At 35.5% G+C, this 72,089-nt stretch overlaps 1 protein-coding gene across 5 annotated transcripts; it reads right to left on the bottom strand.

The window, feature by feature from the left end:
- Positions 1 to 22,474: 22,474 nt before the first annotated feature.
- Positions 22,475 to 64,882, bottom strand: LOC149155860 (electron transporter, putative (Protein of unknown function, DUF547)). Of its 5 annotated transcripts, none has more exons than XM_089446087.1 (12): positions 64,463 to 64,882; positions 63,685 to 63,857; positions 61,873 to 61,942; positions 61,591 to 61,653; positions 60,390 to 60,506; positions 59,626 to 60,069; positions 39,249 to 39,646; positions 38,737 to 38,836; positions 25,926 to 25,985; positions 25,693 to 25,779; positions 25,113 to 25,238; positions 22,475 to 23,341 (listed from the first exon to the last, which is right to left on the bottom strand). In XM_089446087.1, exons 2-12 carry the CDS (start codon positions 63,828 to 63,830, stop codon positions 23,018 to 23,020), a joined length of 1,935 nt encoding a protein of 644 aa, XP_089302213.1. In that variant the 5' UTR covers positions 63,831 to 63,857; positions 64,463 to 64,882; the 3' UTR covers positions 22,475 to 23,017. The 5 variants fall into 5 exon arrangements, with proteins under 5 accessions (XP_089302213.1, XP_089302214.1, XP_089302212.1 ...); XM_089446088.1 differs by having other exon boundaries at positions 64,619 to 64,882; XM_089446086.1 differs by lacking the exon at positions 64,463 to 64,882 and adding an exon at positions 63,999 to 64,455.
- Between the last annotated feature and the right edge of the window lie 7,207 nt (positions 64,883 to 72,089).

Here is a 72,089-nt window from a genome sequence, read left to right as displayed (position 1 = left end):
TTAAAATGTGTAGGGATGCATCATTGACTCCAGTGTTCGCCTGTATCTCTCATCCCCTTAATAACCCTAAAAATGGGCATATTTTTCTGAAATCTAGCTCCGCTCTTGTCAGATCTGCAACTGGTTTAATAAGAAAGGATCTCGATCTTCTCTCCCGTAGACTTCTCTGGCTCCATTTGGATCTAGCAAACTAGATCTCAGTGTCCCTATGGAATGTGATTGACGGTAGTTCGGCAGCGAAGGCCCTCCGATTGGAAGAATCCTCCAAGAAAAAGCATTTCATTAAATTCGAAAGGCTATTGAATTATGGGAAACGCTCCTCCGGTTTCGTCTTTAGCTCGGATCCGCTTCAATCTGCTAGTGCAGTAAACAATGAACAAGTCTCTGCATTGAGGAATTGGGTTTGCACGCAAATTTCTTCAAAACCCGATTCTGCATCTTCCCCCTCTCCCCCAGGGCGTTCTCTCAAAATTGCTGGACGGTCTCCTTCTACTTCCCCTCTTCAGGTTTATGTTTCTGGTGCACTTGCTTAGTCCTCTTCACAAGTTGTCAAGTTGCTTCCTACCACTGACCCATCCTCCAGATTCCCTGCGGATTCATTTTTGGACTCGGTTTCAGCACCCGCTAGGTCCTCTCCGATGGCTGTTGACATATCTCCTTCCAGATCTCCCAGGGATCCATTCACGGACTCGGTTTCGGCACCTGCTCGGTCCTCTCTACTAGCTGTTGACATTTCTCTCTCATCTCCATCGGCGATACCACCCTCTGCAGCATTGTTGATGAACCTAGTGAGTTCGTTGTCCCCTCGGTCTAACCTCTCCCATTCCGTTCCCTCCCTCGATGCTAACCCCTCGTCTTCGCTCATACCTCCACCTTCCTCAATCACTGTCCAGTCCTCTGACTATGTTGAGAGGTCCAGGTCCGCTCTTCGCAACATCCCTCCCCCTCTCCGCGCAGATACATGCTATTCAGTGACTTCTTCCACCACGGAATCCTCCTTCCCCCCTCCCTCCAGCTCGCCCCTGGCACTGGTTATCGGTCTACCTCTCTCCTCCTCCATCAATTCGAACTTAGCGGATTGCTCCTCCACCGTCCCGTCCTTAATCATGTTGTCTTCCTCTCGGCCCTTTCATTTTAATAGACATAACATAAATAAACACAATATCTACTCTAATATCTCCGGTAAAAACAAGAATATTTCTAAGAACCTCGTTCATAATAACAATTTACTTTTTAGGTTTGATAGTAATAATACTAATTACTTTAATCACAATAACGATATTAATAACTCTTATCATAGTAATAACTATAATAATAATAGATGTAATAATAATTACAATAATAATAGTTATAACAACACCAGCTATGATAATAATAATAATAATAGGGGTTTCAAGAATGTTATTAATCTATCAAGCAAGAATTTTGATCCCTCTGTCTTTAGTCTTCTCAACAAAGGTCTCAATTTTTCCCTTGCCCCGAATAAGATTCCTACCGATGACATCATCTGTAGCATTGAATACGGGATCAAGGACCTTCCTGACAATATTAAGGAAACTATCAGACAGGATTGCGCCGTTGTTCTTAGGAAGGCTAAACCTCCGAAGAAAAACCTTAGCAAGACCGAGTTTCTTGCTCTAAAAACCCTTAGGGATGACCCCGAAATTGTTGTCCTTAAGGCGGACAAGGGTGGAGTTGTTGTCATTCTTGACAAATCGAATTATGTCCACAAAATGATAGATCATCTTTCTAATAGTGGGAGTTACGTCAAACTCTGGAAAAATCCCTTTAAGTCAATTTCTAAAGAGGTTGCTTCTGCCATCAAAGAAGATCCTTCTCTCAATCCCCTGGCCCGAAAGCTCAGTGAGAGCAACCCCCTTACCCATAAGATTTATGACCTCCCGAAGGTCCATAAGTCTAGTGCTCCCTTGAGACCTATCGTTAATACCATAAGCGGACCTACCTACGCTCTTACCAAATTCCTTTCCAAAAAGCTCAAACCTCTCGTCGGCTGCATGGACTCCTTTGTAAAAGACTCTGCCTCTTTCATTCAAGAGTGGAAAGATATCAAGCTGGATCTTAGCGATTTACTAGTAAGCTTTAACGTCGTCTCTATACACCAAAATCCCCATCCAAGAAGCCATTGATATTATTAATCGTATTACCGATAAAGACACGGCCAAATTAGTTGGCCTTTGCCTTACCTCCACTTTTTTTTTTAGCTTTCAGGGTTAATTCTATGAACAAACTTGTGGTGTTGCGATGGGATCCCCCTTCTCCCCCATTGTCGCAAACTTGTTCATGGAATATTTTGAAACCAAGGCCCTTGCTTCGGCCAAATACCATCCTAAAAAATGGAAGAAATTCGTTGATGACACTTGTTTCATCTGCCCTCATGGTTGAGAGAAACTAGATTTGTTTCTTGAGCACCTTAATTCCCAATCAAACTCCATCAAGTTCACCATGGAAGTGGAGGAGAATGGTCGCCTTCCCTTTCTTGACATCCTCCTTTCTAGGAGGGATGATGGGTCCGTCTGTCACCAAGTTTTTCGGAAGAAGACTCACACAGAACAGTACCTCCATGCCGATTCTCACCACTTCCCTGCTCAGAAATTTGGGGTTCTCAGCACTCTCGCTACCCGTGCCCTAAGAATCTCTGATGACGAGCATCTTGATCAGGAGAAATCTCATGTTCTTGAGGTTTTTTAAAATAACGGGTACAACCGATCCCATAGCCTCAAGGCTTTTCACAGAGCTAGCAAGGAACCGAAGGTTAAATATGCCCTCTCTGATCCTATCTCTAAGGTTCATCTCTCGTATATCCAAGGGACCACTGATAGGATTGCCCATATTCTTAGGAAAACTAATGTTTCTTCGTCCTTCAAGCCTCTCAATACCATTAAAAATTCTCTTAGGTCAGTCAAGGACCCTATTGACCCAATGAGCTCAAAAGGGGTCTACCTTGTTCCCTGCTCATGTGGTATCCCCTACATTGGAGAAACTTGGAGATCTATTAAGCAAAGGATCAGTGAACATGCGGCTGACCTCAGACACAATCGCTCCCGCACGTCAGCCCTTGCAGAACATGCTGAGAAATCTAAGCACCATGTCTGCATTGAAGAATCTAAAGTCATTGCTAAAATTGGTCATTTCCACCACAGGAAACTCAGGGAAGCAATTGAGATTGAGAGGCATACCAATAACCTAAATAGGGATGATGGCTGGAAGCTAAGTAAAATTTGGATTCCAACGCTCGCCTCTTAACTATGCCTCCCTCTCCTCCCCCTTATCCTTCTTGGCTTTTGTTATCTTCCTCGTTTTATTCAATGCCTTTCCCCCCTTATAGTCCTTTTTGAATGTTTGTTAATGTTTAACATATAGTTATCTTTAAAACAAAAAAACCTATTATTCATATAAATAATTATATTATTGATTATTAATTTCATTTAAATTTTTATATAGATTCATAATATTAGTATTATATTATTATATAATATTCTATAATTAACTATTCTCAAACTACTATCATATAAACTTATAATAATTTATAAGATTTTAGTTATTTAATTTAGCAAATATGTTAGTTCTTTAGTAACATATTATTATATAAAATTCTAAAATTTATTATTTTCAAACTATTATTATTAGATAAATTTATAATAGTCACATAACATTATTATATGAATTTATAAGATTTGAGCTATTTAATTTGGTAAATATATTATATTTCTACCAACAAACTTTTACTTAATATTATTATAATCACTTATTATATTGACCAGTGACTTGACTAGGTCAACCCTTGCTTATATTATTATTTTATTATTTAATTAATAAATTTGTGACTCGTTCATAATAAGTAATTTATTTTTACATAACAACTAGTTTCTAATTAAATAATATTATTTCACTAACGGCTAACACTATGCAGTGATGCATCCCTGCTATTTATTTTCTCAGATCGATCAATTTCTCACCTTGTCCTGAGGATGAACCACATTAGTTGGTTCGAAACATCGACCTAATCCTTGCGATGTGATTAATCCGAAAGACTATCTCTCTTAATTATGGATCACAAAAGTCTTCGATCTAACAATAAAAGAAATAGTTAAAATACAACATTCTAAAGACATTTTAACCATGTTGATGACATCCCTTCTCCTTTCTCTCGCAATGAGTGCCATATGTGGAGCCACTTAACCTCCATAAGCTTTAGATAGGCATCCTTATCTAGATGGCAGATTTTGGGAATATCCTTAAATCTGATAAACAGAAGCAAGGTCAATTGTTTGACTTTGTTGTTGTCTTTGGAATTTCAGGATGTTCCAGGAATTTACAATTTGGATAAGTAATTGTTTGATCTCGATGTTGTTCTTAAGATCCCAAAATATTCCCCAAGTCTACAATTGAAATGTTGATCCCAGAATATTCCCCAAGTCTACAATTGAAATGAGTTCAGCAGCTTTAGATTGCCCAGGTATGTTAGCTTCTTCCACCAAAGTTTAACTGGCTTAATTTTTTGGAATTCATGAATTAAGGGTGGCAGCTAAACCTCTTTATCATTTGTAGAAAATATGTCATTAGTGCCCTTATTGTAGCCCACATATTATATGAGAAACACCAAAGGGCAGAGAGATTGGTGTTAGACCTATCTCTTCGTGCACATGGAGGGGTCCCTAATCAAGTTGGTCTCAAAATGTTTGTAGCAATGTCTAGATCCTATCAATGAATTGTAGCCTCACACTCTCTGTAGCTTCATATACATATCCAAATCAGTGTGTTACACATATGGATGTATTATGTGAAGTTTCACATCAACTCAAACTGAAGCTACTCACCATCAATATGTGATGGGCCACATAATATTGATATGCGCAATTTGTCACTGAGATTATAGGGCATGAGAGCGTGCACTGGATTGGAGCTGTAGATTCCCAAATAATTATAATCCTCTATCAGTCCACAAGTGTAAGGTTTCTCTGTAACCTCAATCCCCTTGTGTCATCAATCATCTGTTTGAAGAACTAAATTTTTGCAGGGTTGAAAGACAAATCTATTAGGGGAAATTGTGTTTTGGATTTGCAAATGGTTAGACCGATTAATGCATTATCCAAAACCAACCTGTTTAAAACCGATTGACACGTCCTCTTAAACTTATCAATTTTAATGGATAAGAGAACTGCAACTAAATGGCTCTAGCAAGCACCGTGGGTAATCACAATGCTACTTCCCCATCAATAAAGGCACAACTCTTAGATTTGTCAAACAGTTGATTCGTTTGTTGCGAAAGAAGGGAACTAAGTGGAGGACCAGATGGGAATTTGTCTTTGGAGTTTAGAAATAAATACAAGGAAAGTTCCAAATCAATCATTATTCTCTTCCGACAACACTAACTATAAATCTATTCGTGGAGATGAAGAAATTTATAATTCTAATAAACATTATTCTAAACACTAAGTTGTTTCCACTGCATTTTTCCTTTATGATTGAATATGACCACCATGAATTGAATTGTTGATTGAATGATAAAGACATAAATGGAGATTTGGTGTTCTCATATTCATTTCTTTATATTCAACGCCATTCATGCTTGTATATTCAGTTGAAGAAATATAATACATGAATCGTAACAGGCATTTTCACATAACATGTCCTTATATTCAATGACATTCATGTATTCATATTCAATTCAATTTAGGGTGGTCAGATTCCATTGAAAACCAATAAAGTGTATTAAATCAGATTCCATAGGAGAACAATAAAATGTATTAAATAAACACTGGACAGAAAAGGTTAACACAAGAAACTAAGCTTGATGAGAAACCTAAACCCTTTGAAGTTCATACGAAATTAAGAGACCAAAAACACCATATTGCCAGGACATCGTTAGTTCTAGTGTGGTAGGCTAGGCTTTTGGCTTTTGTCTAATGGATTTTGGTGGGACCAAGTGTTAATGAGATGGGAGATGTGGGCAGGCTTGTATACAACCACCCCGCCATGAATACTTTCGTTGAACTCCATTCCTACGAAATAGTTTTTTAGTTGGTTGGGAGAGATCCATATTCTACATCCTACTCGGTTAATCAAATTATTAGCACAAACTCTCAGGTAACCACACTTGTTCAGGGTAACTACTCTGCTATCATAGGCTATTTACAAGCCTAGTTTCCTATGTTAAAACGTAGATATGCTAGTGAGAGGTTGTGGAAGAATAGATACCCCTCAAACCCATTGAAGTCATAAATCTAAAGAATCAAAGCTATATTGTTAAAATCTGGAAAGATCAAGTAAGAAAGAAGGTTGTAGAAAAAAATGAAAGCAAGAGATGGCAGCAGTTTAAAATTCTGCAACCAGTAAAAGTTGTTTCAGTTGTAGGTATGTGCATTATGAAAATTTAATTCTATAGAACGAACCCATGGCAAAGTAATAAAAATGCATAAACATAGAAAAATATAAACTTATAAATCCAACTAACCTGTGACTCCAGCTCCAAAATTGTAGACTTGAATTATAAATTAGTTGTTGTCCGCCTCTTCAAAAGCCTCCAAGTTCTCTCCATTTCTCTTCTATCCATGACAACGGTTGTAATTATCTAGAAAGTTTCACAAGCCCTAAAAATCTTTAACCACATAACCAATTTCTCTCAAATCTCTCAAAATATACCAAAACCCTCCCGCCAATGGTAAAACTTTAGCGCCAAAGAGCCATCTTCATGGACCAAACATCCAGTTTTCATGGAGAGCTTAGAAATCGCGTAAACCTAGAGTGGACCTTTTCACAGTAAGAATAACCAATTTGCCTAGAAACAAAGTTCTTAGCAAGTTTTCGCGAGTAAAAATCTTTGGTTTCATTCCTGGGCTTTCATACCTAGTTTTCCGCTTTCATAGCTAGTTTTCATACCTGGCGTTCGGCTTTCATGGCCTGTTTCCCATTTTCACAAGCACGAAATGTGGCTTGTTTCCCATTGTCACGAAATGTGGCTTGTCTCCCATTTTCACTACATGAGCACGAAATGTGCATTATCCTATGTATGAATGAGAAATTAAAAATAATTACATCATGTATCAATTATTAAAAACAATGGCTATTATTAAAAATAATTAAACTATTATAATTCGATTTTATTGAAATGAGTTCTATTTGATCATTCGTTTATCTATCCACTATTAAAAATTATTTATCATTAATAAAAATCTATATATCATTAAATAAATAAATAAAATTCATATATAAACATAACAAAATTCATAATACCATTAAAAATTAACTAAGGTTGAAATCAAACAATTGATAAAACTTCATATATCATTAAAACTAAATAAAGCATTAATAAAGGTTTATATATTATTAAAAAATTAAATAAAAATTATATCTAAACAATTAACAAAAATTCATAATACTATTAAAACAATTAACAAAAATTCATAATACTATTAAAAATCAAAGAAGTTTCATATCAAACAACTAATAAAACTTTATACACTATTAAAAAATAAATTAAACTTCATATCTAAATTAACAAAAGTAATTCATACACCATTAAAAAATTAAGGTTCATACTTAGTTCATTTATATAAATATATATTTATATAAATATATAAATATAAATATAAATTTATATTTATATATTTAGTATATAAATATATGTTTTAGGTTTATCTATTTTAATATTTATCAAATGTAAATATAACAATTTTAATACTAGTTTTAAATGAACTTGCATTTTTAACATAAGCAATGTTATGATTATCTATTTATTTTATACACTATTAAAAAATAAATTAAACTTCATATCTAAATTAACAAAAGTAATTCATACACCATTAAAAAATTAAGGTTCATACTTACACTAATAAAAGTTCATTTATATAAATATTATTTATATAAATATATAAATATAAATTTATATTTATATATTTAGTATATAAATATATGTTTTAGGTTTATCTATTTTAGTATTTATCAAATGTAAATATAACAATTTTAATACTAGATTTAAATGAACTTGCATTTTTAACATAAGCAATGTTATGATTATCTATTTATTAAATGTAAATATCAAGATTTAACATTGGAATTAAAACTACTCACACTTTTAACATAAATCAATGAAATTTAAAAATTAAACTTTATGGCCAAAGAAATATAAATATAAATATTACATTTGCTAAAGTTATAATGAAGACATTAGTGTAAAGTAGATAAATGATACATGCAATTATGTTAATTGTAGATGAATCCATCTATGGTGTTCAACTTTAAAGATAAAAAAAGGTATTCATAATTTTAATATTGTAAATGGATTCAGAGACCCCTTTATCTCTAAATTTTAACACTGCAGATATACATACACTAATAAAAGTTCATAAATATAAATATATATTTATATAAATATAAATTTATATTTATATATTTAGTATATAAATATATATTTTAGGTTTATCTATTTAGTATTTATCAAATGTAAATATAACAATTTTAATACTAGTTTTAAATGAACTTGCACTTTTAACATCAGCAATGTTATGATTATTTATTTATTAAATGTAAATATGAAGATTTAACCTTGGAATTAAAACTACTCACACTTTTAACATAAATCAATGAAATTTAAAAATTAAACTTTATGGCCAAGGAAATATAAATATAAATATTACATTTACTAAAGTTATAATGAAGACATTAGTGTAAAGTAGATAAATGATACATGCAATTATGTTAATTGTAGATGAATCCATCTATAGTGTTGAACTTTAAAGACAAAAAAAAGGTATTCATAATTTTAATATTGTAAATGGATTTAGAGACCCCTTTATCTCTAAATTTTAACACTGCAAATGGATTCAGAGACCCCTGTAGTGAAATGTAACACTTCAGTATCAAAATTGCAATTTTCCATTTTTGAAGTGGTACACAATTACAAATTAACATAAATGACTAATTCATATTCTTGTTGTACTTGTTATTTGATCATATTTTTATTCTTGGACTATAATAGTCATTTATGTTGAGCATTATTAATTTTGTCACTTATTATCTAGTCATATATTTTAATCCTAGACTAAATTAGTTATTTAAGCTAGTCGTTTTTAGTTTAGTCACTTATTATCTAGTTGTATATTTTATCCCTAGACTAAATTAGTCATTTTTAGTTTTGTCACTTAAAATTGCTCAAATTTAGTAGTAATTCACTTGAAATAATTGTGGTGACTAACTTTTTTAGTCACCTAGTCATTAATTTCACCATTTTCTACTAGTGTTCAAACCTATATCCCCACCCCGCATTTCACACATTAAAACACCATAATCTATAATACCTCCCCTCCTAATGTTGTTTTATTTTCACCATTTTTTACACGTCTTTACCTCATGAATTGCGGACCCCTCACCTCCCTCCTGCTCCCTGCAATACCTTTGCCATACCATTTACCATATTGATTTAAATGTGAGGCGGGAAATTTTAAAAATTATAAAATATGCATCTAAGGCGAGAATGGAGAGAAGATTTTTATAACTCTATTTTTCTGAAATGAGCTTATGGGTGAAAGATTGAGGATAGAGGTTAGGTCAACATTTGAAATATATCTTCGTGTCGATAAAAATGAAGATACGTGTTCCAAAAGTACATTTCAATACAAATCATAGAGTTTCCAATCTTATAAAAAAAATATTTCCTCCCTGTGGAATAATTTTACGAAGATGTAAATGAAATTTTACAGAGCAAACAAATGAATGTTTTTTGCTATGGTATGAGAAAAAGAATTATAAAGATGAAAAATGCACATGAATATAAAATTTGGATAATTTCTTATCCAAAGTTTTTGCATGAGTAAAAAAAGAAGATAGAGAAAATATTTCATAATTTACCAAACCTAGTTGGAGACATGGTTATTAAAACCATGGGAAGTAAACCAGTAAATGATTTTCACAGGGAAATGAGAATTATTTATGAAATTTCACTTATCATAAGTATACAAAAAATGGGCAAAACTAAATATGAAAACAGTGGATGGTTTTGGTAAGTTGTTGAAAATTTCATTTACGAAATTCATAAACAAATAAATGTTACAATGGAAAAGTATTACAACACAGTTTTTCAAAACCACAAGCAAAAATTATTTTTATGGAAATATGATTTTACAGATTTTTGAGAAATGTTTTTATCGAAATATCTTATTCCCAAAAACTTAAAATTAATATTTTTGAAAACTAAAGAGAGAGAACATCAATGATTTCCAAATCATTTTCAAATTTTACGACAATGATAAAGCACTTAAAAGATAATTAATTGAATTATCAAAAGACGGGATTAATCAATTCTATAAAAAGGTATCAGTCAACCAGATTATGGCCATATTAACTGAGTTTTAGGGAGCAGCGTCAACAACCTCCATATTCTTAGGCAAAATATCGATGGACAAAGGATTAACATAGATTTGCGACAAAAAATGGGCAACCAGTGTCGAGAATAAAGACAATCAAACAATAATCAGAGTTGGTTCACAAATTTGGAGGCACAAGACTTTCAATTAGCGCCAGATTTTTTGTAGTTTTTCAGATATTCTTTTTATTTTAGTATATTGTTTAGATTTTTATTCCAAAAAGCTAAACACAGCGAACTGAGTGTACATTGTTTCAATTTCAATTTACAATGGTTGGCCTTTGATGCCAAGACCCTGCCATTTTTGTAAATACATCTATTGCATTGTTTTCAATTGAAAGTTTATGGCTCTATTTTTATGACAAAATTTGTTTCTCATGTATGTATTTCCTAGTGATTTCATAATTTGTTTCTTCATATGTTTGAGGTAATATAGAAGTTGGGGCAAAGCTAAGTTTGAGTATCAACCTCCCTGACAACCCACTGCAAAGTTATCATATACACTGAGACTAGTTAATTGAACATTGTTTTTATTAGTTCCTTTGCATAATTAAATTATTGTCTTTTGTCAATTATCTTGTATGCATATGTTCTTGTTAGATAATTAAATATTCAGGAAGGATACTTGGTTATCTAATTTCTCTTCTATTTTTCTACCAAACTCTTTAAAGCTATGTTATTTTGTTGAAGTTGGATGTTGGGACTTTGATAAAGCCTCTGCAAAAAAGGGATTTATTTCTGCACAGAGATTGAGTACTCATCAACAACCACCTATAAAAATCCTAGATACGGTCATTGTGCTTCATAGGTTATTGTCCAGTGATAGTGAACAACATTTAAAATTCATGTAATATTGAGGGAATCCACTCTGGTTCAAGGGCCAACTTGAACCTAAAGACTAATTGAGTTGGTTTCTCAACATAGTTTCGCAGCCAAGAACTGCCTTCGAACAATAGATAAAATAAGGTCAATGGCACTTTAGGTACAAAGATGTGAGATACAACATGGAGCATAAAGGTTGCTCTTGAAAAAACATGACATAAGCAAAACTAGTCTATATTGTAAAAAACCTAGTCTACAACATAATAGCATGGTGTGGAGAAACAAATCAAAATCATTATCAGGGGGATGTGTTGCGTAGGACATGATCCACCTCCCTTAATGAAATCTCTTCTGTCATTCGAAGCCATTCAAAGCCATATGGAAGAAACTCATGAGAAACCTCTAGCCAAAGGCGCTAGAATAGTAAGGAGAACTAGTCTAAAGATATCTCATTGTCAAGGTGTTGCACCTTGTGCCCAAAATCTAGGGATGTGTCTTCATCGTTGGTGTCGTATAAGTTATCCTATGATCTAAGGCAACATGTCCAAAAAGGTTTACTTGGTCAAGTGTATATGGCCTCCCAAGGTATCACAAATACGATGGTTGACAAATGCATATAAATTGTCACCGGAAAAGGCAAGAACAGATTTTGGATGCAATAGCATGAATAAAGATGTCATGTATTGTGTCAAAATGAAGGTAAAGATTGGAAACCAGTATGAGTTCTGGAAAGTTCTTATGGATACTGGTTCCAGGTTAAATATTGTAAGTGATACTGTAGTTGGTATGGATCATCAGAAGCCAACACAAAGGCCGAGAGTCCATATATTTGCCACCACTCAATGAACCAATCTGGTGTGGGGTCTTCTCGTTCTAAGGCTTCTGTTGTCATACCTTCAAATAGGAATGAGCACTGTATAGAATAAAATAAGTTGGCTGAGCAATTTTGGAGGTTCATATCTCTAAAGAAGGATTCCTTTTCTCTGTCGGCGTTATAATTTTCCCGATGAAGATGGTTATCAAACCTTCGAAGTGTGATGTGGCAACTTGTCATTCGATCATCATCCTCATCATCTCTTTCAAGAGTATAGAGTATACTGCCAATGTGTTCCAGATAATCTAAAGCTTCTATTGATTCTTGATTCATTTCATCTTGCATTTTTTCTGTCCATAGATAGGGAATATCTTCCCGGTGCCTAATCTCTTTGATCGGGTACCAATCTACATCATGGATAAGTACTGGAATTTCAAGCATATCACTTACCCAACCATTTGGTGTTTCTATTTCAACAGTGCTTTCTCTTCTCCTGATATAATTGCAATGTAGACTTAGTATTGAATGTTCGGATAGAAATTCCCTACTCAACATGTCTGCAAAATTGTTCTTATCACCCTTAACAAATTCAACATCAAAATTATACTGGCTAAGCTGCATAATCCATCTTACCATAGCAGCGTCTTCAAAATCACATTTGTGAATGGCAAATTTTAGTGCCTGGCAGTCTGTTTTAACAGTGAATTTGGTGTAGATAACAAAGTCCCTGAATTTTTCTATTCCCAAACAAACTGCTCTAAGTTCTTTTTTCAGACTTGACCAATTCAATTGATTTTTGGCCCATAATCCAGATGCATATTGACAGATTTCAATCTCACTTTTGCTGCTGGGGTTCTTCTGGCACAAGATTGCTCCCCATCCTTCATAACTGGCATCTGTCATAATGATTTTCTCCCATTCTTCTTTGATAGGGGAGAGAGGCTGAATATTTTTTACTTTCTCTTTTATTGCTCTGACTGCCTGTGTGCAGTCATCATTCCATGGAATTGGATCCTTCTGAAGCCTTTTATTTAATAGCTTTCTTTCTTGTGCACAATGCTTCAGAAACTTAGAAATATAATTCAAACTTCCCAAAAATCTTTGCAACTGTGTTTTATCCTTAATTTCATCAGGGAAGTGATCAACAAAATTCAAACTTCTTTGGATTACAGTATAGGATCCATACTGTATATTGTAACCCAAGAAATTTATCATTGGCCAGAACAACTTCATTTTGGATTCTGATAATACTATTCCCATTTCTTTGATCCTGCGGAGAAAGATTTTCAAATGTTTAACATGGTCAGCAATATTATCAGAATGAATCAGTAAATCATCAATATACTTTTTCAAGAATTCCTCCATTCCTTCAAAAGTTTCATCCATTATTCTCTGGAAGGCTGAAGGAGCGTTGATTAAGCCGAATGGCATGATATTTCATTCATAATGCCCTTCAGGTACAGAGAATGTTGTCTTCCATTTGTCTTCCTCTTTGATTCCTATTTGCCAAAAACCAGATTTGAGATCAAATTTGGAGAATATTTTTGATTTTGATCTATGGGCAAGTATGGAGGATGGCTTGGACAAAGGGTATGCATCATAATCCAAAATACTATTCAGAGGTTTGTAATTCACAACTAGCCTTGGCTTACCTCTGGCAATTTCAGCATGCTTATTAACATAAAATGCAAAACATGCTATGGGGCTCTTACTTTTCCTGATAAGCCCTTTCTTTAAAAGATCCTTTATTTCTTCTCTGCAAAGCTTCATCTATTCTTCATTCATTGCCACTGCTTTGGATCTCCTTAATTTTCCGTTGAAATCTTTTTTGAGAGGAAACTCTACTTCCTGTTTCTTAATATGCCAGAAAGCATTTGGGTCCTCTGAACAACACTCTTTGAATTTAGCAGTGAGGTTTGCTATTTCAGAGGCATATTTTCCATTATCCAAATGTTCTTTTGTTTTTAATAGTTCTCTTTTTACTTCCATTTTTGCCAGAAAATTTTCCATTCTCTCTAGTCTTTTAATCCTAATTGGAGAATTAGAATTAATAAATGGAAAAAAGACTTCCTTATTCTCAAGGTTGATAAAATATCCATACCTCTGGGTTTTTGTATCAAATTTTGCTCCATGCATGCTAAAATTCTGACAAAATGGGGTCCCAAGGTACATTGCACAATCTAGTCCTAGGCAAATATATGGACTCTCGGCCTTGGTCATTAAGCCGTATACACTACACATGCTTAAAATTCCTTGTTTTAGTGAACCAAGATCCCACATGAATGGTATAGTATACAACACTGTCGAAGACATTGCTGACATAAATAATTTTTCTTTCTGCAAGCAATCCGACGTTGTGGTCACACCAGATGGTTTGTCACAAACCAATACAAGGCAAGGACGATATCTTCCAGTACCAATTATGAAGATTTCCACCATCAAGTTGACATCTCATCAAATCCTTTCCAGCCCATCAACTTTTTGGAACCACCTAATAGAAACAATTCGCAAATGTGGGAATCAGAGAAAGAAATAAGAGTGCAGTACTTTAATAATTCCCTGATTGAAAGGTTCAGATATCTGCGTTACACACATCCACAAATAGAATATTAGACAATGGATAAAGTGTTGTCTTTCTAGCCGACTGTGGCGCCGGACGAGCTTTTGTGGATTCCCTCGCCCTGGAATCTCCACTTTGTACAAACTGAGATTTGCATATCTCGTCCTTTAGTCATTCCAGTCTTTCGAGGGTTCTCGTTTGTAAACATCCTCTGTGTAAATAACGTATGTACAAAGATTTGGTCCCCACATGCCTACGGGTCTCTGTAAAAAGAGTAGGGACGAGATAACATAGGACGATATTGTCCTACGCCCGAATCTTGCTTTCAGCAGACAAGTCCAGACCTGTCCGTTTTTTCCACTTTTGAGTCATCAGTCTATACATAGTCCATTAAACATCTTGTCGATCTCCCATTTCACATGTTCCTTCTAATGCAAATTCATCCTGTATGACCTCTTCTTGATCAATCGAGAGTTGGGATTCAGTTCTATCTTCAACTTTTCAAGTTGGGGGGGAAGAGCTAGCTGCGAAGTAAGATTCATTCGTGTTTGGAGAGAGCCTTGAGTCTTGAATCTTGTGTTTAGAGTTTTTGAGTCGAGTGATTTTCCTGCTCTGCATCTGCGGACCATAGTGTCTGATCTGCTTGCATCACGAAATATTCACTCAGGTCTTGTAGGTTTGGTTTAAAAGCCTGCGCATCAGTGTGCTCGGCACTGGTGAGAACCTAAAGTTGCTGAACCAATAAAGAAAAGTCTATAAATCTGTGAGTCTGTGAAATTTCTGAGGCAGAGTCTGTCTATTGCCAGGTAGCCTCCGGTAATACTTGTTCCTTGCGGACGATAGAAACTCCGATAAATGCAATGACAGTCGATCTTTGTAAAGAAAACATCTTTATGTAAAGTCTGCATCCATATAATAAAATTCCACTAGTTCATATTTCCGCAAGCTTGCTGTGTTATTTATCTTTGTGAAAGGTCCTGTGTGAAATGGTATCAGAGCCAGTGGTATTGTTTGAGTGAATCTTTGCTGTGAGATATTGTTTGAGTGGATCGTGAATTCGCTTGAGTCCTGAATAGCATTTGAACCCGTTGTTGCCGGTCTTGGCGTTGGAGGGTGTTGAAGACGTTGGACGAGAATTCGTACTTCGGTACGCAAAGAAGCCGCAATTTCTCCTTCAGAAGAAAGCCGCAATTATGCTTTCATCATTTTCTTCAAGTCTTTGAACGGGTATTTATCTTTCTTAAATCTACAATGGATACATCTAGAAGTTCATCTGCTGAATCCTTTGAGTCTATGGAAATGTTTGGAACAAAGCATTTTAAATCTATAAAGACTGAAGAAGAGCTAAGATCTGGTTTAGAAGGTTTATGTCGATCTGAATCTACTTATGGTAATTCTGCAATAATTGAGCAAGAAGAAACAGACCCTATTGTAAACTGGAAACTTCCACCAGTCTCTCCTCAGGATGTTTATCAAGGACTTTCCTCTTTTAATTTCCGTGCCCTCAGCCTGATAAAAATCAAAGAAAAATCCATTAAAGCTTATTTAACATTGAATGCTATGTTGACCATCTCTCTCTTAGAGGCCAAACATATCAAAGCAGCTCTCAAAGTTGGTTATCAGTACGCCCATCTGGGGATGGTGAGAATAAGACTGAATGCGTTGCATAGAAAAGGCCAAAAAGTCTATGTATTCTCAGCCCTATTTGATAATCGATGGACTACATTTACGCAAGCCATGATAGGTGGCATTGAGACAAGCCTCGCTGAAGGCCCTGTACAGTATGATGTTTTCCAGACTTTTCTGTTGCATTAGATGACCCAAATGTCCTGCAATGCCTAACATTAGGTATTCAGAGTGCAGGATATGAAAACTTCAAAACAAAATCAAAAAATTTGGCCATTTTTTATATTACTTGTGTCCAATTTTATAATACCACAATACCTACTGTGTTACATACCCCTGACAAAAATGAAGGCCGAGTCACTCTCATCCAGTGTGACTCATCCTATAATCCTGTAGCACCAGTCTATGTTTCCCACAACGATTTGTGTCCTCCTGACGACTAGGTGACTAATTGGGGAAAACCCATAAAGAAACTTGTTGCTGCAGCACAGTCAATCATGACAGAGATTGATGGTAAAGTTACCACACGATTTCCCAGAATTAACACAGTCCAGCATGGTGGACCCTCTGTTTCTGTCTCTGCAGTTCCAACAACAATTAGCCAATTACATCCTGCTCAACCCCCTGCACCTCCGCAATTTGTAATTGACCAAGCAGTGTATGATTCCATCAGAAGATTATTTTCACAACCAGGCCCATCGCAGCCATTCAGCTCAGTCTGTGATCATCCACACTGCTCAAAAACATTTTGTCAATTCTCCTCAGAGCCGCCTACACCACATGGTGAGTCATCAGACCGTCACAGGATCAATATGATCAGATTCACTCCTCTGTCTGACTCCTCCGAAGAAAGTTACAAAAAAAGTGGTATTCTTTAACCCACAAGAAGAACTACTTGTACATACAGTTTCTAGTTCTTCCACTCATGGTTTGGGTTATGTTGATTCTTCACCTATTCCTGAATACAGAAGAAATCCTATTGATAGGATTCCAAAGCATGTAGAAATTCCTTCTGATTCAAAGATAGTTGCCTTCTTAAAGATTTTTAAAGGTATCAGTCCATTTGATCCAGATGATCAATGGAAAAAGAAAATGTTCAATTGGGATATGTTTACACATGAAAAAGAACATTTGTACTTCGAAAAAGTAATGCTTCTTCCAAGAGATGATCGCCCTGCCTTCAACAGACAGAATGTTGAGAAATGGAAAGAATGGATGAAGGCAAAAAACCAATGGATATCATTCTATGAATGGTATTATCCTTCTGCAAATATAATAGAGCAATCCTTGATAAAACAATTCAGAAATCAGGCCAAGCAAAAAAGAATCAAGGATCCAGAGAAATTTGTAGAAAAAAAAATTGAAAGAAAATCCAGTAGTAATTCCTCCTCCTTTGAAAGCCCATATTTTTCAGCGAAAAATTCAGAACATGATGAATAAGCCAAATATTCCTAGATCTCTGATCACTGTTCAAATTGAAGGAGAAAAATTTGTTCCCAGCTCCATGTAAATATGATACGCACTGGAACACCAAATAAACATAACTGGGAACTTCTTGATGGAAACCTTTTGGAAACAGAGACAGAATTTCCCCCTTGGAAAAATTTTGTGATAAGGAGTTAAGATGGAAAGTTGTACAGACTTCTTCCATCTCATGCTGATGACCCTTCATTAGCAGCAAGAGACTCAGTTGCTGCTACCAACTGGACTAATCTAGCTCTGTCTAGTCTTGAGAAATTTGTCAGTTCTAAATTTGAGAGTATTGAAACTGCTAATTCTGAAATGAGTATGCTTGAAAGTATTCTAAGGAAACAGGATTATAACACAGTTTGCTTGAATAGCAGTGTAACTACTCTAACAGAAAATGACAAAGCTCTTGCTAAGAGCCTTGACAGGTTGTCTTTACAGATAGGACAGATACAAAAGAAGACCCATGAAGCCACCTCTGCTCATGGAAAAGAAATAGTGAAGATCAGTGATTCCCTAGATATTGTCAAAAAACAAGTCTGAGAAGTATCTCAAGGAATTGAATCTTTGAAAAAGAAGCCTAGGGTCGAAGCTTATAAATCTGCAACTATATTTTCAGAACCCAAGACTTTTGTTCCTTATTATATTACTCCTTCTGTGGAAAGCCTCATCAGGACACCCAGTTCTATAACCTTTCCACCTCCTACTTCCTCTCATCCATATTCTTTGTTTGCAAATCCCAGTTTCTTTAGCCCACATCCTACCATAAAACAATCCAAAGAAACTGAAGAATCAAGCAAGCCTGAATCCTCTAATTTTATGATTGAAGATTCATCCACCAAAGATGAAGAAAAAAGTTTTGATACAAGTATTCATAAGATAGAAGCATCATTGTTTGACATGAGTCTTCATAAGATAGAAGCAGAACCACAAATTGAAGATCTTGAAATCTGTGTCAATAACTTCTTTGTGACAGACTAAAAACAATCTGATGATGATAAAGATCAGGGCAATGCTACATCTTCCAGATCAAGATGGGAGACTACATGGAATCCTTCTCCTAACCGCAGAGACCTTATGAAATCAGAATACCATAAGGATTGGTCTGCAAACTCTACCTACTCATGGAATATTGACAATTGCACTGAAGCTAAAATCATGTCTGTATTACACTCCATGCTTGTTTGCTATAAGACTTATCTTGCAGATGATATAGGTCCTACTAATGCCACGAGAAGGATAATTGGAGGATTTTAGGGTACATTAGATTCTTGGCTAAAAGCTGAGACATTAAAAGAGCCAAGTCTCCTAGCTGATTGGGAACAAGCTGTTGTCCTAAATGAGGATGGCACTACTCACATAGACCCTATCACTCATATGCCTATCAGCAATATGATAGGGAAACTCCTCTATGCCATTACTGTCAATTTCATTGGTTTCCCCCAGATAACCAATGATATTACGACCATTACTCTGCTGGCCATGAAATTGCATAATATGCAGCACTTTGATGAATATTTTAATGAATTCCTTCACAGATTGCACACATTGACTCCAGATCTCATTCTTGAGCCAAAATGGAAGGAAATTTTTGTTGCATCCCTTCCCCAATGGGTTTCTTCTGCTATTGTCAATAAATTACCAGGGAAGGTTGGTGATTATAAATTTGGTATAATATAGACAAGTTGTAAAGGCTATCATTGTTGAATTATGTTCACAAATGAAGATAGCTAGAGCAGCTACTAATCCTAAAAAGCCTCATGGTTACCAGCAGCTCTGTAAGCAATGGCACCTTGGTAAAGCTGGCAATTCTGAGATGCATAAGAGAAGAAAGAAAAGACATTTCAAAAAGAATTACCAAATTTCCCTAGAAAAACCAAAAGGAAAACATCACAAAGCAAAACCTTATAAGCATACAAAAATGTTTTCCAAAGACAGAGAAATAATTTGTTACAATTGTAACAAAAAAGGCCACAGCTCCAAATTGTCCAAACAAAAAGAAGGATTCATCTAAGAAGAAAGTTCAGTATAGAAATAAGAAAGGAAAGATAAATTCTTTTGATCTTCCTAGCAGCTGTGATGAGCTTGTATCTTCTGATTCTGGGTCTGAAAATGATTTTAACTTTGTTGACTCAAAAGAGTCATCTGATGAAGAATTTTGTAATGACCCACACTGTATAGAATGTAAATATTGTGTGTGATGATCCTGATGTTTGTACATGTAATGGAATCAGAATGATAAAGACTGATTATGATGAGACCAGCGAAAATATTTTTGCACAAATGATGGCTGCTACTGATCCACAGATGAAAGATATGTACAGATCTTTGCTAACAGAACATTTGAAGAAAACACCTTCTAGTCTGAAGAATTCTCCAAATAAAGGGTATGTACCTCCTGCTACTCTTTTCTTAGTAGAAGCCTTAACCAAACAGTTTAGAAATGAAGATTTTGGAGAAGATCTGCCACAAACTTTGCCTGCAGTTCATCAAGCAATTAAAGAATTGAGAAAAACAATCAAGGAAAACAGGACACTGTGTGTTGAAAAACACAATGAACTAAGTCTAAGGATATTGAATGCACAGGCATCTCCTGCCTCTTCATCACAAGGCCCTGTTTCAGGAAAAACAGAAAACTGGACTTATCATTCAGGACAAGTTCAGCAGCAGTACAGCCAGGAAGAAGGAGAAGAAGAGGAAAAGGCAAGAACAGATTTTGGATGCAATAGCATGAATAAAGATGTCATGTATTGTGTCAAAATGAAGGTAAAGATTGGAAACCAGTATGAGTTCTGGAAAGTTCTTATGGATACTGGTTCCAGGGTAAATATTGTAAGTGATACTGTAGTTGGTATGCATCATCGGAGGCCAACAACATGTCCGAGAGTGATCACTGCAAGTGGTGATATCCCCAGGACAACGGGACAAACCAAATGAACTCCGATCTTTTCTGTAAGCAGAACATCTATTTCTGCTTCATACTTAGTGGGGATATCACCACTTGCAGTAATCACTCTCGCACGTGTTGTTGGCCTCCGATGATGCATACCAACTACAGTATCACTTAAAATATTTACCCTAAAACCAGTGTCCATAAGAACTTTCCAGAACTCATACTGGTTTCCAATCTTGGAGACACATGAAAAAAAAGCTATAATCTACACAATAGGGTCCAATCTACATTGTGGTGGGAAAAATGAACAAGATCCAAGTCCGAAGGCCTCCCTCGTGTAAAGCGACAAACATCTCTAGTCCACGAAGCAGAAGAAAGTGGATAGGGAGTTCTAGGACTCCCCAAAAAGATAATAATATTGTCCTCTAATCTCATCACAAAGGAACCCCCGAAGATGAAGTGTTCCTCTGTCTCGGTCTCATGAGTATCAAGTTGGCAAATCCTCTCTCCTAGAATATGGTAGTCGGTTTCAATGCAAAGACAATGAGAACCAACCTAGAACTCCCAAGGTGGATACAAAGATTATGCATATGATGTCAACGTATGTGTGTGGGGGGGGGGGGGGGGGGGTGGGGCAAATGACAAAGTTACCTCTCAACTCAAAAAGTGCTTTGCATAGAAGACCATCTTGCATATTTGATGCTAGTAAGACATCCACATTTCTTCCCACAAATTTCCCCTTGGGATTGCTACAACATAAATATACAAGATTGTACACAAATAGTTGTAGCATTGTAATTCTATTGCTACTCATGCTTTCGCTTGTGATATATCTTACTACATTAAGGGGATTAGTTTCCTTTAGTTTCCTTCCGTATATCAAACATTCTGCTGCATAACCACATTCAATGTACTGTTCTATCTAGATTTTCCTTGCCCAGACATTCAGTAAATTACTATAATAAAGATTCCAAGCTCTAATCAATCTCCTGAGTTTGCCTGTAAGCTGTTGACAGGCCTCTAGCATTCCATTCTAAAATTCTATGGATCCATTGCATTCAAAATACAAAACAGAATAGTTAACTAAAATTCTATTGATCCAATGCATTGAAAATGTAGAATGGATTAGTTAACTCTGGGGGTCTATGATTATCCCTGATTTCTGTGCCACGGTTTGCTTCTTGGACCACAGACAAGTTTTCTACTAGGTCCATATCCATACTCTACACCTACCGACAATTTATGCATTGTGCAACATTTTGTATCTTCCATAGTGTACTAATTACAAATCTCTCTGCACTTTGTATGCCCATTGTGAAAAAGATGTCTTCTACAAATCTGAATCTGTGGTTTGCCCAGTTTTAGGTTACAATGATTCAACTGATTACCCACGTTTCTTGTGTTACAAGACAATTTGATTATAATAAATCTCTTAATAGCCTCAAAATTCAATTACGAGATTCTCTTTTCACAGGGACAACATTCCACACCATTTCATTGATCAACTTGGAGGGAATTATTGGAAGCCTAACTGACTACTGTCATCGTCTCGTGTTTGAGCGCCTAGACATTTATCTTCACTCCATGTTCATGGATCAAACTTCTGCTACTACACCAAGTGGTATACAGATCTTTGCTTCAAAGAAAGTAGGCAAATGACTTGTCATTTTAACGAGCCTTGTTTATGTTTAAATCTTCAGCTTATTCAATCTATTGACAACTTTACATCTATGATTCAGAATCTTTATAATTTATAAAGTCTTCAAATAATTATATACATCTAATATGTAATTAACTGCAAGTGAGAGAACTTCATTTATTATGTGAAAATATATGTGCTAGAGAAGAGAATCCGGTTTAACAAAAAGAACAACTTCTACATTCAAAAAGCCTCAACCACAACAACGCAGGTACACTTCAACAGAGCTGAAGGGTGGCATTTTTTCCATAAGTACGCTTCCCACCTCTATTTTGAATTAAACATTTTGAATATACTTTTTTCCAGTGCACAATGCAATAATTTAGTGCACAGTCATCTTCCCTGCACATTTACCTGTTTTGAGTAATTGTTGTATGAAAAGTATCTGCATGACAGAATTCCCACTTTTCCTTTAAACTCACAAAAATTAATTCCTTCCTTGACTTCAAAACATGGTGTACATCCATACCGCCACCATGAAATTAGCATCAACAATGCCACCTGTGACCTTCTAACACTTCCTTGCAAAAAATAATTTTTCTATGTTACACTAAAGAAAACAGCCTGAAGGCCACTGTTCTGAAGTACAGGATTTGATGTAGAAGTACAACTTCTTGTGCCACTTTCATTTTCAATATTTACTCCACAAAGAAGTTGGAAAGTACTAAGAACTCTTCAACATTCTCAATTCAGATCATTTGTAGATCAAATACAAAACCCAATATACAGATGAAGAAACACTTTGCTCATTCACATCATGAAATAAGTGGGGGGGTCCATCTAGCTAATTCTCTAGAAAATATGTATCGGAAGCTGAAATTGTAAGGCAGCCATTCAATGCTTTTATGAGGTTTGTTTTGGGAAAATTTTCTTATAGCATTTCTTTGTGCTTCAGGTAGAGACTGGCATGCCACATCCACGAGCTTGGATAAACTCAGAGATGATTCACGAGAAAAGCCTTCCAAAACTCTTGGAAGCAGAATTTTGTTTTCCTTCCTAATACCGATGCTTGCTTGAAGGTACTCTTCTTTTGCAACTTCAAGCTCTTGGTAGACATTCTTTGCTGTGTAAACACGTACCTACAGGAGCCACCGATATCACAAAAATGATTACAGACACAAAATCCTTGCAAAACAAAAAGAATAGCACACTAATATCCTCATGACTTGAAAAAGGAAAAACTTTAAAATAGCAAGACTGCCTTTCTCTGGAGAAGAAATGATAAAATGTTTTGTAAAGTACATAGCAACCTAAAGCCTCTTAACAATTTCTATATGCCATGTGATATTTCATGGCCTCCTGAAGACTCAAAGCTCCATGACATAAGCAGCATTAGGGCTATAATAACTCATGACCATAAAACATTTTAAGGTTTTCATTCAAAGGTTATCACCATTTCTTCAGAGACACAAAAATGTTGAAATAATGTATGCAACGAAAGTATTGGCGTGATAATCTTGTCAAAGTCATCAAAAATTATGGAGGCAGTAAAGTTCACAAAAAGTTCCTTAAATGTCAGATCAACCACATCTATTCTGGAATTGAATAAGTGTAGTTCAAATAAGAGGTGGGCCTACAGGAATATTTAAACACATAATGCAAGAAAACCCAATATCTCAAGCAGACAACTTCTAGTTTCCATTACTCTGACAAAGCCTTTGTAGTTCTAACAAATGGTCAGCATGTCCTACTCAAACCATACCTTATGCAAGAAAATAAATTTCACAATGAGATGATTCCAATTTCAAGTTTCAACAACCCTTGCAAAGTCCCTGCAGGATTCCAACACAACCAATTCCAAAATCTGATATCGCTGCAATATAGCAGGTCAAGAAGATAGGTTCGATTGGACTGGCAACACGATTTGAGCATGTTAACATACTTATTTTTTCAGAAGGCGGCAAAATTTGTCAGCGTGAATCATCAGTATACAGCCACCTTGCTGAAGCTAGTGCAAGTATCTGAAACAGTTTGTGCCTCAAGTAAAACCTGCTAGAGATTCCCTCTCAAGTATTTTTGTGTTACAACAGACCAGGCTTCTACTCTGCCAGATAGCTCTTGGTTTTCAAGTACTTCCCTTATACCTTCAAGCTTTTGGTATTCAGGTACTTCCTATGTGCCTTCAAGCCAAAGCAAGTTGCAGTCAATCAACCAGGAGCAGTTTAACCTCATACTCCAGGAGGAAGCATGTTAGCATGCTTACCGAGGAAACCATCTATAGTTTTCGCTGCAAATTTACATTTTCTTCTCTTATCTAAGTGTTAGCTAAGGGTTTGGCTTTCTTCAGAGGAACAATCTGCAAAAAGTCCTAGAAACAAGCTACGTAATTTCAAAGCAAAGGTTCACTTATATTTCTGGGATCAAGGAAATAAAGACTCAGCTTCTTATTACTTAAGACTACAAAAAAGACTAGAGTCATTTTGCTTCCATGATAAACACGTTTATTAATTCTAGAACTGAAGATGGGATTGATCATTTTAGAGCCCAATATACTAAAATCCCCGGCATAACAATATTTGAAATGGTTTGCAAAACTCAATTTTGCAATCAATTCATTCGGCTCTCTCAAAAAGGACAACTCAAGAAGAGTCCTTTTTAATAAATTAAAACGAATGTGCTTTTGGTTCCCACAGTCTCAGCCCTTCCACCCATCCCATCTCACAAGTAAATAAATAAAACAAAGAAAAAGGGAAAATGAAAAATCAATTATTACACTATTAGCTAAAGAGTTCACAAAATATACAAAAAAATCCTAGGGTATTGTGAAATTGTGTATCAAAATACAAGTATGGAGTATGAATAATAAAATCAATTCTGAGAATGACCATTTATTAGGTTCCCTGATTGTACCGCTGGATCAGAGGAACTCCCGGAGCAAAGTGCAAAACACACGAGAGGTTCTGGCTGCTCTAGGGCATACGCTCGTAGCTCTTCCCCTCTGGATTTCATCCCAGATAGAAGCAATGACTGTAACCACTGTACATGACAAACACAAGACTGTTAACTACTTGAGACAAATGCGTAGAGACATCATTTATACATTAATATAGTTTCAAAATTCCAGTATACACAGTCTACTGTCCCTAAGAAATATAAAAATAAAGAAAAAATGGAAATTATGTTTTATTTACTCAGATTTGCAAAAAAGAAGCTCATGTGATTATTCAATCTACCATGTCGAAGATCTCAAAGGAGTTCCCTAAGGACTCTAGTCTCTTTCTAGGCAAAGTACCAAACACGTACAAAAAAGGAGTAAACGAAGATCAAGACTTAAACAATTAATTGCTAGGAGAATAGAAGATACTAATATTTGTTTATACGCATCATGATTATGCCACAACAATAAGTTAGCAATATATAAGGAATTTTAAAACTACAAATCCCATATGCATTTATCATCATATAAACTTCACAATGGATTGTAGTGTACCTGTGCTGGACGATACAATCGGCATCCCAAGATTGTGTTCTCTATGATGTGTGCATTTATAGATTGACCTCCCACCTTATATGCAGCCTACAGGACATTTATTAATTTAGAGAAAGCATAATAGCAATTCAAATAATAAAGTATGATATACTTTCAACTAAAGTACGATAAACAAAGAAGATTGGTTAACATCATATACATAATTTCCCTCGACATGCAGAACATTCAATCACCTTTAGTAGCAATTGGATTCTTTTCAACTGTTTCCGAGGTATTCCATATGCCAAATAAGCCTACAAAATCCCACACAAGTTTAAGTAGCTTTCCACTCAGTCAAGGAAAAAAACATTTGAGAAACAAAATAAAATAGTTCTAATGACTCTGAAAAACATGACATGTATTTAGTACTTACTCAAGCACATTATTGTTATGGAATGAGTTGAGGATTAAAAATGTTCCCTAACACCTTAAGAACGAACAAATTGATATCTTTTTATACATTTTGAGGAACTATACTATTTTGCATGAAATATAATTGCTCAATCACACAAGTGTATGTCCATGATCATGTTACTTTACCATCAAAGAGTCTTATGACAATTTCTACCTAACAGTAAGTGCTACATAGTCAAGGCAAACGACTAATTGGAATCCAGCATGGTAAAAGAATGCTAGGCAGAAGGAAAATGTGGTTTCCAAGAGGGGAAACAATTGGAAAGATTCTTTATGATAAGAATCTGATCTTCTGCAAAGGACAATTTTGCAGGATGCCACATGTTTATTGGCTTTTACTGCTAATAATGAAGACAACAGCATAAAGTATCTAGCAAGCCCAAAATTTTCAATCTTTCAGCAGAAAGTAACCCTGCCAAAAATAATTCTAAACTGGATCAGGTCTAAGATGGGAACAGATATAGAACATGGCAGCATAACTGACAAGTTTGCACGGGGTCGGTCTCCCTATGAACCTCCCCACTCAACTAACAGCAGCTGTGATTTTCTCAAGTTTAACCACAGTAATGGACCTGAAAAATCAGCTCTGGATATCCAATATTAACTATCTAGAGCATGCCACATTCGTTGGTCATGGATTGTTCTTTGAGTACCTCAATTATTCTGACATGATTAACAATCATTCTTGGTATTGTAGTTATCTATTCAAAGAAGGAAACGACTGTTGGTGCACAGGGAAAATCTTATATTAGCCAAAAGGTGGTTGGGCATTTACTCCAATCTGTAGTTACAAAGCTTGGCTCGCTGAAAAACTCGGCAAGGACAAAGATTAAGAGTTTGACTCAGCCTCTTAAAAAATTTGGGTATTTTTTTCTAACCAGAACAATGTTATTGGACTTCGCTAAGTCAGCTCAACAAGGGGGCATCACACCGGTTTTAGAGCAAAACCAATCAGCACCTATGGTTGCCTCAGTCATAGGCTGTCGAACACTGAATCATTCTGACTCGGCCAAGCCAGACCAAAACTGGCCACACAGCAGCAGCCATGTCAGACATGTCTCAGCCACATCCAATAGGTCTGACTGGACTGCCTATCTGTGGGCCCAGTCAGTAGTTTTGTTGTCTACTCTACCTCCTTTCTGGAATTATATTTAACTTTGAATGCTGATATACTTTTGTGGGCTCAATCAGAGAAGTCTCACTCTTTACTTGACCACCTTTTTCGCATCGTATTTAACCTTTTATGTTGATATTTATTATCTAAATTAATTATATTTTACTCTGGGATCCCCTCTCTGATTGTTTGGTGATGGAATCAAAGCTTCCACATAGGAGGTAGAAATTTGGGTGTCCTCAGCTTTCAGCACACTCAACATCTTTTTCAACCTTTCAACGTGTATGCAAAGCAAGACCCCATGACCCTCTCTCCTACACCCTTTGAGCTCAGAATCGTGGAATTCCAAGGTTGAAACCTAGAAACTAAACTTATATACAGAAGAAACAAATAATGCCTAGAGAAGGAAAACTGGTCAGAAGTTCAGAACTAATGGTTGCCTTGATAGAAGGTAGAGTCGTTTGTTGACTCCTCTTGATTCAGCTGAATGAAACCAAAATCAGCCAGTTGGAAAAGTCAGGTATGTCTTGGGAAATTTTAATAGGGCTAGCTAGGCCAACTACCCATGATTCCAGCAAAACAAGTTGAGTGCTAGCTGGACCATTTAATATCATGAGAAAATGATCATTCTGAATAATGCTCATGGGATATGGATCATGCTTCAATGACTTTTTTATATATCTAATCCTCCAAAATGATATCTCATTTGTTGAACTATGAAATCCTCCCAAATTTTCTATGTATTTTGTATTCAACCAAAATGTGTAACAAGGTGATAATCGAAGTCCAATTGAAGTCCAAGACAAATTAATGGAAAATAAACGCAGAAGCAAAGATGAAGAGCAAGTTAAAACCAGTCAACAATGGCTTATCAAGTCAATGAAAGCGTAGATAATATAACACCCACTTGGGTTCAAGTCTATCCAAGTGGCTTGCTTGTGCTCGCACTTCTGGATGTGCACCCACACACATAAAAGTGGTTGGGGTCAAGGGTGAATCCCATATAACTTTGGTGTAAAAGATATCCCTCGCTACTTAGCCAAAGAGAATACGACTTAAATGATACTAATGGTTTCCCTATAATGCTAAATGTGGGTGCATCAGCCTCATCATAATAAGTAGAAGCTTAGTTCAAGAAAAAGGTTAAAACTAGAGGAAAATGTAGAAAAAGAAAGATGTTCAGGAGCAAATTTTGTTGTGTTAACACTCCAAATACTGAGACTTCAAGTTTAATGTTGTCACTTGAATAAGTATTATAGGTCACATTGAAATTTAGTGACAGTGGTAGATAAATGAGATGTCATTAATAAAAAATCGCTTAAAGAATACAATAATTATTGCCAAAATCAAAAAGGATCCTCATGACCTCCATTGTGAAACCAGTCGATATTGACTCGAAAACAACTTGGGATGAGCAAATTTGTAATAGAAAGAAGGTTGAGAATGAACATTATTTCCTTTCAACTTGCCTTAAACTTGAGAATATAAAACGTAACTTTTAACTACTTTCATAACTTACTCTTTGGGACCTCCTCACTTACAAAAACCATAATGATCTTGGTATTATCACTTCAACCATGTTTAAATATAGAAATGCCACTACCTAATGAATGAAATAGTTCTACTTCAATGTACGAAATTACTCCATTTATAGAAAATATAGATCCATGTTGACCCTAACTCTATTAAGCAATGAGTGATCAAAAAGAAATTTAGGCACAAACTTCTCGATGCTTAAAGAGTTATGAGTTTATGAAAGATCTATATCAGTTCATTTTCTTATTATATTATCTTTATTGTCAAAGTTAAAATCGATCTCCTATTTTTATTATCACAGTTAAAATACATGTTATCAGGTAACGCTGATTGTTATACATGTTATCAAAATATAAGCTTTTGTGCATGATATTGCAAAATATACCATTTAGTGTAAAGCCTCACTAAGTAATCTAAATTAAAGGCAACAATGGGATTAGCTACGATTGTCACCTTAGCAACTATTCCCTAATTGTTCTATGGTCGGGGTGTTATCCGCATAAGGAAGGATTCCCAAGTAGATCTTTGGAATTAAGTAACCCAAATAACTTAGGCTAATTACTACTAAGGGTTCTACTACTAGATTCACTCAATGATAGATATTCAATAATTAGGGTTCCTGGTGAGATAAAATGTAATTCCAAAACAAAAAGTTCAAAAGACCCTATGGCTAAATCTAGAAGGCTTCGCAAATCCTGGAGATGCTCAAAAAGGGATCCCCGACAAATGTAATCTTTACATTACAAATTGTTGTTATAAACTAGGGTTTTAATTAGCACAATTACAGCATGGAAATATTTATAACAGAAATAACGAAATAACCCAAAATTTATAATATACAAGTGAAAAATAAAGGCTAATCGACGAGTAAACTACAAAATAGATTACAGCAATTTTAAATGGCCGAAAATAAATAAAACAGTAAGAAATCCTCTAGACATCAGCCCTAATTAATGGCTGAGAAATGCATGAAAATTAGTATTTATATTTTCCCAGTTTAGTGCATGCAAAGTCTAACCCTAGAACAATAAAGTCCATGGTAAATAATGCTGAAAATGTAGATTTTGACATAATATAACCCTACTTTACCCTAAGAAAACAAAGTAAAAAAAAAAAAGAATAGAGTTTCATTTTTATGGGCTTGACAAAAGAGTTGACCGGTGCCTCTCTGAATCAAAGGGCTAATGGAGTCTAAGGCAAAATTCTAAGAAAGAAGGCCGATGGAAGTGATTTAAGGGAAAAGAGAAAGCTACACTTAGGTTTCCCAATTTCTCAAACCCTAGCGTCTTTCAATCTAATTGGAGACAAATAGGAGGAAGCTACACTTAGGTTCCTTCCTCAAGGAGATAATAGAGCCATGAAATATATAACAACAATTCACTGAAAATTTCATTGAAACCCTAATTCTACAACAAACACAAGATGAAAGAAGATACTTGCAATAGATTTGCACAAAATAATAGAATCACTGTTCGTCATTCGAGAGAAAGAACCATCCAATCAAAATATTCTTCCCAAGACAATTTGCTCATTTAATGCTCCATAACAACCAAGAGAAAAGAGACAAGCTAGTGCACACTCTCTCAAGTGTGAGTGTGACAATCATCATAAAGTAAATCGACCTCCCTCTATTTTTATGAGGGCAACCAAGTCAATTTTACTGTAAATCAGACTAAATAGTAAAATCCCTAAAAATAGCATAAGATGTGATTACAAGTTGGATAGGTCACAAGTCGACCCCCAAAGATAGCTAACTCAATGATAAAACATTAAAACAGAGCTCTTTCGAGCCATACATGTGAACTAAAAGGCCTCCAAGGAAAGTGTATCTCCCATCAAAATATCCCATGAATGACTCAAGAAGGTGATCCTCTCTCCAAAAGCCACATCTCCTCATCAAAAGGTGTCCAATCATTAAGCAAAGGCTCCCTCTACAAGACATCATCATCAAAATTGACTCACTTCATCCATCTAAACCAAATGAAGGGGACGTCATAGAGATAGGGCATGACATCATGCAAAGCAGTGTATCGTCCCCTCTAGAGGGGTCTCAAATCATCCCAAAAACAAGGAAACGGCATGACATCATGCAAAGCAGTGTATCGTCCCCTCTAGAGGGGTCTCAAATCATCCCAAAAACAAGGAAACGGCCATCAATAAGGTGCAATGCCAACCTAGGGGAGTCAATCATCTCTAGAATACATCATCTCTCTAAGCAATGGCCTGACCTAGATGTGAATTGTTTCAAGTCCTAGAGGGAGAGGAGAGTGTCATCAATAGTGTTGAATGCATATCAAGGTCAACACTCCTCAAAAAGTGGTTAACATCCTGGTTCTGGTGCCTAGTGGAGTCATAAGTGCAGATGGACATCCTCTCTAAAGTTCTAGAAGCATCATACAATCCCTCAAGGGATGGCAACTATACCTAAGAACAAGAATCTAACACATACACATAGAATCAAGTGAGATCAGCATCATAAGTGCAAGAACCATAAGAGTATCAAGGTGGGCCATATTTAATGTGAAAGGTATTAAAGTACTTTACACAAGCATCATCTTCAAATGTCTTTCTAGCTTAGCTATGTAAGCAAGTTGCCACACCCTATTAGGTGCTTCCAATCCTAAGGGAAGGAACAGTTCCTAGGCCTACCCCTCAATTAGCAAGTGCAAGTGATCAATGACAAGGTAGAGGTTTACTTCATGGAGGATGCCACAATATTTTTACCAGTGATGAAATTCCAACATCTTTGAGCATTATATGTGAAAAAGGTGAAATAGTGGGACCTGAGTTACCCCTTTCCTCGACCTACTTTTACCACTCCTCTTGTGCACTTTTTTCTTCATTGATTTTCTTTTTCTTTTGCAAATATAGCTTGGGTTACGAGCTTTCATTGATTCATCACTGAGCCCTTAAATATGAATTGTTTTATTTCTCATCAAGGTTGGGACATCCAAAGTTCCTTTCATTTAGATTGTTCATGCATTAGCTAGGAACTGAGTGATGGCTAATGGGGGGGTAGAGCTCAAGCTAGGCTTTTATCCATGCACTTTCATATATCCCCGTCGATCTCTTACATTTTAACATTATGGCTCATGCTCCTTTTCTTTCTGCTACATAAACCTCTTAGGGCAAAGCTTTTGGGCCCCTACTCAAGGATGAGGAAAACAAGGAACCAATACAAATGGCAAAACACGATTAACTTGAAGATGGGGTGTGGAGACAAGGGATGGATGGAAAGTTTTAAATATGGATTACCATGGACATGAAACATCAATGAAAGCCTCCTATTTGTGCCCCTCCTAGATAGTGAAAGAAAGGCCTCAAGGAAGGTCACACTGGACTAGATGCATATGATAACCACCAAGGTGAAGCATGGGAAAACGAGTACAACCAAAAGCGATCTATCATCCAATTAAACATGTGATCCATACTAGAATGCCCTTAAGCATTAAATGAAAGCACTTGAATACAAAATGGTTGATGTACCTTATAATAAATGGCCCACCACCATCGGATGAGTGGGTTTCAGGAAATAAAGCATTGATCGAAGCATGGATGAGAGGCATCTAAGGCTAGTTATTTGTGGATCATCATAGGGCTACTCGCTAGCAAATTGAAACAATAGGAGAAAAATCTTCTCCTTGGGGTTATCCACATGGGTGGGTAATAGTGTCTTTACCTATACTTGTGACTCGGTAAAGTTGGTCACACAATGGGAAAAAGGGAAAGAGGTACCCAAGAAGAAAAAAAGAGACATAAACTTGGTTATATGTCAAAGTTTTCAAATATAACTTTCGATGTTTGAGTTTTTACTTTAGAAATTTATTTGATATTTTTTTAAGAGATTGAAAGAATATGAAGAGAACAAATATAAAAGAAATGATATAACCTTGATAAATAAAGATAGAACAGAGAAAAAGAAGCAATCATTTGTGCCCATAAAAATACAGAAAAATGAGTAAGGAGAATAAAGATGGTGTCTAGGTAGACCTAAAGCTATCATGCAAACGAAAAATGGATGCAGATACCTACATTTGCACAATAAAAATACACTATTCTTTAGTCCATTTATCCAATCTATATACAACACATCAAATTGATTTGCTAGAATTTACTCTTCCCTTCACCTTGCAATCCATGGTCTAAAATCTTAGCGATCCTATTCTAGGGAAGCCCCCCTTGTGTTAAAGGAGAGTAAACCTAAAGTGTGAAGAGAGTTGGTAAGGTGACATTGACCTCCCTCTTATTTCCTCCAAGGCCTTGCTTGAGCTTCAATACTTTATCTCAAGAAGTGACACTTTGAGAGGTAACACAATGAAAAATGAAACTTGATATATAGAATAGTTTTTTGGGTATGCTGAAGACTCTACCAATAAAACGTTTATAGGAAATGACTTTTCTATCAATTGACACCATAAGGCCCCCAATGTGTGTGTGAGTCTTTGCACATGTAAGTGAGAGAGGGAGGGGTCGGGGCAAGAGAGAGAGATGCAATGTCAATTGTAAATACATGGAAGAAATGAATATAGAACCTCATCATGGAAAAAATAATATTGGCTTTCAAATTTAGTGTAAACCAGACATCCAAGATGTAACAATATTTGATTCTACCCCAAATAACCATCCCCAAAAATGCAATAACGATGGCCATTTGGGTGCAAGGCTAGCTTTCTTCCTGTTACCCACCATTTTGTGAGTGATATCCCTAGGAGAAATTTTTTTCTCCAAGATGGTCCTCAACCGACAGCCCCTTGCAGCCACCAGTTAGCTCATTATGCCATTTCTCCGCCACCTGAGCCAACCATGCGGTCCCTCACCCATCTGCCATGATCATATGTTTGAAGGTGGGCCTCCCGAACCTAAAGGTATTCCTTGTCATTTGGTAATTGAGTATTGTAGTTTGCTTATCATTGACACTTCTGGGCATGGATTAATGGGGGGATTCGGCAGAAAGAATGGGCTAGGTCTATGCTCTTGTCCCCTAGGCCCCTTTTTGGATATTAATCTTGGATTCTAGTCCCATGGGATCTCTTTTACTGACCATTTAGGGATAGTATTTCACAGGAAACCCTGGTTTTAGTTGTGTGGTCCCGCTCCATTATCCACATATATTACCCCCTTTCCACTCATTATTACCCCATTCATCATTTCTCCCACCTGGGTCCACATTCCTCCACTAGGTCCACATAGGCTTAGCTCACCCCTTCCCCTTGCCCACACCTTGGGTAAGAGTTGAAAGATAAAAGCAACCTCCCACCTAGAGATTGATGCAGCTAAAACGAAAGATAAAAGCAAATTTGGCCATATTCAATAGGAAAATGTACCACAAAATGCAAAAGAAGGTCGAGACAAACACATTTAGCACGTGGGCAAAAGCCAATACATGAGCTCTACCCCATCATCATGGCCATCACCCTGGTTCCTGCAAGTTCTATGAGCCTCCTTCATCATATAGGAAACCATGATTGTCCCAACCCCTGGTAGGCAATGAACCACCCTACCCTAAAAAGGGGTATTCACTGCTATATCCCATACATCATGTTCTTACCCCTTAAGCCCCGAGCAGTTAATCAAAGAAAAATCATAAGGCAAAATGCATGTAAAGAAGGGTGGAAAAATCAAAGTTGGGGCACCTCATGTACCACGATTGCTCCCTCCTATACATTATAGCACCACCTTTTAAAGGATGTACCTTGAGCATATTATCCCCTTTAGAAGTAGAAACCGCATAATAGGATACTTGGTTAACCCCATTCAAAGTTTGGGAGACATTGGCACATCCTGAAGCCCATTATAGAAGGGCAAGACATTATGGAGTCCCTACCTGTGGTCCATGGTTGGTAAGCTCATTTACTCTATTTCTCTAATGACTTCTTGTATTGGAAGCCTAGGGGACGCATTGGATCTTATGCAAGATTGCAGATGGTCTCCATCTTGGGTTTGGTCTCCATATACGGGGTCTTAATCCTCCAAAGGGCTACATTGGCACATGTAGGGTGTGTGTTGAGAACCATAGGCCTCCACAGCAGTAGACAGCACTACATGGATCCCCAAGGATGTTCAGAGATGCTCGAGATTCACCTATTGGACAAAGAAGATGCCCCTGGTTCACCTTTGCCCAGCCGGCCCCACAGATGAACCATACACTTGGTAGCTGACCCAAGACATGTAGGATGGTGTGGCATCCCCTACACCATCATCAAAGCCCTTGCAGATGATCTACAAACATCTTCGACTCATTTGGAGACTCATGAGGTTATTATTGTGCCCCCACACCCACTAGGAGCACCGCAGGTTTATTGTTTGGAGAACAAGGGGCCAACCCCTTGTCCATTACTTTTGAGGATCTTATTCTTAATTATGGCACCTATGGACCTCACTAGGCCACTTGGAGGGCCCTACGACATGTGTTATTCATCATCTAACCTCATAGGAGGCTTATTATTTCATTTGTGAGATAGTTTGGTGGGCTTGTCACCAAAAGTTAGATTATTAGGACATCATTTTATTTTTGGGGCTTATGTAGGCCTAGGACACTAATTTGAACTCCTCATTAGTGTATAAATACAAGTGAGATGAGTTCATTTTCTCATCATCACTTTGGATTGGATCTCCTCTCTCTTGATAATTTCGCACTTTTTTCTTGGAGGATAAATTGGAGCTTTATGGATGAATTTAGATGTTTGGATTTGGTTTATTTTATCTTGGAGCTTCTCTATTGTCAAATTGTGGATAGTTTGATATGTTTTATTACATGTAAGTACATGCTTTTAATGTTATTCTTGTTTTACTTTGTCATATACATTGGATTGGGATTTTTCACTATTTTTAGGGATAATTGTTGCATACATTTACTCCTTAAATTGTGGAATTTTGTCTCTATATAGCATCTCTTAATGTATGGGCCATGTAATTTGAATGAAATTTCCTAGGGATAATTCTATCAACGAATTCATCTTGATAAGCCATCACCTTTTGCAAGTCGAAGTATAAAAGTTGTAAGGTTGCTTCCCTTTTCCCTAGAAGGCTAGCGAGGTAGTCTTAAGGCCTCCTTGACTAAGAAACAAGGTCATCATTCATATTCATAGACTCCATTTCTCCCAAGACTAAGGCACTAAGGTGGTCACCCAAAAATCAACTCCTTTTCACCTTTTCCTAGGTCTAGCCAAGTTGGGCACCTAGGGCATCATTTTCCCGACAATGTAGCCCTCCAAAAGGTTCGATCTCCTAGCCTCTCTTACACTGGTGAGTCCTCAAGGCCTCCTCCAATTTTGAAGCCATTCCGATGGTGAAATTGTGAGAAAAGCTAAGCCCTAGCTCTGAGATCAAACTTGACCCTAGTATCCCCAATGCTAGTGTCCCATAGGATCAATTCAACACCTTTAAGTGAAAATACTTTCTTTGATCCTTTCCCCTCCTTGCCTGGGTTAAGAATATCATTGGTCGCTAAATTCTTGCCTCCTAACCTAGGTTGGGTCCACTTGGTCCTATGCGGTCCCATTCCTTTAGAAAGACAATTCTTCAAGAACCATCTAGGATACCAATTTCAATAAGGATTTTAGAGATTGGGAAAACTCTTTCACAAGTCATATTCCCTAAACCTAACCCTCAAATCCTCCCATCCTTCTCCTAGAAGATATTGTACCTTGCTTAGAAAGCAAGCAAGCTCCATTCTTAGCCCTCTTCTGGAAAGGGATTATTTGGGTCACTTATCTCCATTTGCTGATTTATCATTCATTTGTGAATCTTTATATACCGGGTCTCCTCCCATCAGTGAAAGTCTGTAAATAGTAGGGAGCCTTAGCTAAGGTGACAGTGGGCTAAGTCTCCATTTGTTTCCCTTGGCCTGGCATTTGACCCTCTTTTAGGAATCCCCTTTAGGTCCCCTACTAGTTTGAGCGGTAACACTTCCCAAAGTAAATTCTTTGAATTGCTCCATAACATCCCATCCCCTGCAACAAGAAGATTACACCATTCGTCCAATGCACATGTAGACTCTCAAAAATCATTGACAATGCAAATCAATGTGTGATGAAAATAATATCTATGAAAAAAATAGTGGAGTATTTTCTTAGTTTCTCCTTGACAAAAGCAAAAGCAAGAAAAAACCAAATATACTAATTTCCACAAATGACCAAACTATATCAATGGAGCAAGTACAAGAAGTCATATGGTAATGTTGAGTGTGAAAGGAAACTCAGAGGCATAAAACAAGTGCAAATAAAGATAGAGAGAAAATCCAATAAGGTTGTGCCATGTTTTAATGTAAGAGAGAACATACTCATTCAGAAAAGAAAATCAAGTATCAAATTCTTTCTAACCATGACCAAACAAATTTTTAAAGTTTTATTGTTCAAGGATTTTAATTCCTGAAAAATTTAGGAACCAATGTCATGAACAATACGCAAAGTTCTTCTATTAGTCAGATTTCTTAGACTATAGACACTAAAAGATCTCAAATAAGATAATAAAAGAAGATCCTTGAAAATGTCCCAAACTAAAACATATTGAAAGCTATAATACTATCTGATTACAGCAACATATGCTTGTGTTGGGATTTCATTCCACTTTAATATTCTCCTTCTAATTATACAAATTAATTGGACTCATGTGTTGTGAATATCACACATGCATAGCAATTGTGAAACAAAGGTGGTTTATAAATTATAAGGTATTACCTGTTAGGATTTTATTCCACATTAATACTCTCTAATTGTGTGTGCGTTTTGTGAATAATCCCACATGCATAGAGCTTATAAAATCTTACCCCCATCAAAAGCTTTGTCATTCCAGAAATTGGCTTTGAGGTGTTGGTCCCAAGGTTAATATGATAGACTGCTCCCTCACTATGGCACTAACATCGCCAACAATTTCAATGGTATGACTTGTGGGCAATCTTTGGCTTGTGGTTGTTATATATAAGATGTGTAAAGTTATATCTTATTATAGTGGAATATCCCTAATATCTTGAGATCCCCTTCCACATTAATACTCTAATAATTATATGTGTGCGCACATATGTGTGCGTGTGTGTTGTGAATAATCCCATATCCACAGCAATTTTGAGACAATGGTAATTTACAAAGCATTTTCCACACCAAAATGTATGCCAATGCAGAGGTTGGCTTTGAAGTGCAAATCCCCAAGCTAATGTGATCGCATCCTCCCTCACTTCAATAGTAACATCAATATTTTCAATTCCATGCCATGTGCACAATATTTGGCTTGTGGTTGATATCTACATGATGTCTACAATGGTATCTTACTACAATGTCTACAAAGTTGACAATATCTTACAACCTATAATGAAACTCTAACCAAATCAAAATCATTGATTTTTATGGGTTACAAAGCATACTAACAAAAACGTCTTTGGAGCTTATAATATTTGCGAAGGAATATTTAATAGAATGGAAACACTAGTTAAGAAATCAAGAATATATCAATATTTTGCAAAAATCAAAATGTCACACTCAACTAGTCATTTCTCCAATACCCATACTCATAATGTTTAAACTAACCACATCAAACTCTTGAAGCCAAGTTTTCAATCGTTCTATTTGTTTTAGCATTTCCTTGGTTCCACTAGAAAAATTACTTCCTTCAAGGCATGGCAAACTTTGAGTAGGTTGGTTGAACTCGCATATACATGTCAATAAGATTCCAATGTAATACTATTACTTTTCTATGCCCCTTACTTTTCACGGCTCAATATTCTCTTTCCAAGTAATCTACGGAATTTACTTCTATAATTCTCTAGTATTCAGCGCATCATAGAATTTAGACTCCCTAGCTATCTTGAAATCTAAATGTGCTCTTATTTTTATTCAAGTTTAACTATGGCATCAATACAACAAATGAAAAGAATTAGATGAGTGCTAGAAATTAACGATTACATAGAAGAGAACAAAGGGAGAGCAGCCAAACCATTACAAACTTACATGCATCATTAAAGCATTATAAACATTGATCCAAAAAGCAAGCTTCTCTTCATGTTTGAGCTTTTTAGGTTCAACCTTTTCCAATCGACGAACAAGGGACCTACACTCAAAATTAACAGCCATGAGAAGTTAAATTTTTTTTTAAAAATAATTCCTTCTTCTGTATAGTTTCTTGACAACATGCTTATCCTTCACTCCAAGCTCAGAATTAAGTCAAACACGAAAATCCTTTCAGCAAGATATAAATAATATAATCAATTTGGTACGATAATGATACACAACACATCTTACTTGAAGACTTGAGAAAAAAATTAATGAATCTGGTGCAACATAATATTGTATTCTCATTTACACCTATAAAATGTAGGTACTACTTTCCAAGACTACATTAACATGAGCCTTTCAACAAGAAGATGTTGTAATTTTAAATATAACTAAACATGGGCTATGAACAAATGATTGGTGCTCAAGTGTAATTGAATCAATTTGGTGCTGAAAAGTTAGCTACTCACTTGAAATTATGTAGCATCCGAGCTGCATAACTTAACCTATCATTATCCACACAAATCCATGGTACCTCTATCATTGAATTATATGCTCCAATGCTTTCTCCCGGACCCTTAACTTGGAAAGGATCAGTCAACCTTATTTCACATGACTCTTTGTTATTGCAGTGAGGACTCCATGGATCAGGTTGATCTTGAGGTGAAAATACACTTGATGAAGACAAAGATGAGGTTGGAGAGTTTGAGAAACCCATAGGAGGCAAAGGAGGATCAGCGAGTTTACAATAAATTGCAGCCATACAATGTACCAAATCTTCAGATAGCCTATTTGGTGACTCAGGGACATGATTTGCAATTGAAGTACCCAAATGATCAGCAAGCCTAGCTACACGACCCTCAGACCCCTGCACCTCACAAATCAAATCATCATCATAAGATCAAAAAGAATCAACCACAAAAAAGAACGAAATAATTTTGACTTGACATAGAATAGCTCCAAGTGAATTCATAAAATTTTAATTAGAAACACTAAAGTTAAATGCACGTGTTGAAACATATTTCCATGCAACAAAAAATCTTCTATTGCGATGGCCATATAAGTTTATAGAATAAATTAAAATCGAATAGATACATGTTGCACAACTAATTACTATTAGTGATTTCTGTAGAAGTCAATGGGAAAAGTAGTTTATTGGAAATTATTATAATCTAGTTTAAAGATTATTATTTTATTTTCTAAAAAAAAAATCATTTACTGCAGTCTACTTTGCATAACAAGTAGTGTGAAGCAGCCTAGGACAATATTAATTTTACAATTAAACACACTTGGAACAACTCAAGGAAAAAGGTAGCAAATTAAGATTATCAAGAATTGACTTAGATTTGTGATGTGATTTAAAACAATACTCCATTAAAAATGATACCAGATGACTTAAAATCTACTTTAGCAAAATCTACACAATAATTCAAATTCCTAATTGGGTTTTTTGTTAAAGTGTGTCAACCAAATTTTACAACTAATGCAAAATCCTGTTGTTATACGGCAGTAAATTTATCATACAATACGTCAAAGAACGAAAATTGCAAGATTTTAACAACCACCAAATAGACAGAAAAACAGTAATAGAACAGTTGCAACCCAAAGGAAGTCTGTTAAGCCTTTAAAACAACCAGCTAAATGCAACAAAGGCATACCAAGAGAAATGAAGTCATTGAACTCTTTGAAGTTCATTAAGTCGCTTTTATCTAGTAGAAGCAATTAATGTCAACTAAAAGTTTGTACTAAGGGCCCTGAAGACATGAGGATATGTAGCTAAATTGTCTCCCTGTAAATTAATAAATGAAATTATATTAATGTCCACTTATCTATAACTATTACATGTGGGTTATGCAAAAGGACTCTGGGATTCATAACAAGTTCCTCCAAATCAAAATATTTTCCGTGTCCACGTCAACAAGTGTCCACAGGACAGAGAACAGAGTGAGACAAATCCATACGACTTGACGCCCAAAACATATCAATTTTTAAAAAAATTAATGTTTTTAAAGGGTTTCAGTGTAATATGAACTCTTCAGATAATTTTTTGCAAGAAATTCAGGTTTGTGTTGGTTCAGCACGGTAAACTATTCATTGACAAAACCCAATCTGCAACTCTAAATTGTTAGCTTCAATTCGACCAAGCTTGGTAACTGTGCTTACAAATTATATGGAAACCATGGTTAACCAATTGTGGGGAGTGAGAATCTGTGATGGCAATTGCCCACCACTCATTCTAAGCACCACTAGACACTGAGTATTCGAGTTATTCGTCTTTAGATTGAACTCTCCTATGAGAAATTCAATCAACTAACTGCAACAAATGAAATAACAAAGGGAAAATGTTGCCTTCATCAAAAGAAGAAGATCCATGCTTATTTAATGAACAGAAGTATTGGATATTTTGTCTTTTCTCACATGGACTAATTAAGATCTGTAAAACTGTTAGATTAAGCACCGATTCAAAAAAAAATTAAATACTTCACAAAACGATCCTCCACAAAACTTCCTAGGAAAATTGCCCGGACAAGTGATACCAAAAATCTATCACTCACAAGTTTGTTCCATTGCACATTCTAAATACAAGGAAATTGGTGGTTGTTATGCAATGCTCCCAAAGAATGGCGACTGGCTCCGGAAGAATGGAAATTGGCCACTATCATAGAATGCCTGAGTGTCTTTGGTCGAGCATTATGTTTAGGACGCTATAAATCCAAGCTCATCTCAATTAAAAAGAAAGAAAATGAAAATAATTCCTGAGGGAACAAACTTTGATGCACCACGGACTTAGTGCAGGTCCGCAGGATAAATCATGTAATGTTGTCTAAGTCAATTTCTTACTTATTACATCATATATTCAAAAACCTAAGCCTTCTTTCCTGTAGGTTTTGGCACTACTAGAGTCGTTGCCAAACACCTAATGTGATCAGAAAGACAGATGACAGACAACTTGGAAATGGAAAAGCTTGTAACCTGCCCTAAAACAAGCCCATAAAACAAGTTGCTCAAATACCACTTGTTATGAATACACAAGATTCAAACAAGGAAATACATAGATAACAAGAAAGAAAATGGAAATAATTCCTGAGGGAACGAACTTTGATGCACCACTGACTTAGTGCAGGATAAATCATGTAATGTTGTCTAAGTCAATTTCTTACTTATTACATCATATATTCAAAAACCTAAGCCTTCCTTCCTGTAGGCTTTGGCACTACTAGAGTCGTTGCCAAACACCTGATGTGATCAGAAAGGCAGATGACAGACAACTTGGAAATGGAAAAGCTTGTAACCTGCCCTAAAACAAGCCCATAAAACAAGTTGCTCAAATACCACTTGTTATGAATACACAAGATTCAAACAAAAAAATAGATAGATAACAAGAAAAGATAAAACAACAAACAAAATAGATAGATATATAACCAAGTAATGCGACTGTCAAATACCTTGTTTGACAAGAGAGCTCTCCCAAATACTGTGGAAACAGCACTTCTTAATACTCTTGGAGGGATTGATGGGTCTATTTCTCACTACCACAGGCATGTTACGCAAGAAGATGGAGGTAGGTTGATAATACGTCCCTCCATTTCCTGAAGTTTTTTTAGTCCACGGTCCACCCCAGGAGTCTTGTCCTTACTACACCCTGGTCGTTTCTATTTCCAGAAATATTCATTTCTTGTTGAAAAAAAAATCATCTAAAAATCTCATCCCATGCCATAATTACACAGTAACCTCACCGACTGATAGATGTGCACATAGCTATCCACTAAACAACATATCCAAATGTAATAAACCTAGAATGCTGAAGACGCTAATTTAAAAGTCATAATAATGAATCTATGATCACTTGTATTCTTGATTTTGAAGGGGAATTTATATGAATAATTCGATATTGCACGGGGACCCATCCCCACAAAAAAATCCCTTGTTACACAGTAACCTCACCGAATGATAGATGTGCACATAGCTAGCCACTAAACAACACATCCAAATGTAATCAACCTAGAATGTTGAAGACGCTAATTTCAAAGTCATAATAATGAATCTATGATCACTTGTATTCTTGATTTTGAAGGGGAATTTATACGAATAATTTGATGTTTCACGGGGACCCGTCCCCACCAAAAAATCCCTCGTACCCGATGTTCCCGCATACCAGGGACTTTTACAAGGGTTGGGAACATCCCCAATTATTTGGGAACTTCATTAGGGACTTGGGTACTTCCAAGCCATTCCCAATCCGTCCCGAGCATATTTTGGGGACTTTTCATGTACCGTTCCGCCATCCCCAAGGAAAAAACAGTATGTCTGACCCGATTTTGACTGGGATTACTTTGCTGTTTGGATGGATTTTCTTGCTGTTTTGGATGAGCTTTTAGCATGAAAAAGTTGTTGTTTATGCTAACTTCCAATGGTAACTGCTAAAAATACTCTTGTTCAGTGTTGACATTTATTTTCTCCTCTCTTTGTCACTTAACTGTCTAAAGCAATAACCCTCAGTGCTGGACTTCAGCCTATAATTACTGTTGCTTAAAAATGACATCCCTTTAGAAATAATTAAGAAGTCTGCCAACCTTTACTTCCTATGGCATGAATCAGGAACACAGTTATTGTTGATGAAAACCTTCTAGTTTTGTCCTAAAGGTGAAGTAGACTGTCTTTGAGACTGTTCCTATGTGGCACATTTAACAAGTTTCTAAACCCACTCCTATCCTATAGGAAAGTTGTTGAATTGTGTTTAGCATTATTTGCAAGGAATTATTGGGTTGCTACTTTGTTGTGTGTTGTCCTAGTAACCACATATTTTTTCCCTCAAACAGTGAAGATTGTATGGATGTTTAAAGGCTGCCAGCAATGACTCATTTCAACACATTTCCTCTTAAGACTAATGTTTCCAAAACTGTTCTTTGCACTTACTTTGTTCAAGAATAATAAACCAGGATTCAAGATTGATTTACATGTCAAACTAATGTAAAGAAACCACACTATGTTTAAGGCTCTAACACACTTTGAAACTTTGCTAACTATGCCAAGGAAGTTGAATTTGTTTAACTTGGCCATATTAGTAGCAGTGACTGTAAGAAAGGCCCTTTTTTCTTTCACGGGATTGGGAAAATATCTAGTGTGGTTGACCAATTAAACTTGGCTTTTATTTGATAAACCTAACAACAGAAAGGGTCAATTTAGGTGTTGAGATTGGCAATATTAGGAATTTGAGCCAAGGCTTGATTTTGACAAAATTAGCATGCTTGCCAACTGGGATAATAAGGCGAATTAGTTTACATGCAAGAATGTCAACCAAGAATAGTAAGACTCAATCTGCTTTTGGATTTGACCAAAAATAACAAGCAAGACAACTAGCTCTAGTAATTCAACCTAGGTTTTTGATTTGACATTTATGGCAAGACAAATTAGGTCTTTGAAAGGTCAAACTAGCAAGAGTTAGTGTTTTAGCGCTAGGCCATTTGTACCATCATATAGATGGATACCCTCCAACTAACTACCATGTGTCACACTAGAAGAATAGTTCACTTGCTCAACACTGCTCTTGACTCATCATCCTTCAACTAAAAGCTTCAACTTGAATTTTAGATTTGAGATTATGTATTTGGTTTTGTAATTATTAATATGAGTTTCGGATTTCTTAGCTAGTTCAATGTTTATAATTTTATTGCAATGATGTATTTATTATTTATGATTTATCTTTATGCACATGGTGAATATAAAATAATAATAATAATATTTATTATTTTATAATTTATATATATTATTGTCGTCCTCTTGAAAATTTGGGGGTGCGCTCTAGATGTACCAGAAACTCGTCCCCCGGTCCCCGTCGTCGCCCCGTCCCCAAAGTGCAACATGGGAATAATTTGATTCATCTTAAAACTTATTGACACATTTATTCACACTTGTTTCATGTCATGTTTATGAACATGCAAAAATTTTAACATGTGCAACACAAGGAAGAGGGTTTGTGAATGACACTGACATACCTACATCTCAAAAAATCCCTAAAACTACAAAAAAGAACAAACGGAAAACCCACAACCTAAAGAGATCATGATTTGGGCACACAACTAGACAACTTTGATGAGCCTCGCTATAAGGAATGGCACTAACGAAACCCAAGCAATTGGATTGCTTAGATGCAAGAATGATTTGGGCTATTGAGTCTAGTTGATGAAGCATACTTTACTTTTCTAAAGCTATTTATAATTGGGTACTCCTAAACAATGTGATTATTGTGTATTAGTCCACTTTCATGTTGTCTACAAGGAAATCAATGACAGGTTGTTTTAATAATGTCTAAAATGATTGATGAGCCCATGGGGCTTTGGATCGATGGTGAATGGGTGCACTGTTAAGGCACTTCATGTGAAAAGGTCACTGGTTCAAATCCCCCATGGGTGTTTACCCAAAAAAAAAAGAGTCTAAAATAATAACTATAAATTTCAATTATTTTGGACATATGCTCCATGAATACTACTAGATAAAAAAAAAATTAATGTACATAAACCATATTACAAAAAACTAACAACAAAAAGGCTATCACAACAAAGAACAGATTGAAGGCCTAACATAGGGCCTCTGATAAAAAACGAAGAACCTCAATTGAAACCAATTCCCTCGATGGATAAACTCAAGGAATTGAAACAAAGTAGAAATGGGAAGAAACATAGAAATAAACTGACAGCAGCCATCCCTAACCAATCTCTCAAGCGCAATCTACATGTTTCTTCAGTTATGGTAGATGTTTCAATCTTTGACATTTGTGTTTACAATTTCTATTATGTTAAATCTTCATAAATGTAACTTGTGTGAATTTCACGGATTCTTATTGGATCTGTTGTTCTTGTCACTAATCCTTGCCTTACTAAAAAATTGGTATAGTTTAGAAATCACATTCATATATACAAATAACCAAAACCTTAGGATCAGGGGAGACGTTTCCCAAAACCTCAATGCAATTAAATTCAAGCCCTTCACATAACTTCAGCACCATACCAGTAAAACTTAGAATCTCGAGTATTATAGGCATGAAACCCGGGAGTAAATCCTTAACTGAAGCTCTCTAATTAGAATAGGCAAATAATCCAAAACCTTGACAAAATAAAATTTAACCCTTAAATTAAACACATACACCAAAAATATCATAGCATTATGGGAACAAAACCATCCTGAAACTTCTTTAAGATTCATGTATGACGAATCTTAGACTTAATGCTGTCATAATATTCATGTGCCTACAGGTAGTACTTGCAGTGTGGCTCTGCGCATTAATAATCTCCTAGGAGATTAAAGTTGAGTTTTTCTCTCATACCCGTTATCTTTTCTCCTTGATTCTAGAATGAATATACCCATTCTCATTGTTGTCTGGAAAAATAATAAATCATATGAACCTACCTGATAGAATCAGATAATTTATCTAGTTGACACAATTAAATCCAATAAATTGCTTATTTGCAGTCATAGCTTGCAAAAGTGCCAACATAGCAGGCACTATGATGGACTCATACTTTTTCTTCTTCAAACATCCCCTCTAGTAAAGAGTGGCACAAGGAGGCGATTGTTTAGCCTAAGATATTTAGGCGTGCACAGTTCAGTGCACTGTGCTGTGAATAGAATAAATCATTCTTGTTCATCCAGATTCCATACTAATGAACTGCACATCCTGCACTTGCATGTGGATTGCCTTTGTTATTACTAATTAAGAAAATGCAGTGCACTCACAACAATATTTGGAAATGAGGCTACAGTCAGAGTAGGCTCAACAAACATAGCCAGACTCAACTCAGTCTTGCACAGACCTGACCATAACCAACAAGTTTGTTCAGACCCAATCTGGTCTTCTAAGTTAACTCAACAACCCAGCTAAATATCATTGTTATACAACAGTCAAAACAAGCACAAAACCTCATCACTGTTTGCCTTTTCAGCAATTTTTCGAAACTATCTTGGAGAATCCTCTGCATTGTTTATCCAGCACACTTAAAAAACATTTTAAACACAACCCCAACATGGCATCAACAATTTATCTCTAAATTTATCAATGTTCAAGTTCTGTTGTAACTTAAATGAACTTTCAGTGGAGGCTAGGACATCTTCCAACTAATTTATTGAGTTCAATTTCTCAAGAAGGGTTATCTTCACCCAAAAATTTTGGGCAGCGCAATTTGAAAACTAGGTATATTCTTTCAAATTTTCAAGGTGAATCATGTCCTTTCCTAAACAATTTTTCCATTTTTTTCTCAATTGCTTTGACCTACAAAGTGCCAAGGGAAAGGGATTTTGCATGGAGCTACTAGTCACCAAACAAAAGCAGGCAAAATGAAATGCACCTTTTGCGACAAAGAAATTAATGGGGGGGCACAACACATTCAAATATCATCTTTCCCAAGCCCATGAAAGTAATCTAGCAACTTGTATACACGTGATTTAAGATGTCCGACATCTGATTTATAGCCTTAGAGGCCAAATTGCCAATTAATCCAGCAAAATATAATAAGTGGAAATTATGTCTGATATTGGTGGGCCTTTGAATATGTCAAAGAAATCTGATTGGAGCAAAACTAGAAGGGGCTCCTGCTGCTAGGGCTAGCATACAGAACCAGAACCAAAGTTGAAACTTCCAACAAACTTATTCGCCCTAACACTAGTTTTGTACTGGAGTCAAAAACTTCAACAACATGAGATTGCGGATCATATGCTTTCAATGTTTCTCTCAACTCACAACCCTCTTCAAAAAGAGTCAGATTTTGTATTTTTAAGGTCGTCTTATATATTTGTTAAAAAAAACAGTATTTCATACGTCAAGGGAATAAAATGTTTCAAATAAAAATCCACCTTCACACACATCTATCCATTCATCATTCACTATTGAAAACAATATAACAACTATGCAACTACTTCTACAAAAGGAAAAATACAAAACAACAAACTACAAATGAGAAGTGGTTGATATCCTATGTCACAATTCAATGTGATTTGCTAACACAAAACCACATGCAGGTGATAACACTGATTTGCAATTAACCCAATTGTATCGATGCCTTCAACTTTCAAAATGAGATGCGGAAGGATTTATAACATAAAGTATGAAAGGTTACAATGGCTCAAGTACATCTTGGGGTCATCCCTTTTTTCTATATAATTAACCTTACTACATCGAAGTCAGAATAGTTGCATTTGCAACCCCCACCTTCACAATAGGTGAAGGTGAGAAGCATACAATATCAATCTTACAAGATCCGCCACCCTTGTATATAGGATCCGCAGATCCAATCCCAATCTGACTATGTCAAGACTCAAGATATGCCGAAGATCCACCAAGAAGCAGCTGCCCTGGACAAGGAAACAGATCCTGAGTTTATGGAACAATTCCCAAGGAAAATGAAATGGCAAGTTCCTTAAATTTTGAGGTGGATCCCAAAATTTTCAGTGCTTTTTTGACCCGATAATCTCCAGAAAAAAATATCAATTTTTAATGAAAAACCTTCTAAAACCCTAAACTCCATTCCTAATTAGGGTCTGATTTATGCTTATGTCAATATCTGCTCTCGATGTCTACTTTCAAGGTTTGATCTATCATTATGGTCAAGGTAGGCTATCAAGATATATCTATCCTTGTCTGCTATGTTTTTACTCATTTCACACGCACTATTATTTAGTCTTGCCATAACCTTCAAGAGAGCCACTTTATTCACTATTGATATAGCCTTATAGGTGTGTGGATGTGGTTCACAAAAGCATTGTTATGAGTTGCTCCATTGATCCAAGTGGATATTGGTGGCCACCCACCTATTCCACCTAGACCTCCAGTGGGTTTCATCAGTTTCCTTGTTTATAGCAGCATTTAATATTTTTTGCAGTTTTTCGGGTCTTGAACTTCCAGAACAGCTTTGACCCCCTAAACGGTGTTTTTTTGAAGTTCGTAGCAGGCTCGTAGCCATAGGCAAGGGTCTGCAACAAATATTGTAGCACTCTAAGAGATCTTTGCAATGAGGTACGCGCCAAACGGAGATAATATGACCAAGTTACAACCCCGGGAAGTTGGTTGCCCAACTAACCCCAACGAGACCCACAAACTCTTGTCGTTCCATCTCCTGGGGTTAGGGTTTTGGTTGTTTAGGGTTTTCCCTTGTTGTTCAATAATAAAAGGACCCTTGAGCCTCATTGTAACATAGTTCAGAGGCATGTAGCCGACACATCTCTTCTCAGAAATAAGCTACCATCGCCTAAGCTAGTTTATTTTCATTTATGTATGTAAGCATATTTCAGTTCTTTAATATTTAATGAAATGAAGTTTTATTTCTGTTGCATCTATGTGTTTATGTGTATATCTATATTTTGTTGCATTTTGAATAAGTCTGGATCAGTGGTATTAGAGCGGTCTGCTCTTTCTTTGTTTTTCTTTGCATGTCCCCAACGAGGTCAGGGTATAAGGAGTTAGGGCTCGAACTAGTTGAACCTTTGCAAGACCAGCCTCGCAAACCCCGACAGCCTCCCATAGCGGAAGAAAAGAAAGACAAGGGGGCAGGAGATCCTTTCAAAATATTGCTCAAGGAAGCCCTCGAGCGACAAAGGAACACGATGATGGATAACTTTGCCCAGATCCTTCGGCAACTACCCACAAGCGACGCATCTTCATCCAACAAGCACTCTGGAGACGCCACTCCTTTTAAGGTACAAGTTAATTTTGACATTACCATATTTGAAGGCCAGATAGATGTAGACGTCATAGATAGATGGTTAAATCTGTTGGAAGGATATTCTTCAGTTCATGTCTTTTCAATCAGGAAAAGATTACTTTTGCACTCCTCAAAGCCGCCCCACATGTCAAGGACTGGTGGGAAACCTATTGTAAACAAAAGGACAAGAGGGAATCCTCACTGTTTTCAGCCACACCCACTTGGAATATTTGTGAGATGCCATCAAGGAACAATATTACCTTGTCGGAAGCTATGAAGATAAATACATAAAGTGGACCACGCTGCAGAAAGGAAGGGACCAAAATGTACCAGAGTTCACAAATGTTTTCCATTCCCTTCACACGGAATTGGGTATCAAGGATTTTGAGTGGCATTTGGTACTCAAGTATTGCGGTTGTCTACACAAGTACATCCAAGACGAGATAGAGTTCTTCGACATCTCACTTGGCACCGCCTATCAATATGCTATCAAGATCGAGCAAAAATTTAAATAGAAGAAGCACGACTTTGGAGTTGTGAATACAAAGCAAGGGAAAGGCACCCCAACTCATTCATGGTGGTGTATTTGGATGACATTTTGATCTTCAGCCGAAGTTGGAAAGAGCACCTCCACCATATTCGACAGGTCCTCCAAACCCTGCAGCAACACCAATTGTGTGCCAATATTACCTTGTCGGGAGCTATGAAGATAAATACATAAAGTGGACCACGCTGCGGAAAGGAAGGGACCAAAATGTACCAGAGTTCACAAATGTTTTCCATTCCCTTCGCACGGAGTTGGGTATCAAGGATTTTGAGTGGCATTTGGTACTCAAGTACTGCGGTTGTCTACACAAGTACATCCAAGACGAGATAGAGTTCTTCGACATCTCCTCACTTGGCACCGCCAATCAATACGCTATCAAGATCAAGCAAAAATTTAAATAGAAGAAGCACGACTTTGGAGTTGTGAATACGAAGCAAGGGAAAGGCACCCCAACTCATTCATGGTGGTGTATTTGGATGACATTTTGATCTTCAGCCGAAGTTGGAAAGAGCACCTCCACCATATTCGACAGGTCCTCCAAACCCTGCAGCAACACCAATTGTGTGCCAATTTGGAGAAATGCACTTTTGGTATGACCCAGGTTCAATATCTAGGGTAAATCATTGATGAGCAAGGTGTGCATGTGGACCCCGCCAAGTTATAATTTATTCGGGATTGGCCAGCGCCAACCACTCTAATAGAGCTCCGCAACTTTCTAGGCCGTGCCAACTTCTACAGCAAGTTCGTGTTGGGGTTCTCTCATATCACTTGGCCTTTGAGTCAAGCCACCAAGGGAGGAGCGAAAGCAAAGTTCTTTTGGTCTGAATCCCAACAGAAGGTGTTTACCGAGTTGAAGCATGACCTTTGCGCTGCTATGTTACCAGGATTCGGATACGGATACAGATCCGCCAATTTTTTGAAAATGCAAGATCCAGATACAGCAAGGGTACATAACGTACAATATATATATATATATATATATATATATATTAAAAAACACTTTAGAGCTATTAATTAAATAGTAGACAATGGACACTTTATCATTATTGATTATATAACATATATCTATATGATATACATGCTAGAGATGACAAATATCATAATATGAAATATAATTATTAATTATATAAGTTTATAAATTTATAAAAAATCATTATTAAAGATATATAATATATATTATAACTTTATATTATATAAGAGGGAGCAATAAAATATATATTAATATTAAATAAAGAGAATGCTAATATACTATTGTTATAAATCTACAATTTGTTGTTATATAATATAATAATTATAATACTATTTTGCATTTGATGTAATTAGTGGATTACTAATAGTTATAAATTGACTATATAATAGAATTCTGAATATTTCATAACTATAAAATTCAAATTGACTAAATAATACTAAATAGTTAACTATTATATATATAGTCTATAGAATGTCATTCACTGTTATATAAACAATAATACCATTTGGCATTTGAATTTTGAAGGCCTTTAAAAACAAAATAAAAAAATCGACTATTTGGCATTTACTTTTAAAAACAAAAATTAAAATCGACCATTTGGCATTTGCGACTATACAATCCACCATTTGGCATTTGCAGACCTTTAAAAAAACAAAAAAACATACAATCGACCTTCCAAATAAAACAATTAAGAACCAAACAAAGCAAAGAATTATATTAACCAATAAGACATAACATATTAAGGGAAACAACAATAACAAAAAAACAAAATTATTAAAATCGAACCATTTGTTGTGTATTTTATATGACATTTGAAAAAATAAAATTTCAACCTGTCAGCAGAGCAGCAACAGGCAGCAACGAGGCAGTGGCTGAGCACGGTGGCTAAGCGTTGCTCGCTAGGGCAACTACTGGCTGACGGCAGCATGGGGACAATGGCTGACTGACAGCAGCGTTCCTGGCTAGTTGGGGACGCATACGTATTTTAGCCGTATTTTGGCGGATCCGAATCTGAATCTAGTTCAGATCCGCGAAACCGCCATTCTTCACCCTCTCGATGCCGGATCTGGTAACTTAGCTGCGCTACACCAGTGCTCACATTACCAGACCTGCAACAACCATTTGAGATCGAGATAGATACCTCTAACTATGCTATTGGTGCGATTCTTACTAAGCAAGGGCATCCAATGGCATATCACAGTGAGACACTTTCAGACAAGTTTGAAAGTATCCACCTATGACAGCAAGATGTATTCCATTGTGCAGGCTTGTCGACAAGTGAAGCATTACATTTTGGGGAAGGAAACGGTCATCCACACAAACCACCAACCCCTGCAGTTCATAGCGACACACAGAAAGTTACAAAACATCGTCATCAAAATGGTCCACATACCTGCAACAGTGTCATTTCAACATTAAGTACAAGAAGGGCAGCACCAACAATGTTGCAGACTGCCTCAGCTGACCGCCAGTCATTGCGTCGACCACTGTGCTCGACTCTTGTGGGCACGAGACTACAAGGTAGCCGCATCTTTACAAGAGCAATCCAGAATTCGACAACACATACCATACACTCCTAAAAGGCAAGCAAGTTTCAAATTTTCACCTCCTGGATGTACTGTGACGCCACTTGGGACACCTCTATGTCCCTTCAAGCGAGTGTGCCAAGATGATTTGGGAGGCGCACTACAGTCAAGTCAATGGACATTTCCGAGTAGAGAAAACAATGGCAATGTTGCAGATGTATTTTTATTGGTCGAACCTTCAACAAGATGTTGGGAATTGCACTGTCTATGCCATTTCCAAACCAACCATCAAGAAGCAAGGCCTATATACTCCTCTGCATACTCCTAGTTGACCTTGGTAATCCATCTCCATGGATTACACGTCGAGCCTTCCTTCTACTAAGCATGGAAACGACTGGGTTTTCGTGGTCGTTGACAGATTATCTAAGAGGGCCATTTCGGCGACAGTAGAAACCACTACTAAGCTCTTCTTTGAACGAGTGTGGGTACAATTTGGGATCCCACAATCCATTATCTCTGTTCAAAGACAGTAGCTTCCAAAGTACATTTTGGTCAAGTCTCTAGTCAATGTTGGATACCAATCTCACTAAGTCCACCACTTTCCACCCCCAAACTGATGGCCAAACAGAGGTTGTCAACAAGATGATTGTACATGTTCTGCGCATGTACAACTCGAAATCCATTATCTCAGATCAAGATAGTAGCTTCCTAAGTACATTTTGGTCAAGTCTCTAGTCGATGTTGGATACCAATCTCACTAAGTCCATGGCTTTCCACCCCCAAATTGATGGCCAAACAGAGGTTGTCAACAAGATGATTATACACGTTCTGCGCATGTACAACTCGAAGCATCCACGCACATGAGATAAAAGTCTCCCTTATGTCCAAGACAACTACAATAAAGTTCTCCATAGCTCAATTGGCCATAGCCCCTTTCAAGTGGGATTAGGAGTCCAACCACTATACCCATTGATGTGGTTATACCATTTGCAGCTACTTAGGTGGATTCGGCTCACGTAGAGTCCAAAGCTGACAGGGCTAACAGCTTCATTGAGCGCATTCAGCACATCCGCCAACAAATCCATGACATATTGGACAAAGCCAATGCTAGGTACAAGCAGCGACATGATCAGCATCTGGGGCCACAGAAGTTCCAAGTGGGCAACAAAGTTTGGCTACATCTGCAGAAGGAACCCCTCGTTGGGCCCCACCGCAAGCTTCGCCTACTCTAATACGAGCCATACACCATCACCAAGGCTATAAGGGACAATGCCTTCGAGCTCAGCATTCCACTGTTCCTTGGCCTACACCCAATATTCAATGTGGACCACCTTCATCCATACTTTCCACCATTGTTGGACACATCCGACATTGCCAAACAAATCACACCGACAGAGTTAAATCCAAACTGCATGGAATAGTTCACAACTGATCGGATCATGGACACGCAAATCAAGAACACCCACCAACAGAGGATCCAGTTATATCAAGTTGTCAAAGTGGGCCAACTCCTTCACCAAAGCAAGTGGTTCACTAGGGACCAAATTCAACAGAAATTTCCTCACCTCATGGAGCTCTGCACACAATGGGGACCATTGCTTCCTAAGGAGGGAGGACTGATCCAGGTGGATATTGGTGGCCACCCACCTATTCCACCTAGACCTCTAGTCAGCTTCATCAGTTTCCTTGTTTATAGCAACATTTACTATTTTTAGCAGTTTTTCGAGTCCGGAACTTTCAGAGCAATTTTGACCTCATGGAGCTCTGCACACAATGGGGACCATTGCTTCCTAAGGAGGGAGGACTAATCCAGGTGGATATTAGTGGCCACCCACCTATTCCACCTAGACCTCCAGTCAGCTTCATCAGTTTCCTTGTTTATAGAAACATTTACTATTTTTAGCAGTTTTTCGAGTCCTAAACTTTCAGAGCAACTTTGACCCCCTAAAAGGCGTTTTTTTGAGGTCCACAGCAAGCCCGTAGCAGGCCTGCAACAAATCCTATAATAGTCGAAGAGATCTTTTCAACGAGGTATCGTACGCGTCAAATGGTGATAATATGACCAAGTTACAACCCCGAGAAGTTGGTTGCCCAACTAACCCCAACAAGGCCCACAAACTCTTTGCGTTCCATCTCCTAGGGTTAGGGTTTTGGTTGTTTAGGGTTTTCCCTTGTTGTTCAATAATAAAAAGGCCCTTGAGCCTCATTGTAACACAGTTCAGAGGCATGTAGCCGCCACATCTCTTCTCAGAGATAAGCTACCATCACCCAAGCTAGTTTACATCCATTTCTATATGTAAGCATATTTCAATTCTTTAATATTAATAAAATGAAGTTTTATTTTTGCAGCATCTTTGTGTTTATGTGTATATCTGTATTTTGTTGCATTCCTGCATAAGTCTGGATCATTCATGCTCATGCTGAAATGGTCCTTAAAATTATGAATTATCAATGATGAATATAACTTATCAAATTATCGATTAAGGTACATGGATGGCTAATAGTAATATGCACGAGAATTTTCGTTTTTGCTTACAACTTATAGTTCTACCATTGTTGTTCATCAATGGTTTTGATTCTTAACTATATTTTTTTTTTTATTACAAAAAAATATTTTTATAATTTTTTGTTTGTGTTTGTTCCACATTGTATCTAGATCCTAGCTTTTCAAAATTTTAGCGGATCTCTATTAGCATCCATATCTTGGTAACTTAGCAATAATATCCCTTCCCTACCCATAGATATCTGTAAATGAGTACTTAAACTCGCAAATTCTTGTTCCAAATAGCACAAATTGATCATGTAATATGTTGAAGTTGTTTAAGAAGAGTTGGGGCTAGAAAATCCTTCTTCCACATATTAAAATAAACTCCATGAAGTATGTGAGGAAGTAATAAAGTGATGTCATCAATGATGCCTTCTTTACACTCCATACTAAACCAAGCTCCCAATCTAACTTGGACAGGTCAAGTTGGAGGAAGATGTTCATGGGCGAGCCAAGAATGTGATCATGGAGATTTTTATGGATTATTCAACCATTGTTTTCAATGTAGCTAAGGCACCCTCTTCACAAGGAATGGGAAGTAACTATTGGCATTGCTAGCATGCACTTCAATGCCGCATCCAATGAAGGTTTAAAGATAGATACATTGGTTGAAGTTATTGAAGACATGGGTAAGGTTCTAAAATATATATGTGAATAATGGAGAACCATCCATGGATAATGGGGCCCAATCAGTTACACTATCACATCTTACATGTCAATAGTTAGAAGAATTAGAACCTTACTAAATCTTTGCGTCTATTGCCAAGGGCACCGCATTCCTTAAATCCATAGAATCTATGTCTGACTAGGTAAAGAGTATTGACCTTTGTGATTTGTTAGAGCCAATTATCATACATATGGAGATAGAAAATGGTGTGCAAGTTATCCCTAACAATACAACCAATAATATGGTTGTTGGAACATTATTGGTGGAGACACCTTGCAATATTTTGGACCTCGCCTAACCCACCATATTGACCTCATGTATAAGGACATCAAAAAACTTTTTTAGTTCCAAGAAATTATAAAGAAGGTGCAAATCTTTGACCGATCATTCGGGGTACTTAGCATGATAAGGACTCACATAGAAGGCAAGGAGCTTGTTTGTCCCAACATTAGAGAGTTTATCAATCATTTCATCCCCTTGCAATGCATTGCCTTTGAAAAAGTCAACTTTGATGAGGATGTTTGTGGTCAATGAGTATACAAAACCAAAATATTCGCAGACCCCACAAGGGATTCAAGTTGCCAATTTTGCATATAATGAGGGTTTTTCGAGCGATGTTGATGAAGAGATTACAATTTTGAATCACTACTAAAAGTCCTAAGAATTATTCATGGTGAGAAACCAGCAATGAATTTCCTTTATGAGGCCATGTAGAGGTCCATGAGATCATTTGAGCCACCAAGCAAAGTGATCAACACAAACACATGCCACTTTCAAAGATTATTGACCAAAAGTGGAAGAATCAACTTGATATGCCTTTATATGTCACTGGGTACTACTTTAACCCAATGTTATTTTATGTTTCGAGATTTTGTGCAAAGATGCATATGCAAAGGATGCACATTGTCTAATCTTGGTTCTAATGACAAGAATGCCACTTTTAGAGATCATTGACCACAAGTGGAAGAATCAACTTCATATGCCTTTACGTGTCACTGGGTATTACTTAAACCCAATGCTATTTATGATTTGATTTTGTGAAAATATGCATATGCAAAGGATGCACATTGTATAATCTAAGTTCTAATGACAAGAATCCACTAGCACATTATCATATGGTTGTGAAGTGTACTCCAAACTGAAAATGAAGCAATCTTTGTCAACGGCAAATATTCTCACCCTTTTCCGGCTTCAACAAGAAGTTGCCACGCATGCCTCAATCTTCTTTCCTATACTTTTCCCAGGGCTCCTTTCCTATACTAGGGAATGGAACTCGTATTTAATCAAGAGCATCAAGCCTTCCATGTACCTTGATGTTAGTGGCATTGGTTGTGAAACTCCTCTATCATGACCCTAATAAAAATGTACCTATCACTCGAACAAAACCTTGACATGCTACGTTTTTTCTATCTTATGTAAATGCTTAGAGGGTGATATTAATGACAAAGATCCCAAGATAGGCAATGATTTTGATGATATGTAGGCATTTGTTGTAGCATGATGTTTTGGATGCTAGAGGCCATCTAAAGCCTATTTGTTGATGTATTTTTGGTTCATTGATGGATTGCACTCAATGTTATTTTGGTTATGTGCACCCTTACATGCTATATAAATGAGAACTTAGAATTTGTGGACTTGTGGTTGATGAAGATTGTAACTAGTAGATGAATGATGTTATAAGGTTTAATCCATGTTTTTATGTTTTTTATCACTAATTCATCATTATACATGATTGTGTTGACATATATGCATCAAAATATATATTATATAAAATTTGCTCCCAAAATCACTCTCGACTCGGGAGCTTTTGAAAATGTCACTCCCCGCTTCCACTCCCAAGCAGCCATGACTTTTCCCTTTTAGAAGGCCTTTCATGTACTATCAAATGGTTGTTGGAATCAAGTCTTCTCTATGTTTTTGACATCGTTGTTGGTCTCTCTATAACCCACCAAATGTTTACAAATTGCATAATCTTGATTAGAGAAGCTTTAGTATAGGAGCTAAACTATTGGAAATCAATTTTTAAAATCTATTGAGAAGTTTTGGGAGCTACTAGGTAATCTTATGGACTTTTGACCAATTTGAATTAGAGTTGGTTTCCTTTTTGTAGATAAAATCCAACAACAATGAGAAAATTGGTTCAATAAATTTCTCAATGTAGCTTAAACAAGTAAGATAGTGCAAAAATCCACCTCAACTCAAATGCCTTATTATGTCAACTCCATTCTTCACGCCCCTAAAACTATCAAGATAAGGTTAGTTAAAATCTTTCAAGCTTTTTGTAATCTTCTCTTCAACCCAATGGCTATATTGTTAAAGCAAAAGTTAGTCCATAGATTATTGTGAGATAAAAAATTCAAGACAATTTCAGCAGCAAGTAATCTTTTCCAAACATTCAAATGGTTATTCTTTTAGAAATATCATATATGTTCATTCTCTTCCAAGGACCAATATATTTTTTTAGAAGCTAATGTGGCATGTATGACCGAAACTAATTCCAACTTTTTTTAATAACCCAAGTGCAAAAGGCGATAGAGTAAAGATCCAAAGATTCTAAAAACTTGGCTCAATACATAAGTTAGGCTTTTGCAATGAACAAAGAATAGGCTAGATATATCCTCATTTATTTATCAATTTGGATAAGGGAGTAATTGAACATGATAGTTTTAAAAAACAAGCATATCTTCTATCAACTCTCTTTAGAGTTTCCCCCTTCCCAAGAGATGACACAAAGGCTCATACTGTTAAGGAAATATGATTGAAGGAGAGGCACAATATTTTCCACCAAGGAATATAACGAGACCTCAAGCAACATAACAGTTCAACACCGAGGATTTGAAGTCAATTGGAGATGGACATGGTGCAAGCATGCCAAACCAAGGGAAAATGATATCCATTGGCAACTTGCCTATCGCTTTCACTGCTTTGAAGTTGTTGAGAGTTGAAATAACAAATGCTTACCAAGATCCCCAATTTGCAATCATATCATGACAAGGTTTCTTGGATCTTCTAGCAATGCATTTGAATAAAGAGACTAAGGGCAAAATGAATGGAGATATTTGACTCCAATTTGATTAAACTTCGAACAAGCCAATGCATTGAAAGTATCCTCTAGAATCATACATGGTGTGGAAGAAGAAAGGCAAGTTTAGTAGCTTTCAGGAAATTGGGAGTCTTGACTCTTGCTAAAAGTTCAATCAAAATGCTCCTCTTTTCAATCTAGAGGGCTAGAAACTTATTGTTTAAAGAAAAAAGTAATTCATGTTGATAAAACTTACGAAGAAAAATGAAAAGCTAATTGTTGGCATCAAGCTAGGTTCCCAAGTCAACAAATTTTGAGGGGCTCTCTCAAAAAGAGTACCTGCTTTTGATAACCTCTTTCAAGCTATCTCAAATAATCCCCAATTAATCTAGTTAACATGGGTGTTCATGTTCACATTGCCAATAGTTAATTTGGTTGATATTCGAGGTTATGGTTGTATAGAATTTGCCAGCAAGGTTGTGTGTTGTCGATGTAATTTTTAAGAATTTGTTGCAAAGCTTTAAATACATGTTTAGAAGACTTCATTATTTTTAAGACTAATTTGATTTGGTAGTGTGTGTTAAGCCATTTGTGTACTAGGTCTCTCTATATTACAAAACTTCCTTCAGAATGAGTATTTATAAGTTTTAACTTCAACAACCACTACTGATCACACACAAGATAATATCACATTACTGTTTGACTTAAATTAACACAGTACTCAACTAGGTTAGGTCTTGAGAGTGTAAAATCCTGAAATGATCATGTATAACATAAACAATGTCAGTCACCTTATGTTAATCGTACTCTGGGCTCATTTCATAACATGAAAAAAGAAATAGGGAATTGCTTCAAGAATGAGTAGAACTACAAAGTTACCTTGATTAGTGGTTGTGAACGGGAGGGATGCATGGTGCCTCCTTTGGGTGAATTTTCCAATGGTGGAGAGCATCTTACTAAAGTACTGGAAGAAGAAACATGAGACAGAGATGAATGGCTCCGTTGAACTAAATAATCTGCCTGCTTCCGTGTACTCTTAGTCCCACTGGCCAACAGCTGTGAACTACTGGAAGAAAGATGAGACAAAGATGAATGGCTACGCTGAACCATATTCTGCTTCAGTGCACTAGGCAATCCACTGGATTGCTGCAATGGACCAGATTGAGTATATGCAGGTGCAGGATCTTCGCTAATGTTTAGTGCAGATGAATTAATTGCAAAGTTTTCATCAAAGACTTTGCGATATAGCAAAAGAAGGTGTTGCTCCAAGCGTGCTACTTCTGACTCTAGTAGTGCAATTTCCTGAATCGTTTCTTCAGTCTGCTGCATTCCAAATATTAGAAATCTCAGTCCCAAGCACAAAAACACTGACATGTCTCATTAGAGGTTACAACTGAATATATTTTAATTTTACAACCTCATGAACATCAATATAGACCCTAACAGACCTCTACAAAAATCTAGTCGATATTCTAGGCCTATTACAGCATCAACAATGGGGTCTAGATGTTATACCATAAGAAAGCCTAGCTAAAGAAATCTTGAAATATCCATAATAAGGCAACATCTCATGTCTGTGAAAATTGACAACTCAAACTCTAATTGACATAACCTGCAGATGGCTGAAAAGGAGAAATTAATACCTTAGGAATATGATTCCCACAAGTTGAACTGCAGAAGGTTGAGGCTCGGCCCAGGGCATTTTCCAAAGCTTCCCGCACTGCCAACTGATCATGCAGCTTTTGTTCCAACTGGGCAACCTGCAAACTACAAACTTTAATGAGTACAAAAATATATTTAATATTCAGAACCATTTGGATTCAGCACCCTTAGCAGCAATTAAAAAGGTAATTAAAGGTTGTAATGAGATATGAAAGATAGCATACAAGGACAGATCTTTGGAAATAAATGTTTAACACTTGGTACTCTTAGGCTATAGCGTACTATTCCTTGCACCTGCAACTTTGTTCAGAACAGCAGACAGAGACCATGTTTGTAGAAGACAAAAGCTAAAAGGCATAAGTAGAAGTCAAACAAAAGAGCAGGAATGATAAATCCCTAACATTCACAGAATGAAACTTTATTGATATAAGCAGTATAGATATCTTCCAGCATTCCACAATCAGGTCATTTCTTCCAAAGCCATGTGACTCGTGAGTCCATCATGATAAATCTTTAGACTGCATAAATATGGTCTTCCCTGTCACACAAAATGAAAGAGAGGGCCTGTCCGTTTTGATATACTACATAATTAAACATTGGAGCATAAATGACCTATAAGCTGGGGAAGTTCAGACATTGAGACCATCTCAAGGCTATTTCTGTTGACATATTTATATATATCAGACTGCCAAGAATGGAAAAATTGAATTAAATATGCTAAAGCCATGTTAAATTCAACCAACCAACCAACGATATAAATCACCAAGGGACAAAAGTTCATAAAAATACTATAATCAAACTTTATAGCTAGCATATAAGCCCCATAAACCTGACACTATACAGAATGTAAAACAATTCTATAATAGAGGCCCTATAGGCTACAACTCCAATAATAAGTTTCGATCTTGTTTTCATTCATTATTGACAGCACACAGTGGGGTTTTCGGACAGAATTTTCTCATTAAACTAGGCCCATTTATCAAACTATGCTGATCATGGGGAACATGAAGAGAAATCCAATATTGTACTAACGCCATATATCAAATTTAAATTCCGCAACACAGAGAAATATCAAAGCAGCATATTAATGGAAAATAAATAATACATCTTTAAATTATATTTCATAATTCTTCAGAAGTTAATTGCGTCACGAGAAAACCATTAAATTCCTCAAATACTCACATCTTGCTTCAGCGTAGCTTGGCGGTCCTTCTGAGAAAAATGCATTTTCACTCGTGTCCAACCCTGAAACACATTTAAATCAAATGGGAATTCCAAGATGCAGACAACAAGAACGCTTTTTTTATGGTTGGAGAATTCTAAAGAATAAGAACTAATACCGGAACCAAGATATTGGAAGAATATTTGATGTACTCTATCTTCTGTAAATAACGTAAGTTCTACATCGAATATCCAAAATCTTCACTGCGATGTTATGGCAGCAAACAAACAGTGCATTCTTACTGTTTTCAAATTATGAAGTATTCGAGGTGACATATCCCAATTATCTGATAACGCCTCACGATCAGGAGCACTGCCAAAAAAACACAATGTTCAAAAACTTGGACCAGCTTAACTAAATTATAAACACCCATAATAATTGCTTTCAGATCTTCCAGAACAACTACAGTAGTGTACCTTTCACAAATAATCACCAAGGAATTGATTTGAAGGACTTTAATTTACCATTAATCACAAAGCAAAGTTTACTTCACCGTATCTAAGCTAAAGGTAAGAACAAAAACTCGAATTGGCGTCTAATTGTTTTTGTAACTATTCACTTCATTGTCATCCTGCTCTTTTAGATTAAGCCCCTCTGTATAGCTTGACTGTTCTGCTGTGCCATTTTTGGGTCATGCCGTTCTATCTAATCTGTTTTCTTGCTTATTAACAGTTAATGGGGTTAGTGTTGATTAAAAGGGCTAGCGATCTCTACAATATCTCTTTCAGAAGAGCTGATGTATAAATCGCAAAACACACAAACATTACTAGACGGGTCTGAAATTTCTTCACTGCAAATACAGCCACAGTATTCAACAAGTACATTAAGCTTACAGTACCTGAAATGTAAGTATGACATTTTCTCCTAGAATGTTGGAGAAATATGTTATCCAGTAGACAAAGAAATAAAATATAAACTCTGGCTCTAACTCTACAATAAGAATCTCTTACGCATCACTGGTACTTTTTTCCAATATAATGAGAAACGGAAATTTGCACACTATTCGCTAGCGATAGGGGAGCCAGGCTCTGGTCTAGTGGATGATAGGGCATTAACTCAATAGGCATAGACTCTTGGTCGTATTAGTCGGTCGAGTTTGACAGCCCCACGTTAAGGGGACAGAGCTGGGGTTTATAACTCCTCACAGATCAGAAAGAAAAATTATAGAATATAATGGAGATAACCTTGTACAGATGATAGGGCATAGAGCGTTGATCATGTTAGTTGGTCGGCCTTGATAGCCCCACATTAAGGTGGGGGAAATTGTAGTATACAATGGAGATAACCTTGTACACTAAAATTTATCAGCGTGAATGTAAAGAAATGGTAAAAGTAAACCCATAAAGACATGTTGCGCACAAAATGTAACTTGGGCCCTGTTAATGTGTTGTTGGAAGCTCTGTGCAAATAAGAAAATGACAATAATGAAGCTCTGGGCAAAACTTTAGCACCAGATAGGCTTGCCATAAATGTAGGTAGAACCTTGATGTTTTGCAAGATTTTAGGCAGAAAACCTGTTACATCAAGGTTCCAGTGCCTGCAGTTATAGCAAAACTGTCTAGCCAAATCTCTGTACCCTGTTCAAACAAAATCCTTGCACACAATAAAACTTAATTGTGAAGACGATGAATTAAGCTCTGCGCCCCGTTGCAAAGGCTTAGAAGACGATTATGTTCATGATTAGAAATGAACAATTCTATTCATAATCTTAAGCGGTCAGAGCTGCAACAGCCTCTTGAGCAGAGATAGAATGTTCATTGTTGGCAACCCAAATGGTGGAATCAACACCTCAGAAGCTCAGATCTTGCGTTTCGAGCTGTTGTAGATATCCATAAAGAAGTTAGTAACGGTCAGTATTAATGGAAGAATGTAGATTGAGGTGGATAACAACTTTCCGAGGCAAATGTCTGATCCTCTGTTAAAACTCTGAACTTTTTCCACTGGACGATGAATCAATATTGCAACGAAAGAAGCATGAATAAGAAATAATCGTTTAAATTCATTAAGCAAATTAAAAGCGCAATCCATGTCGATATGGACTAAAACCAAGGCACCTCCGTGAGCGCCAATGGCGTGCAGGTTGAGATTTGGATTCAAATGACTCGGACAATGGATTATGTTCCGCGAACCCAACAACTATCTCATCCATAGACTTCTGTTCATCCTTCCTGGCTTCTTGACCCTCTGTATCCCTCGTCATGCTTTCAAAAATCCCTTCACTTTCCACCTGCAACGTCAAAAATTCCATCTAAGCATAGATACAGAAGCAGCCTAGAAAGAAAACCAGAAACTGTGATATATTCAGTCCTAGGCTTCATCCAAAAAGAAACCAATTGAACAATACCCATGTCTCTAAGCACTAAACTACCTGCAATGCTCAATCTGTACACTCAATGCATTTATTTCTTATTACAGAAACTACCCAACTCTTGGCCGCAGCAATTTGGGAATTGTAGGACTGACACAATACATGTATGCTCTGACTCCCTTAGAATCCAACTTTGACAAATTCTGGTAAACTCCTTCTGTTTACAGCTCGAGCACAGCTCAACTAAAGGTAAAAAGTATGCAAGGCCTCAAGAGAGAACATGGAGATCAAGTTTGAAGAACATGGGTGAGATTGGATCCGAAATATCAGCCTATCATATCTGTAACCTCTATTCCTATGTGTCCACATGGCTCTGTGGGAATGAAAGTTGGTCAAGGTATTTGGGTGAAATAGATTTGAACAGATTAAAATAGCAAGATGAAACAAAGTTCCAGGGATTGGACTCCGAGAAAAGTAATGTTCTCAGAGTCAATCCATCGTACGAATTTGAGTGTTGAACTTACATAACCATTAACCACCCCTGCAGACTCTTTTGAGAGTGCAGTAACCCACAAACGTCCTTTGTCCAGATGCCCAATTGTGGATAGGTGGCCGTGTGCCAAGAAAGAAAACGCAAAACGAGGGAACCCAGAAACGTATTAAGAACGCTAAGTAATCACCGTTTTCTATCTTAAAAATTTGGGAAATCTTGGGTTCTTGGATTCTGAAACAAACGGGTCATCGGTTTGCGTGTGACAGCGGCCTTCACTGGCGGCTGTTTTTGCCTGACATGCACCGATAGAGCATTGAACACCCCTACTAAATCCCAATTAAATTATCGGGCTTCGAATCTACTCGTTGCAGATGCGAAACTCCGCGCCCAAACAGTTGCTACTGTCCGCCCGCTCCGCGTTGCGTCCATTGATTCCCTATTTTATTTTATATGGAAATCCCATATTTAATGGCACCCTGACAAATCTGGAGAAATTCCACAATATTCTGTGCGAGACAGCGTGGGTTTGGATAGCTTAGCTCAGCAAACAGGTAGCGTAAATCCATGGCATACGACACGGTGTTCGTTAGAGGAAGGAATTTCGCCGGAAACAGACAATCGGAGCTCGCTGACTCAGCATTCACCCCGTTCAGTGATTCCAAATCGTACTGTTATGCCACGTGGGACCCTCAGTACCCAAGCTTTTCAACTTCCCGGTGAAATTCACAAGCCCAACCGGGTCCCGACTCCCGACTCCCGGGCCACGGCGACAACTCATGCGAACGTTTTTACTACGGACCCTGCTGCGAAAATAAAGTAAAAACTACGTGAGATAACTTTAATTTTTGGTACGTCAGATCTCTTTCACCACGTTAAATGGGAAAAACAGTTTATGGTTTTTTTAATTAGGTTTTGTTTGAATTTGGTTACTCAAATTGAGCTAGATATATAGAAAATTGGTTGTGAGCGTTGTTAGATTTTCCTATTAAAAAAATATGAAAAAAATGATATACAGATGAAAAAAAATGTTTTATATATTGAAAATTAGTTGGAAATGTTGCTTGATTTTACTATTAAAAAATGTTATAGTTACCCAAAAAAAATTCTAGTATAAATGTGTTATATAGTGAAGTTTGGTGGCAAATGTTGTTTGATGTTTCTATAAATATGTTATATTATTGAATTTTAGTCGTAAATGTTTTCCAATTTTATTATTAAAAAAATTATGAAAAATGTTATATAGGTAAAAATACTATATATTATAGTATAAATGTTTTATAAATTATTATTGAATTTTAGTCGTAAATGTTTTCCAATTTTATTATTAAAAAATTTATGAAAAATGTTATATAGGTAAAAATACTATATATTATAGTATAAATGTTTTATAAATTAAATAAAAATAGGTAGATGTTTTATTAAAGGAAGGAAAAAATATTTAATGAAATTGTTTTATAAATAATGTAAATGTGTAATAAATGTGTCAGGGAAAAAAATGTTTTATGAATCCAAAAAAATCATTTAAAATATTGGAAAGTAAAATTAATTTTTTAATTATTTGAAAAATTGTAAACATTAATAATTAGTATTTTAGATAAATATTAAATCTATTTTTATAAATTTTAAAGTCTCTATAGGGTAGCTCAAGTGGCAATGGCCGTGGAAATGAGAGAAATGAATGAAGTCTCACCGAAGGGAGATCTTGGGTTCCATTCTTGTGCTACCCTCCCAGAAAATGAGATGAATAATGGACATGTAAAAACTCGAAAATGAGAAGTTCCTACCAAGCTTACCCATATATATATATATATAATTTTTAAAATATATATATATATATATAATTAAATTTAGATAATAAAAAAAAAAATTATCTTCGTTATTTTACTTTTCAAAATTGTAAATTATCTTAAATATTTTACATTATAACACGTTTTTATTAAAATAAAAATTAATAATTTTTTACGTTGTAAAAATTTAATAAATTTTGAATACATTAAAATTGTAATATATATATATATATATATATATATGCTAATACTACATTAATATCACTAACAATTAACTTTGTTGATGTTAAAATGATTGATTAAAAGTTATTTTAAGTTTTAAAATTGATGTTAAAATGATTGATTAGAAGTTATTTTCTGAACTTAACCTAGTTAAGGAAGGGACTTTCATTTTATCACTTCAATATTAACATAGTTTTTTTTTTTGTAAGCTGAGGTATGATTCTATTAATATAAAAATACGAAAACTATGTACAGATACAGATACATGACACCACCTGCCCAGAAGGGAAACCAGGTGGCCTTCAAAAAGATATAATCCCCATCAAAAAGAGAAGAGTTCTGTGTGGTATTCTACATTAAAGCATACAATATTAACATAGTTAATTGTTAGTGATATTAGTAAATTAGTTGTAAAAACTTGTATCTATAAATATATAATAAAAAAAAATGGAAATCATTTTCATTTGATTATTTAAATTTTTATTAATATAGGTGTTTTTTTGCATTGAAATTTTAAATAATTTTAATTAATCTGTTTTTCTTGCTTCTCTTGTCCATTATTTGGGAAACCAAATTATAAGTAGTAAGTTTAAGGCAACATAATTGAACCACACTTTACAACCTTAGACTTGGAAGTTTGTAATTTTTCATAATTTTGTATATATTGGATTTTAGTTGTAAATGTTGTTTTATTTTATTATTAAAAAATTTTATGAAAAATGCTATAGAGATAAAAATATTATAGTATAAATTAAATAAAAAAATTAGATGTTCTATCATCAAAGAAAAAATATTTTAATGAAAATGTTTTTTAAATAATGTAAATGTGTAATGAATGTGAGGGAAAAATCATTTTAATGAAAATGTTTTATGAATTGACAAAAAAATGTCATTTAAAATATTGGGAAGTAAAATTATATTTTTAATTATTTCAAAAATTGTAAACATTAATAATTAATATTTTAGATAAATATTAAATCTATTTTATATTAAACATAATAATTTTAAAATAATAAATAAAATAATTAAATATTTATCTTTTTTATTTTATTTTTCACAATTTTAAATTATTTTAAATATTTTACATTATAAGACGTTTTTATTAAATAAAAATTAATAATATTAATACTTCGTAAAAATTCAATAAATTTTGAATACATTAAAATTGTAATATATATATATATATTTCAAAAAATATCTAATCAATTGTTTTAACATCAATTTTTAAAACTTGAAATAACTTTTAATCAATCATTTTAACATCAATATAGTTAATTATTAGTGATATTAAAAATTAATAATATTAATGCTTGGTAAAGATTCAATAAATTTTGAATACATTAAAATTGTAAAATATATATATATATATATGTGTGTGTGTGTGTATGTATATATATATCAGAAAATATTTAATCAATCATTTTAATATTAAGTTTTAAAACTTGAAATAATTTTTAATCAATCATTTTAACATCAACTTTTAAAACTTGAAATAACTTTTAATCAATCATTTTAACATTAACTTTTAAAACTTGAAATAATTTTTAATCAATCATTTTAACATTAACTTTTAAAACTTGAAATAACTTTTAATCAATCATTTTAACGTCAATATAGTTGATTGAATTGTTAGTGATATTAAAGTAATTTTAACGTCAATATAGTTGATTGAATTGTTAGTGATATTAAAGTAGTATTAGTATTTTTATAAATTATTTGTAAAAATTATCATAAATAAAATCTCTTTGATCACCTAGTTAAGGAAGTGACTTTCATTTTATCACTTCAAAATTAGTATAGTTAATTGTTCGTGATATTAGTGAATTAGTTGTAAAAAATTGAATTTATAAATATATATAAAAAAATGGAAATGATTTTCATTTGATTATTTAAATTTTTATTAATATAGGTGTTTTTTTGCATTGAAATTTTAAATAATTATAATTAATATGTTTTTCTTGCCGTCTCTTGTCCATCATTTGGGAAACCAAATTATAAGTAGAGAGTTTAAAGCAACATAATTGAACCACACTTTACAACCTTAGACTTGGAAGTTTGTTGTGACACTGTTATTCCACCATGCAGAAACCACCAACAAAAATTAAAAGGTGCTACATTGGAATTTCGCGAACTTTGATAGAACAAGCTAGTAAAACTAAACAAAAACTAAGAAAATATGCTTCCAGCAACCCTGGTAGAGAAACATAAAGAACTAAGAATTAAAACCATAGGATAGATAAGAAACCTGGACATAAAAGTGTCTAAATTAATGGGATGTTCTTTGATCTTGCATGGCAGAGGAATTGGAGAGTTGGGAGATAACTTCATCTCTAGCCTGCTTAATCTTCCTTCTTCCTTCCAAATCCAGCATGAGATCTTTGAACTAGTTTAGAGGATGCATGAGGTTCACCTTAGTCTCTCTTGTGTCCACAAGAATCTTGCTTAACTTAGCCCTAAAATATTATTAAAAGTCCACTTTGTAAAAACAATATTAAAAAAAATCAAATTTATTACTAATAATTTTAATATTTTTTATAAATAATTTTTAATCATTGCAATTCAATACTTTAAAGAAAAAAATGAAAAATGAAAAATTTTAAAAACGTTATTTGACTATTTAAAAAATGCTTGTGTGTATATTTTTGTTTAACACTTATCACATATATAATTTAAAAATATATATTATTTTAAAATTAACTTAATTTCATAAGCTTGTTCGATATATATTTTGATTAAATTTTACATAATATTGTGATATGTGTTTCATAAAAATTAAATACGATTTCATTATTATAAAAAAACCATACCAAAGTACTATTTAAAAATAATAATAATCCATTCTTAGTATATGATTCCTTTTTAACTATATTCTCTATGTTAAATTTTTTTGCCATATTCTATATGTGAGATTTAACAGCTCACCACAATCTTGGCGTCCATTTTCGCAACATTCTTCACATAGGGAAAATTCATATTGAGGCAATAATTACTATCCAAGATGCTTAATAGTATTGTTGCAATAGTCTTGTACTAAATGAGATGGACATGAGCAATTGTTATGATGCGTCAATAATTTAATTTGCATAGAGACCGAATGATTGCCGTGCGCATTTTTAATGAAGTCAAATAATTATTTTATATTTGGGGAAAATTTGTTTCTTTTAATAATTTAATATAATGGAAAATAAATATATAAAATTTATAAAAAATATTTATAATTGTGAGATGGAGGTTTTTTTATGAACTTAGAAAAAATAAAGTTCTAGAGTATTTATGGGGTTTGGGAAGATGATAAATAATGAGATAGAAGCTGCATTCTTTTTACCTAAGAATTTTGGGGTTTTTTTTTCTATCTTTTAATAATTTAGTATTCGGTGAAAAGATTTTATCCTAGATATAAAGTTTTGGATATGCTCCTGAATCGGATTTAGAAGGTATCAAAATATATCTCAAAGACAAGTTTCAATCACATTCTAAGGGATATCAAAATATATCTCAAAGACGAGTTTCAACCACATTCTAAGGTATCATAACCCAGAAGCAAATCAGTGTGTCAACCAAGGTTGCAATTTCATGTTTGGAGAGTTGATAGTTAATGATCAATTAAGACCATCCATCCTTTAGTGGATTAAGCATGAATCATATGTTTAAGTATCAATCCAACACCTCTAATGTCAAGTGTCCAAACCTAAATTATCCAGTGGATCCAAGGAAATATGTTGTAATCAAGGATTATATTTTGAAGTAGGCTATATGTATTGCCATTTTTGTCTGCTTTTGGGGCTCGAGTGGAAAGTATTTGCCTCACCTCCAAAGACCCGTATATGCTTAGTATCAGTTGCGCTCCTCTTAGGAGGATAATTCTGGTTTAGAAATTTGTAGATGATATTGAAGATTGAACAAAATCATAATGTAATTCCCAATGTACAATTGTGGACTCAACACTAATTTTACAATTAATACAAGTAATCTCATTATCCTGTATGTGTATGTGTGTGTCTATATATATATATATATATATATATGAGTTGAAAAAGAGAGTACAATATGAGGTACTAGACCTCATAAAAAAGTTATTAAAAGAGTTTGTAAAAAGAGTTTCTATTTGTATAAAACAAGTTTAGAGGACTATATACATATATAGATCTAATGATTCAGAATATATGTTTCCTTTTAAAATGTTAAAAGTTCAAATTTAAAGAAAAATAAAGTAAATACATTTTTGTATAAAACCAGTTTAGAAAACTATATACATATTTGGGTTTAATGATTAAGAATATTTGTTTTTTAAAATTAAAAGTTTAAATTTAAAAAAATAAAAATAAAGTGTATATATTTTTATAGAATTTAAATAATAAAAATTATATAAAAAAGAAAACAACTTTCATACTCCATATTTATAAGAGCGCATCCAAATTAATTTTATTAGTGTAAACAAAAATAATAATAAAAATAAAACTAAAGTAATTTAATATAATAATACTTATTATTTTAAAAATATATATTATTTTGAAAAAAAAAATTTATTATTTTGAGGAAAAAATGTATTATAGTTTTCCAACTAATAATAGTTACATTCTTGTTGCTGGTAAAACTTTTTAGGTCTAAATGAATACAATTTACTTGCTTGCTTTTGTCATTAGTAAAAGAGATACTATAAGACTCTTCAACTATCCATAGTTACTCATTTTGATATAGCATAGTTTTTTAAGAATGGATATCATGGTTTTTAGGATGGATAGTTTCATTTTGTTAGTTTTAGTTTTCTAGAAATGTATTAGTAATTTGAGAGAAGGAAAGTTATATTCTTGTTATTTGTAATGTTTTGTTATTTTGTAATGTTTTGATGTTGTATTATAATATAAATTTTTTAGTTAGTGTTAAATGGTGATAGGTGTTTTATTGAAGTATTTTATGGTGAAAAGGTTATTGGTTCGAAATCTGTGGGAAGAAATTTAATCATGCTAAGAGTTGGTGTGGTCTAGGCAAGGGGCGATCTCTAAGTGATTTTGATGATTTAGATGCCCCTAGGTCACAATTACTCAGACCACAAGTTAAGCATACCAATCATCTCAAAACTCACATTGCTAATAAACAAAATAAATATTAGTCCCCTATATATAACATGATTTAAATAGATAGATGTTTTGAACTTTATATAACAAGTTTGGGGATATTCAAAAATTTGATCACTTTATTATTTTAAATAATATAATCAAAAACATTATGTTAAATTCCCCACTGGGGTGACGAATGCAAAAACCATTGTTCAAGCCATGGGCATTAATGGACCTCCAACGCGACAGTTTGGATGAAGTGACGTGTTAAACATGCAGGGTTAGGGGACTTGCAAAGGAACATTCTTGAGGTTATAATGGGTATAATGTTGTTGGTAATGCCAGTTAATTATATTTTTCGAACCTGTGAGATGAGAGAGGGGTCTACTGAGGGAATTGTCTATGCGGGAATTGGGGGGGGGGGGGGGGGGGTGCTCTCAAGAGCCCTGCATGTTCCTATCTTTGTGGGGAAGCTCTCGTGTGAGAAATGGGGTGTTCTCTGGAGGTGCATGGTCATTCTTAGATACCTAGACAATCATATGGGACTCGAGACTGTAGCATTGTTTGGACTTGGTCCTCATTGAAGATCTAG

The sequence above is a fragment of the Pinus tabuliformis genome, chromosome 9, assembly GCF_031772625.1.
Source record: "Pinus tabuliformis cultivar Carrire ecotype Pingquan chromosome 9, CPIR1, whole genome shotgun sequence".
Lineage (NCBI taxonomy): Eukaryota > Viridiplantae > Streptophyta > Pinopsida > Pinales > Pinaceae > Pinus > Pinus tabuliformis.
The sequence above is the reverse complement of the archived record's forward strand: the minus strand, read 5'-3'. Positions and strand labels throughout refer to the sequence as shown.

Bases quoted from the DNA above. Each gene is read 5' to 3' on its own strand.
- LOC149155860 (XM_089446087.1), bottom strand. From the start codon at position 63,830: ATGACGAGGGATACAGAGGGTCAAGAAGCCAGGAAGGATGAACAGAAG. The intron at 60,070-60,389 runs GTATTAATTTCT...TTTGGAATGCAG, and splicing joins GTGGGAATCATATTCCTAAG to CAGACTGAAGAAACGATTCA. The intron at 38,837-39,248 runs GTGAGTAGCTAA...TTTTGAGTGTAG, and splicing joins CGGATGCTACATAATTTCAA to GTCCCTTGTTCGTCGATTGG.